The 72,089-nt window shown below is 41.3% G+C and overlaps 4 protein-coding genes across 4 annotated transcripts; 3 read left to right on the forward strand and 1 right to left on the reverse strand.

The window, feature by feature from the left end:
• The first annotated feature begins 13,671 nt into the window (after nt 1-13,671).
• Nucleotides 13,672-18,708, forward strand: LOC311589063 (olfactory receptor 4E1-like). Its single transcript, XM_084767363.1, has 2 exons — nt 13,672-13,793; nt 17,635-18,708. The coding sequence occupies exon 2, from the start codon at nt 17,647-17,649 to the stop codon at nt 18,577-18,579; it is 933 nt and encodes a 310-aa protein (XP_084623489.1). The 5' UTR covers nt 13,672-13,793; nt 17,635-17,646; the 3' UTR covers nt 18,580-18,708.
• Nucleotides 18,709-24,117: 5,409 nt separating this feature from the next.
• Nucleotides 24,118-27,801, forward strand: LOC311589069 (olfactory receptor 4E1; the record flags this gene model as incomplete). The annotated part of the gene is made up of 2 exons (XM_084767371.1): nt 24,118-24,241; nt 26,857-27,801. Exon 2 carries the CDS (start codon nt 26,869-26,871, stop codon nt 27,799-27,801), a length of 933 nt encoding a protein of 310 aa, XP_084623497.1. The 5' UTR covers nt 24,118-24,241; nt 26,857-26,868.
• A 7,047-nt stretch (nt 27,802-34,848) lies between these two features.
• On the reverse strand, nt 34,849-50,454 carry OR4E2 (olfactory receptor family 4 subfamily E member 2). Its single transcript, XM_084767366.1, has 3 exons — nt 50,168-50,454; nt 41,500-41,574; nt 34,849-35,850 (listed from the first exon to the last, which is right to left on the reverse strand). Exon 3 carries the CDS (start codon nt 35,827-35,829, stop codon nt 34,906-34,908), a length of 924 nt encoding a protein of 307 aa, XP_084623492.1. The 5' UTR covers nt 35,830-35,850; nt 41,500-41,574; nt 50,168-50,454; the 3' UTR covers nt 34,849-34,905.
• Nucleotides 50,455-65,165: 14,711 nt separating this feature from the next.
• LOC311589132 (olfactory receptor 10G2) lies at nt 65,166-66,122 on the forward strand (the record flags this gene model as incomplete). The annotated part of the gene is made up of 1 exon (XM_084767417.1): nt 65,166-66,122. The coding sequence occupies one exon, from the start codon at nt 65,166-65,168 to the stop codon at nt 66,120-66,122; it is 957 nt and encodes a 318-aa protein (XP_084623543.1).
• Between the last annotated feature and the right edge of the window lie 5,967 nt (nt 66,123-72,089).

Here is a 72,089-nt window from a genome sequence, read left to right on the forward strand (position 1 = left end):
TCTTTAGGTTGGGAAATTTTTCTATATGGTTTATTGAAAATATTTTCTGTGCCTTTGACATAGTCTTCTTCTTCTTCATTTCGTCTTTTCTTCCTTTATTTTTTATAGATTTTGTCTTTCCCTAATATTCTGTATTTTCTGTGTCTTTTTGCCTGAATTGTTTTAGACTTAACATTTTATTTGGTTGAGTTATCAAGTTCTTTTAGTTTGTAGAGTTTCTCTTCCACATTTTGTACTCTGTTGGTGTGAGGCTTAACTATGAGGTTTTTGTTTGACAATCTAACTTTTTCATTTCCATTTTTATTTCAGTTTGGGCTTTCTTTAGTAGTTATGCTGTTGTTGTTAACTTCTACTGAATGCTTTCTTTGGTGTCTACAGAAACCTGTTTCTTTCATGTGAAGCAATTGGAAAGCCTGAAATTCACCATGTGCATTCTCAAGATTTATGCCATCGAGATCTTTGACTTTCGTGGTAATCCCATAATTGAGGTTAATCTGTGCACCTCAAAAGGTCTCCTCCAAGCTGCTGTACATAGTATCCTGCCAGTCCCAGCTTTCAATGTGATTATCAGCAATTATGCTGGGAACAAGCTGGCCATACAAGAGTTCATGATCCTTTCTGTGGGGAACTCTAGTTTCCAGGAAGCCCTGTGCATTAAACCAAAGGTTTACCACAACCTGAAGAATGCCATCAAGGAAAAATAAAGGAAGGGTGCAACCAATGTGAATAAGGAGGATCAGTTTGTGCCTAACATCTTGGAGAGCAAAGAAGTGCCAGAGATGCTAAAGACTACAATTAAGAAGGCCAGCTATGGGGAGGATGTGGAGAAAGAGGAACACTCCTTCATTGCTGGTGGGAATGTAAACTTGTACAACCACTTTGGAAATCTATATGGCACTATTTCAGAAAACAGGGAATAGGGCTTCCTCAAGACCCAGCTATCCCACTCCTTGGAATATACCCAGAAGATGCTCCTCCACACAACAAGGACATATGCTCAGCCATGTTCATAGCAGCCTTATTCATAATAGTCAGAACCTGGAACCAGTCTAAATGTCCCTCAGTTGGAGAATAGATAAAGAAACTGTGGTATATTTACACCATGGAATACTACTCAGCTATTAAAAACAAGGAAATCTCAAAATTTGTGGACAAATGGATGGAATTAGAAACGATCATACTGAGTGAGTTAACCCAGAAGCAGAAAAACTCACATGGTATATACTCACTTATAATTGGGCACTAGCCCAAAAAGCATGTCCCATGAAAGCCTTCGTTTACCAGGAGATTGGGATATATGTGAGGACATCCTACTGGGACTCTAGGTAAGACAAATATAGGCGATAGGAAAATAGAAGGACCCAGAGGGTCCTAGAAACCTACAAGAAGAACATCATGATGGGTGTGGTTCGGGGTCCAGGCAGGTCTACTCAAGCTATTGCAGTATCCAAGGACAACACAAGTAGTAAACATCAAACCCTTACTCTGATCTAGCCAATGGACAAGAAATTCTCCATAGTTATGTGGAGAGCATGGACTGACTTAGACATGAACTCTGGTGCCACATATTTGATCGTCTCCCCTTGGTGGGGAGGCCTGATGGCAATCAAAGAAAAAATAAGCAGGCTACCAAGATGAGACTTGATAGCCTATGACCATATAGTGGGGGAGGAGGTCCCCCTCAATCATAGACCTAGAGGAGGGGAATAGGGTGAAAGCGGGAGGGAGGAAGGAATGGGAGGATATAAGTGATGGGATAACAATTGAGTTGTAATCTGAATTAATTAATAAAATAAAAAATAAAAAATTAATTAATTAATTAAAAGGACCAGCTACACTGACCAGGTCATCATCAGCATGGCTGTGGCTGCCTCTGAGATCTCAGGTCAGGCAAGTATGACCTGGACTCCATCAAGTTCATCACCCTCGACCAGCTGGCTGACCTACATAAGTTCCTCATCCAAGAGTATCGAGTGGTGTGTGTCGAAGACCCCTTTGACCAGGACAACTGGGAAGCTTGGCAAACATTCACAGTTGGGCAGGTATCCAGGTGGTTAGGGATGATCTCATGGAAACCAAGCCTAAACAGCTTGCCAAGGCTGTGGGGGAGAAGTCCTGAAAATACTGCAGTCCAGGGCATAGAATATTGTATATAGGAAAGAGAGTATTTATTTCTCTTTTCAAATTTTTTTTTACTGACAATGTGTTTTTAATCATACTCTTTCCCCTTTCTCAATTCCTCCAAAAACCAAACCAAAAACAAAGCATCAATCAGCTAATAAATACTACAACAAAAGAAAAAGCATGCACACAAGAAATAATGGAGTCCATTCTCTGTTGGCTAACTACTGATGGGCATGAGGTTTACACTGCATTGTGTTGTATGTTGCAGTGTTTGTTGCTGAGTGATAATGACAATTACTTTTCTCCTCTAGTAGAGTGCAAAGTACACTCCATAACCATGGATGCTAGTCAGTAAGCAGAAAAGAAACTTCTGCTTGGGCACCAGATCAATTTCTCCAAGTCTGATAACATAAGTCAGTGGTGTCAGGTACTGGAGAATAACCAATAGCCTTAGCAATAGCCATGCAGGAACTTGTAAAGTGTTTTCTAGAAGCTAAGCCTTTATTAGAAATATTATCTTCTAATATTTTCTTCCATTCTTTAGATTGTCTTTTTGCTTCTTAAACTATGTTTGCTTACTATAATTTATTCACATTACACCCAGTTGTTATTCTCTGACTCTTATCTTTCAGTTCCCATCCTCCCTCCCTCCCTCTTCTGCTGTATTCTCTCCCCTAGACCTCTGATGGGGGGGGGGAGCTCCTCCAGTACCATCTAATCCCAGCCCATCAGGTCTCATCAAGGTTGCCTGCATTCCCTTCCTCTGTATGCCTGCAAGGCTGCCCCACTAAGGGGCAGTGATCAAATCACCAGCACCAGAGTTCATGTCAGAGTCAATCTCTGCTCTCTCCCCCCTCCCCACACACATGGAGAATGATCTGTCCATCAGCCACATCTGAACAGTGGTCTAGGTTCTCTGCGTGTATTGTTCTTGGTTGGTGCATCAGTTTGTGCAGGACCCCTTAGGTCTAGATCCGCTGGCCTTGGCGGTCGCCCTGTGGAGCTCCTGATATTAAATTTTGCAGGCAAATGGATGGAACTAGAAAAGATCATCCTGAGTAAAGTAACGGAGACCCAGAAAGACACTCATGGTATATACCCATTTATAAGTGGATATTAGCCCAACATAGAGGTCCTCTGAGAACGTCATTCAGCAGGGGGTTCAGGACCCTGGGGAGAGAGCTGAGAGTTGTATGGAAGAGTAGGGTGGGGTGGAAGGACCCAGAGGGATCTTTTTGCTTTTTTGTATTGTCCTTCTGTGAATTCATATTGTTAATTTTGAAGGCAATGTATCTGCCTTGTCCTTTATTGTTTGTGCTTTTGCCGGCTTCTCTAAGAAGTCATTGCTAAATCAAAGTTGTGAAAATTACTCCTATCCTTTACTCTAAGAGTTTTATGTTTGATCTCTTTAGTTTAGCTGCTAGTTACATCTCTCAGGTGACGTCTTTGTTGCATATATTCAGTTGTCCCAACACTGTTTGTCAAAGATCACTCTTTCCCCCACTGAAAGATCTTGTTATCTTTGTTGAGAAACAAATGGCCATAGCTACATGGGCTTTTCCACTCTCTCAAGTCTGTCCTGTAATCAATGAAAAAAAGCAAACAGAATTATTTTAGACTAAGAGTTTCTAAAGTGTGTCCTCCAGCCAAGCACAGGTCAGAAATTTTTTGAAGTACTGATTCATGGATCTTATCCTAGATCAAATTAGTTGGAACCTTATAAAGGGTTTGTTGGCATTAGTTTTTAGTCTATTTTATTGGGTTCCTATGCCTCTACCTCCCTTCCAAACTTTATTCCTTCCACTCCCCCCCCCAACACTAGGTAGTAAAAGAAGAACATTAGAGGGGGAAAGGGACTTAGACCTTTTTAGACTATTTCCTGCCAATTAGGTATGTCATTGGGGCAGGGAAATCACTGACAGGATTTCTCCAACTTCATCTGCTTCATCCTTTTGCTCACAACCACTTGACAAACCTCATAACAACAGCAACCAAGAACATAGCTTTCTTCTTCTTCTTCTTCTTCTTCTTCTTCTTCTTCTTCTTCTTCTTCTTCTTCTTCCTCCTCCTCCTCCTCCTCCTCCTCCTCCTCCTCCTCTTCCTCCTCCTCCTTCTCCTTCTCCTCCTCCTTCTTTGGAGCATCACTGTTCTACCATTTATAATCTCTCCAGAGTCTCTAGAATTCTACATACAAACTATGTGCAGCTAGCAAATATCATACCCTACTAGGGCATGAGGCAAATCAAAATCACCTGCTGTGAAACAGCCTCTTATCCCACTGCTACAAAAAAATTAAAACAAAAATTCACATAACATAACTTTTTTCAAGAAACAAAAACTTTCACCACAGGGGTTTCGGGAAATTAACATAAATGTTCTATCTTAAACAAATGTTCTACCACAGAACCACATCTTCAACCATCTTCTTACCTTTTAATTTGACACAATGTCTCCTTCACTTACTTATTTTTGCCTTGAACTCATTAGCCCCTAACTTAGGTGATCTTGAAACAGAGGAATTGGTAGACATTTGTGTTTCAGTAAGTCTTTCGAGTGATTCCAATATATTATAAAGCTTGAGAGGCACTGTTCAGGACTTACATTGAAAACTCTCTGACTAACAAGGCCTAAGATTTAAACTCAGGTCCAGCCTGAATCCTGACACTCATCTTCCTTTCAACAATGTTTTCTTCTTTCCATTGCTTTCTTGCCTCAGCACTCACAAGTCTTCATCAAATATACTTATTCTAGGAACAAAGAAAAGTCAAATGTAAAGCTGATTACTTGAAAGTCTTAGTTTAAAACCTTTTATTTGAATTTTGAGATACTTTACCACATTTATTCTCCTCCCCTCCCACAATTTGTTTAGTTTTATTTCATGTGTACAAATGCTTTGCCTGAATGTATGTCTCTACACCACATGGACTCAATGCCCACAGAGGCCAGAAGAGGGTGTTAGATGTAGCTACCACGTAGGTTCTGGGTAACAAATCCAAGTCCTCTGAAAGAGCAGTCAGTGTTCTTCACTACAAAGTTGTCTCTCCAGCCTCCCTCTCCTCTCCCCTCCCTCTCCATCCCTCTCTCCCTCCCTTCCTCCCTCCACCTTCCTCCTCTCCTGCTCCCCCATCCCCGGAGTCTCTCATTTGTATTTAAAGGGGAAAATCTATTGCAGCAGCTTCCTGGAGGAGGGAAACATGAGGAGAAAGAAGCCATGCCATTGAGTATCAGCATGGAGGTCAGCCACATGGTAAGGAGGGGAACCTTTGAGAAAGGAAGGTCAAAGGACCATAAAAAGTATAGGTGGGTTTTGGTTATCATGCAAGAGATGAAGTCGGGGCAGGGGATTACAAATTCTAGTTAGGGAACCAATAGAGCTTAGAACAGGAATTTTTTTCAATGTCTAAATTAAGCTCCATTCAAATTTCTTGATTAACTGAAAAGAGTACCCATCATTTCAAACAGTAGTGGCCCTATCTCTCTGGGCTGTAGGTGGGCACTTCAGTACTGAACTGACACAAGGCCATGTTCTCTTATCTGGGTAGCACTTTCCTCATCAATGAAAAATAATTGTTTAAATAACACCTTGTACAGACTTAAACCTAATGTCTGGGGACTGAGATCCCCTGGAATGTTGAAGAAATAATCTAGTCACTTTAATCTTTGGTTATACTTTCCCGTTGGGTGTTTAAGGTCTTGCAGGTGTCCAAAAGTAATTACTTTTTGTTGCGACTGTTGCTATTGCTGATGTTGTTTGTTGTCTGATGATGGTGGTGGCCATGATGATGATGATGATGATGATGGTGACATTTTTAATGCCCCTTGGGGTTCCTGGTCTTCAGGACAAACTTCCTGCTTCTCTAGCCTTCCTTTTAAGTTGTTCAATCTGTGTGAGGACAAATCAAAGGCTTTTTAACCACTTCACTCAGAAGTATGGAGTGTTGAGCCTTCACTTTGCAGACTGCACGCTGGCTACAGTCCACCCAATGCACTGTCCATGGCCTCCCTGAAGAAGAGAACAAGTGATGTGCTGTAGCTACAGGGCATTTTGGAAGATGCCCATTTGGTCTCTGAGACCTAGTTGACCTTGGAGAGTAAGGTGCAAAACATTGTCCCTTTAAATCTCTCTTTCCTCATCAGTATAGGCTTCTAAGTACATGTAATTGAACACCTAAAAGTTGACTATACCAGTCTGGTACATTTAACTACTGTGTTATATTTTAATAAAGCTTGGGAAAAAACAAATACCTTTAAGTAATCCTAAATTAGACATATATTTTAGAAATCCATTTAAGTAGAAATTTTATATTGATGTATTGAAGTTTGGCATTAGAAATTTTAATATTATATGTGTGTCATCTGTAGTCTTACTTAATACTGCCTTAATTAATTTACTTAGACTTTTGAAGAATGCTCTTAAAAATCCAGCTTTCTATTTTCTTGTTGTATAAGTTCTTGAAACTTTCATGATATATTTTTTATTAAACTCATCTCCTCCTTCTATTCCTCCAAGATCCATTCCACCTTGCCTACCTACCTAACCTTGTGTCATATTTTGAAGCCACCAAGTATAGTTTATGCTGTCTGTTTACTCTTGGATATGTAGCCTTCACTAAAGCATGGTCAATCCCATACCCTTAAAGAAAATTGACTTCCCCACACCCAGAAGCTATCAATTGCCAATAGCTCTCTTGCTAGGGGTAAGGCCTTCCCTCTTTCTACTGGAACTGTTCTGACTGGAGCTTGAGTGGGTCATGTGCAATGCTATAAGTCCATATGTGTAACTTCCCTCCTGTATATAGAAAATACATTCCTTGTAGTTGTCTACCACCTCTTGCTTTTATAATCTTTCTTTCCCCTCTTCCTAAATCCTATAGTCATGGAAAGAAGGAATATAAAAGATGTCCCACTTAGGGATGAGAACTCCACAGTCTTTTATTCTCTGCACCTTAGCCCTTTGGATCTCTATGTCCATCGTGATCTACTGCGAAAGGAAGCTTCTTGGATGAGGGTGGACACCTGCACTAATCTCTGCCTGCAACAATAAATCATTAGGGGTCAGTTTAACACTATGTCCAGTTAGCAGTAGGTTCCCCTTTAGGCCCCAAGACCTTTCTAGCCACAGGTTGTTGGCTCTGGTAACCATGCCAGATGTGAGGTTTGACTTATGGGCCATAAGTGGGCCCTAAGCCCAATGACAGTGTAGTTGATTATTCCCATGACACCAGTGCTCCTATTTCACCACTGGCCATGTCTTTCCAGGATGGTCACAGTTGTTGGCCACCACTGGGTAAGACTGGTTGTCTTAGTTACTGTTCTACTGCTTTGAAGTGACATGATGTCCATGACAATTCTTACAAAAGAAAGCTCTTAGTTGAGGGCTTGCTTACAGCTTCAGAAGCTTAGTATAGTATCATCATGGTGGCATCCATGGTGCTGGAGCAGTAACCGAGAGCTACATCCTGATTTGCAAGCCAAAGAGAGACACTAGGCTTGGCATGGGCTTTTGAAACCTCAAATCCAACGACACACTTCTTCTAACTTCTAATACTTTTAGATAGCACCATTCCTGATGGCTAACATTCAAATACAGGTGCATATCCCATTCTTATTCAAACCACCACTCTTTACACTTCAAATACCTAAAATTTCACTAGGAAACTTCTAGAAATGATAAATAAATTCAGCAATATGACAGGATATAGAATCAACTCGCACAAATCAATAGCTTTTGTATATGCCAACAGCAAACATGCAGAGAAGGTTGTCAAGGACACATTTTCATTCACAATCGCTTCACAAAAATAAGACATCCAGGAGTAAACCTAACCAAGGAAGTGGAGACTCTCTACAGCAAAAACTTTAAGCCTCTAAAGAAAAAGAGAGAAAAACACTGGAATCTGAAAAAGACATTCTCATGGACATGGATTGGTAGACTTAACATGGTCAAAAATGGTCATTCTACCAAAAGTATTTACAGATTCAGTGCAACACAGTGAAAATTCTCACCTCATTTTTCATATAAACAGAAAAAAATTACTCTCAAATTCATATTTTAGATATCCAAAACAATCCTGAGCAAAAACAGCAATGCCAAATAATTACCACTCCAGAGCTTAAGATACATTTCATAGTATTAAAAACAATATGGTACTAGCACAAAAGCAGACATATAGATAAATACAACAAAATCAAAGACACAAACATGAATACACAAAATTTTAACCACTTAATATTTCACAAAGATGTCAAAATCACATGGTGGAGAAAAGAAAGTATCTTCAACCAATGGTGCTGGGGAAACTGGATGCCCACATGCAGAAGAATGAAATTAGACCCATACCTATCACCTTGCACAAAAACTTGCTCCAAATAGATGAAAGGCATAAACCTCACACCTGAAGCACTGAAACTGCAAGAAGAAAATACATGCAGCACCCTACATGGTAGCGTTGTAGGAAAGGACTTCCTGAGTCAGACTCTATTGCCCAAGAATCAAGGGCAACAACTGACAAGTTGAACTTTATGTGGCTAAAAAGCTTCTTCAAAGCTAAAGAAACAACTGGGTAAAGGAGAAGTCCACAGAGTGGGAGACAATCTATGCCAGCTATACATCTGACAGAGAAATAATACCCAGAGTATACAAAGAACTCAAAAAGCAAAGAGTCAAAAAATTTAAAAAAATTTTTTAAAAAAGACCCATTTGAAAAATGGATCAGGAACTTGAATATATTGCTCTCCAAAGAAGGGGGGAAATGGCTAAGAAATGTCTCAATATTTATCTTCCCTAGTAATTAAGGAAATGCAAATCAAAATAACTTTGAGATTTCATGTACCCAGTCAGAAAAGCAAAAGTCAACAATAACAAGCAGTAACAAATGCTGGGAGGGATGCAAGAAAAAAGGGAACTCTCGGTCACTGTTGGTGCCACTAAGAAAATCAGCGTGTCGAATTCTCAAAAAGCAGAACATTCACCTACCATATGATCCAGCTGTACCACTCCTTGGCACATGTTCAAGGACTGACCATTCTACCGCACAGACACTTAACTCAGCCATGTTCGTTGCTGCTCTATTCACCATAGCTAAGAAATGGGGGAAAACTAAGTGTTCTACAGCTCATAAATGTATGATGAAAATGTGGTGCATGTACACTATTCAGCTGTAAATAAAAATGTAGTCATGAATTTTGAAGGTAAGTGATCATACTGAGAGAGGTAACCAAGACCCAGAAAACAAATGTCACATGTTCTCTCTTACTGGAAGCTCTTAACGCCAAATCTTCAGGTGTGAACAAGCCTGAAATAACTTCAGAAACCAGTAAGGTAAAATTAGATTATTGCCAAGATAGGGGCTTAGCGGAGGAATAGTGAGTAAAATAGATTGTACTCCATGATTTGGATTTGGATTTGGATTTGCTTTACTTTAGTTGATTGGTTGGTTGGTTGGTTTGGTTTAGTTTGGTGTGGTTTTTCTTTGTTTGCTTGTTTGTTTGTTTAAGAAAGAAAAAACATGAAGTTTTGTGGAAGAGTGTAGAATCTATGAGGAGTGAGAGAAGGGTAAGTAATGTCAAAATACATTGTATGAAATTCTCAAAGAATACATTTTTTAAACTATCTTAATAATCAAGATAAGAATTAGGCAGTGGTGGCACACATCATTAATCCCAGCACTTGGCAGGCAGAGGCAGGCAGATCACTGAGTCTGAGCCCAGCCTGTTCTACAAAGTGAGTTCCAAGACAGCCGGGGATACACAGAAAAACCCTGTCTTGAATAACCAAAAGACAAAATATTAAATAAAATTAAAATAATTTAAAACAAAAACTTTGAAATCCTGTTTCAAAATAAAAGATTAATTCTAAATGCAAATAAAAGGTGTTGTTTGTATTGTTGTAGAAGGTCATAAATTTTCCCTCCAGTGCTGTTTACACACAGTTGGCAGATTGTTCTTATGGACTGCATACAATTTACCCTTGTTCATTCAAGTGTTTATTTCTCCACCCTGTGGGAAAGACTGTAAGCTTTGTCACAGGAGAAAGCAGTCTTGGCGGGCTTTACCCTTGGGCACCCCATGGATACCTTGAGATAGACTGAGTGGAGCCATCCTGGGCCTGGAATTCAGGAAGCAGACCTGGGGACTCCACCTGGACTATTGTTTTTCTAATCGACCCTCAATGGGAGAAGGAGACCACCCTTCCCACGTGACACAGACAGGCGGAGAGGAGAGAGCAGCAGCAGGTTCAGACCAGGCTTGAGTGCACGTGGATCAGCTAACTGGCTGGACCAGCATCCAGGCCAGAGACACCTAAGGACCTGTCCCGTGGAATGGATACCAGAAAGTTCGCTCTTTTTTCCCTTTAACCTTTTTTCCCTCTTGTGTAAACTAGTTGGATTGTATAATAAAGTTTAATTGTTAAGAAACAGAGCCTACACCACCCCACTCTCTGGATTAATCCAGGCATTTCATTGTGATGTTTACTCTAAATATCTCCTGTTTCAAGTTTGTGTAAATATGTCACCATTTGTTCTCTAAGATGCCTATAAAAACCAAGTAGATAATGCTGAGCAATAACAGAGAATAGAGTGGGACATTCTGATGGGGGGGGGGGCCAGAGAGGGGAGGAGAAAGACAAGGAAGGAGAAAATGGAGCCACAAGGAGAAGACCAGGAAGCACTAGGAGGTTATGACTAAAGAGCAAGTATAAAGTGGGAAATGAGAATGGGAGGACGCTATCCTAGCCTGGAGGTTTAAGATGGACTAATTATTGTGCAGCATGGTGCTATAGGCTAATTAGGTAGATCCTACTCTCTCTGTGTGGGTGTTTAGATGTAAAGCTGGTTAAGGAGTAGCCTCTGATGTTACTAAAATAACAATTCAATATTAAATATTAATACTCTTTCAATAACACACACACGCACACAAGTAAAGATTAACTGTGCTGGCAAGGATTTGGAGAAATGGAAATCATTACCTACTATTTTATTAAGCCAATATGTAAACAGTTCCTCAAAGTTAAAAGTACAACTATCATATGATTTTTCAACCACACTGTGGATATACCAAAAGAAATAAATCAGTACCTCAAAGAGACAGGTGCCCTTGCATGTTTGTTGAGCATTTTCATCAAAATCAAGAAATGGAAACAACCTAACTGTTCATCAACTGATGAATTTTTTTAATGTGGTATGTGTATAAAATGAAATATTGTGTGTGTCAGCCACTTTTGAAAAGAGAGATGTCGCTGGAGAACATCAGTGGAAATCAACATAATTAATAAAATAATTCATGCTCAGAAAAGTAGGTACCGTGTTAACTCACAATTGGAATATGTCTTAGACTGTTTATCTCACAAGAATTGAGAGTAGAATGGAGGTTTAAAGAGTCTGAGAAAGCAGAGGGTTGAAGGGGTGGGAAGACACTGATCAACAGTGACTTTAAGTATTGACACAGGAGCAAGATGTCTTGTCTGCACAATAGGGTTGCTATAGATAACTCCACATATTTCTTAATTGCTACAAGACAAAACTGAGAATGTTTTGAGTATAAAGAATTGTTAAATACTTGAGAAGAGAGTGGATATGTATAATCAGATATATACATTATATAAATAAACACACACCAAACATGGCATGGTACCTCACAACATGTATAGTGTGTGTGTGAGTGTGTGTGTGTGAGTGAGTGTGTGTGTGCGTGGGGGGTGAGTGTATGTGTGTGTGTGTATGTGTGTGTGTGTGTGTGTGTGTGTGTGTGTGTGTGTCACAGATAGCTAAGAGTAAATTAACCAGGTGTGGTAGCACATGCTTTTAATCTCAGCATTCTGAAGGCAGGAGAATTGCTATGAGTTCAATGTCAGCCTGGTTACAAAGTAAATTCCAGGACAGCCAGGGCTATACCACAGAGAAACACTGTCTCAAAAATCCAAAGATAAATCTAAATTTTAATTACTTGTAGAGGGCCTGGGTTTGGTTCCCAGCACCCAAGTGGTTGCTCAGAACCTACAGTAACTCCTGTTCCAGGGGATCTGACACTCTCTTCTGATCTCCTTGGGTACCAAGCATACATTTGGTGCACAGACATACATGCATGCAACACTCATCCATGAAAAATAATGAATTGTAAAAATACACACATTTAATTTTATAAAATAGTATGATCCTTATCTCTCCATATTGCATTCTTCTTCACAAATTTAAAAACCAACCTCATTAGAGCTAAAGAAAAGAGAAAGCAAAATGAGAGCCAAGGTAAGAGGTTCTGATTTACACAAGATAGTTACTATTGTCTGAAATAACAAATACTTGAATCCAAAAATACTGACATTAGGTTTCAATATTTGTTTCACTTTTTGCCTAAAGCTCATATTTTATAAGGAACAGTAAATGCCACCTGCTTTGCAAATATCTCAAAAGTTTAAAATGTCTGCATTTTATTCTTATTAATTTGGTTTGGTGGAATAAGTACATGCCATAGCATACATGTAGAGGTCAGAGTGCTCCAATTCTGTGACACTGGTTTTCTCTGTCAACATTTAAGTACACACCAGGAATCAAATTCAGCTTGGCAAGCTTATATGGCAAGGCTTTACTCCACTGAGCCATCTTGCTGGCCCTACCCATGCCTTATGAAGAAGAAACTAAGTCTCAGAGATGGGAGGCATTTCCTAAAACTCATACATCTAGGACTTTAAAAATGCACCCAGACAATCTAGCTCCCAGAAGAGGCACATACGCCATAAGAGGGCCGACCAGCCCTCACATCCATATGCATACACTTCTCATATCTGTGTTTTCACATAAATTAAGTAAGAAAACCCAGAGCCATCATCTAGAAATTACCTTTTCACATCAGATCACTAAATACTAGTAGGTAATTTAATTGTACACAATATGCCCCAAAGAGCTATGAGTTCGAGTCCTCGTTTTCCTCATTAGACTCTCTCAGCGACAGACACCAAGGCTATTACATCAGCTGCCACAAAGTTAACTTTGTCTAACTAGTAAATTGGCAAGCTGACATCACTGTTTGGATGATTCCCTGGAAATAAAGCCTGGGTATTTCAGGTAGAGTGACACCTGTGCAACAGCTGCCAGGCACAGCTCTTTGCTTCCCTCATGATTCCCTTTCAGGGCTTAAGCATTGAATATTCCATCCAGAATGGATGATACAGCTTGCACAGACGACACAAGACCCTTTGGACACACTGGTGTCCCGAGCACATTGTCCTGATAAGCTGGGACAACTGTGGAACTGGTTTCCCATAGCTCTCAGTCCCCACTCATCAGGAGGTCTGAAAAAATACACAACAGACACACTGCTTTTACACCACAGCCTCAGTCAACTGCTCACCATCCCAGGACTCTGACTGCAGAATTGCCTGCATAGTGAAGAAGGACAAAAGTACAGATACAAAAGTATGATTTTGGCAGAAATTCAAAGCTAGTGCCTTGGTGCCCTGACTTATGACCAAGTGTGAACAGGCTCTCTAGGGAACCTCAGGGCTTCTCACCCTCTTCAGAGACAGAAAATCAATGCACACCAGGTCTTCTGACTACCCAACCTCAAGGAAGTTCTTCCTTCTTCTGCTGGAAGATAACTGTCACTACACTCAAACTGCAGGACAGAAGATTCAGATAATTTTGAAGGGACTGAGAGAATCTGAAAACACTCAGGTGAGATTTAAAGATATTTTAACTTTATTCTTATTTCGCTCTTAACCATCATCTCCTGAAATGTGTGGTTTCATGCACCATACGTTTTTAGATTTATTTAGTTTATCTTACATATGTGTTTTTGTCTACATGTATATGTATGAACCATGTCAGTTCCTGGTGTCCATGGGGGTGAGAAGAAGGCTCCAGACACTGTGGAACTAATGATACTGGCCCTGGGAACGGAGGCCAGGTCCTCCACAAGGGTGACGAGCGCTTTTAGCTCTCTCCAGCCTGTATTCTTAGCATCAGTTATTTGATGTCCTGAGCCACCATGTTTTCCAAAGCATTCTTCCCATGTGTGTGCAGAAGCACAAGAAAATGCTGGTAGGAGGACAGGGTGAGTTAACAGGGCACATGCCCTTCCCACAAGGAGGAAGCAGAATTCTTTGACTCAGATTAGATACCACAAGATGAATTAAAATTCAACCCCTGCCCTTCAAGTTTCCATTTTAAAACAAGAAAAAAAAATGGCTGTAAGTCACTAATTTAAAATTTTGAAATAGTTTCCTATAGCAAAAACTGTTACATGCATGTTTTAAGAAAAGTGACAAAGTGTAATAATGTTAATCCATACTTGTGTAAAGAGGGTGCTGTAAATTCTAGGTGTTAATTGAAAGATCTCTGTGCAAAACTATCTTGCTTGTCACAGCTCTGTTTGGTTAGTGCTTCAGTTCAACACTACTGTTGGTCTTTATTTTGACATGAACAGCAAAAGTGGCCATTGTTTGCTCAAGGCGGGCATGATGAATAACAGGGAACATTATAAATGGCTGGAACAGAGGGGAATCTGCCCCTAGGCATGATGGGAAAACTCATTTGTCCAGAGGAGTCTAATCCTGAGGAATGCTATAAGATGGACAGCACAGGATTAGGGGGTCTGAGGACAAAGAGAGACAGGGTGAGCTATGGAAAGCTATCTGCAAAGATGGCAGGATTGAGTAGGCCTGAGAAATGGGGTTCCCTAAAGAGCATACCCTACGCTGACTCAGAACACCCAAGAGAAGAAAGAGGTCATGAAAACCCCCCTCTGTGCTCTCCTATTATGCTGGTCCCACAGAAGTTCAGAGTGGTGGTAGAGTGGATAAAGCCAGGGGCCAGGAGACCTGAACCCTAGACCCAGGCATCACTGCAGTGCTGTGTTGCCTTGAGCCTGGGTAAGTGCTTTACCTCTGTATGCCCCGTTTTTGCCATTTATAAAATGGAAAAAAAAAACTCTAGGCTCTCAACTACCCTCAAGAATGTGACTATTAAATATAACATTCAATTGTTATTAAAAAGAAAAGGCACTGGCTGTTCTTGCAGATGACCTTATTACTTCCCCTTATTCACGGGGAAGTTCACAACCATCTGTAGCTCCAGTTACAGAAGAAGCTCATGCTCTCCTCTGGCTTCAACAGGCACCAGGCATGCACACAGTACACATAAATATGTGCAGACAAAACACCATGGACACAGAATAAAAGATAGATGGAGAGGTGATAGATAGATAGATGATAGATAGATAGATGATAGATAGATAGATAGATAGATAGATAGATAGATAGATAGATAGATAGATAATGGATACATACATACATACATACATACATACATACATACATACATACATACAATATTATAAAGTACCAGTGATAATTGGATCATAGGAAAGCTAATATAAAAGAAAGCAAAAGGGTTCCTCTGGATTTACTCATAAGCCTGTAAATCAAGCAACAGACTGAGAATCTGAAGAGCTGAGGATGATGCAGTCAATGCACAGATATTGCTAAGCCTGGACCCTCACAGGCAAGCCTGTCTGGAGCTTAGGGCTTCTAGGGTTTTTGAGCAGCCTTACGTAAAGATCTGCTCAGCAAGCATCACAGCTACATGGCCAGCTGACCAGCAGCGATGTGAATGGCTCTGATGCTCAGAAACTGACATCATGGACATTAGGCTCTCCGCACAGGGCAAAGCAACGTGGGGAAAAGTGATTGGAGCTAGTGAAAAGTACAATCAATGAGAAAACAATGAAAACATTTTCAAAGGCCGAGTTTATGGACCTTAGACCAAGTACCTACTTAATGTGAGGAGATCCTTAATCCATTTTGTGAGCTGGGTCTGATGGCAAACTCAAAACTCGGGAAGTGGAAACAGAAGCATCAGGAGTTCAAGGGCATCCTCATCTACATAGCGCAAGACTGGGCTATCTATCTGTCTCAAAAAATCTGTAACCTAAATATAAACACTGACACATTGCTTCAGTAAGTGAGAAATAGCTTGTTTGAATTCACTATTGCATTGTTCCCAAGGTCTGGGTTTAGAATCGAGTGAAGAAGCTGAAAGAAAAACAATTTTAGAGTGCAGGACATTTGTTAGGAAACCTCTAGGAATTGTCATCCTTGAAAGAAGAAAGCTTAGCTGGGCAAAGGGAGGAGTTTTCCTCCTCCTCTTCTGCAGTCTCAGGGACTCCATCAGGTCCATGACAGGGCTGGAGCCAGGATGGTCCATTACAGTCATCCGGACCTGGGGCAAGAGGAGCATCCTTTATTCCACCAGTGGCTGAACTGGGGCTGCCCTTCTGTGGTGTATACATAAGACACTTCTCAAAGCTGGATGGTGGGTCAATGCTGTCTGCTAGCAGCTCCCCCAGCGGTTGCTGGGATTGAACTCTCAGTCCTAGGAGGGTCTCTCCAGAGCATAGCACCCACTCACTGCAGACAGGGATTTATTTACCTTGCAGTCTGTTCCTTTGACTCAGTAGTAGATGTCAAAGAGCCAAAGCTATATTTGCTACACTATGGAGGAATGTCTATGCTTTAGTATGCCAGGACTGGCCCTTAACAGGATAAATGGGAAATAAAAGAATTTTTTAATTGTTTCATTTCCAAGAGTGTCTGTCTTACAACTAATTATCGCATAGGAAGACACTATTTTGGATCTGAAGAGCTTGGTCATAGCCCTCTGTTCTCCTTTGCTGCTTTTCTGTGATAATCCTAATGTTACAAAGCATCTGGACATAATTTAGACTTAGGAGAAGGTACCATATACAGACACGTAGGGGAATATCACACACGCATTTTTGGAAATAGTTTTTATCTATCTACACAAATACTTTTTTCTTTCTAGTCTAAGGCCACTTGAAGCCTCCAGTGGGGTAGGGCCCCTTACTGTTTTTATTTATTCATTTATTGTACATCTTGACCACAGTGTCCTTTCCCTCCTCTCCTCCCACTCCCTTCCCTCCCCTCCCTCCCAACACCCAGCATTCACTCCTTCTCTTCAGAAAAGGGCAGGCCTCCCATGGATATCAACTAGCCATGGCATACCGACCTCTCTTAGATGAGGCAACCCAGTGCAAAGAAAGGGTTCAAAAGGAAAGCAACAGAGTCAGAGACTGGCTCTGCTCCCACTGCTAGGAGTCGCAGAAGAAGATAAAGCTGCACGACTCTAACACGTGTGCACAGAGCCTAGGCCAGTCTCGTGCAGGCTCCTTAGTCAGTGGTTCAGTCTCTGAGTCCCTGTGAGGGCAAATTGGCTGATTCTGTGGGTTTTCTTGTAGTGTCCTTAACCCTTCTGGTCCCTAATGAGGATTTTTTAAAGAAAACAGAAGACAGAAGTTGTAGCTCAGAGTTGCCATCAAATCCCCAGCACCAAGGGATGAAGGAGGGAATGACAGGAAATAAAGGAAACACAAGATATTTGACCCACAAACTCCTGCTATAAATGAAGTCATAAGTGACCAAGTAATTAGGTGACCAAATGGTTGATGCAAATCTTAAATGTTACATTTGTCTCAAGTTTTTACTCTAATTTTTGACAGAGAACTAAAAGAATGGAAAAGGCCGGCCTCCTCAACCAAACTTCAGTGACGTCATTCCGGCTCAGAGGTTTATCTGTGAATCCGAAGGTACAGATGGCTGTGTTTGTCATGTTCCTCATTTTCTACGTCCTGACACTGATTGGTAACATCCTCATTGTCATAACGATCATGTATGACCGCCGGCTCCATACCCCCATGTACTTATTCCTCAGCAATCTGTCCTTTATTGATGTCTGCCATTCCACTGTCACTGTTCCAAAGATGCTCAGAGACACCTTGTCAGAAGAAAAGCTCATCTCTTTTGATGCCTGCGTGGTCCAGATATTCTTCCTGCACCTCTTTGCCTGCACAGAGATCTTCCTGCTTACTGTCATGGCCTATGATCGCTATGTGGCCATTTGTAAACCCTTGCAGTACATGACAGTGATGAACTGGAAGGTGTGTATGATACTGGCTGTGGCCCTATGGACAGCGGGGACCATCCACTCCATATCTTTTACCTCACTCACCATCAAGCTGCCCTATTGTGGTCCTGATGAGATTGACAACTTCTTCTGTGATGTACCTCAGGTGATCAAACTGGCTTGCACTGACACCCGCATCATTGAGATTCTCATTGTCTCCAACAGTGGGCTGATCTCTGTGGTGTGTTTTGTGATTATTGTAGTGTCCTACGCAGTCATTCTTGTGAGTCTGAGGCAACAGATCTCTGAAGGCAAGAGGAAAGCCCTGTCCACATGTGCAGCCCACCTCACCGTGGTCACGCTGTTTCTGGGACACTGTATCTTCATCTACTCACGCCCATCCATCAGCCTTCCAGAGGACAAGATTGTATCTGCTTTCTTTGCTGTTGTCACCCCTCTGCTGAACCCTGTAATCTATACTCTTAGGAATGAGGACATGAAGAGCTCCTTAAACAAGTTAATCAGGAGGAAAGAAAAATAAAAATGTGAAGTCCTTAGGATTCTTGGTGATTCAAATAAAAGAACCATCTACATATTGTATTCACCAGATGATATGACCTGTCACATTTTCTTCTGGCCCTATATCTAACAAACAAAGTAATTGTTGTGACTGGTAGCATCTTCCTCATTCTAGAAACTGTCATAGGCAGTGGGCACTTACTTAACTCTCTCTATAGAAGTAACATGATCATCTAACTACAAGGAAAAAGAAGCTCACACTGATCAAATAGCATGCTGAAAGTCACCCTGCTACAAACCATAAAGACAGGACTCAGGACGCCCAGAGTGTAACTCAGTGCAGGATGTATACTTGGCATACAGGAGGCCCTGGGTTCAATTCCCTAATTCACACACACACACACACACACACACACACACACACACACACACACCATGACAAGAGTCATGAGATTGGATTTCAAACCAGATCCATCGACCCACTACTGCTCCAAGAACTGCGAGAAAACACCAACTTGAATTCATCCTTTCATCCTACTATTACTGCTTTTCAACCAAGGAGCGATTGCATCATTCACCTCTGTTCTGTGTCCTGATGCTTGCGTAAATGACTCATCAAATGCAGGTAAATGAAAGAAAGAACGTTGGAGTATGGCTGGCGACAAACACATTGAGCCATTGACGTAGTAATACCCTTGAGAGTTTATTCAAATCTGTCATCAGACTAATGAAATGGGGACGTTTTATTTCTTATTTCACAAATGCTTACTGAGCATCAAATTTGTGCTGGATACTAGATTTGTAGTTGCAAATATACAGACACTCCTACATGGAGTATACAGTCTAGTAAAAGAAAAAAGAAAAACGTGAACAACTAAATGTAGTTAATGGCTTCAGTGAGGAAAAAGGAAGAGAAAACTGGGTGCCATGGGCAGGCAGCGGGAGTGAGCCCTGACTGAGTAGTCCAGAGAAGCCTCGCTGAGGAAGCCACATTACACCTGAGGCGTGAAACATGAAAAGAAGCCAGCCATGAGCAACAGACCCAGCCAACACTCCAGGCAGAGGAAACGACAGGTCAAAGACCCCTGTAGGGAGACTGCTTGTTCCACGATGTGACCATCACTGTGGTTATAGCCTGGATAGGAGGGCAGGCAGGCAGGAGATGGGCATTGGAGAAGTGAAAAGAAGAATTTCTGTGTTCACTTAAGGAGTTTAGAGTCTTTTCTGTACAATGAGAAGATGCCAGAATGTGGTAAGCAGAGCAATAACAAGTGACATGTGGCTTTTCTTAGGTAAAATTGATTTTGTTGTTGTTGTTGTTTATTTGGTTGGTTGGTTGGTTTCATTTGGTTGTTTCTTCAGGTTGTTCGAGATAAGGTTTGTCTGTGTAGTTTTGGCATGCTGGAACTCCCTCTGTAGACCAGGCTGGCCTCAAACTCATATAGATCCACCTGCCTCTGCCACCCAAGTGCTTGAATGAAAGGCGTGTGCCACTACTGGCCGGCTTATTGTTATTTTTATAACAACCAAGCAAAGAAACAAAAAAAAAGTAGTTTTTCTGCTTACCCCATTTCAAATCTTCAGGTTGTATGGAAAAGACAGTAAATTCCTTCCATGTAGCTGAGCCTGACCTTAAACTCCTGATCCTTTTGCCTCCAAGACCCAGACACTCGAGTTACAGGCATGAGACACCAGGCCTGGTTGTTCTATTGATTATGCAGAGAATTAACCCAACTAAGCATTTATTGCTAAACTACTAACAGCCACTTAATGTTGCTTCAAGGGCTCAAAGAGAACACCAAGATGAGTACATGGTCTATATGCAGCCCCTTTAATGTGTTTGGAGTGGCATGCACCACAGCAAAGTGGCATGCGACAAGTGGAATTGGCAAAGAGAGAACTGTGTCTCATGTATATAATATATAATAATATTGACCTTCCAGGAAAGATGTGCCCACTGGCATAATAGCGGTAAGACTATTGTGAGATAAGTAATATATATACCAAATACCAATATATATTTACCAAGTACCAAATACCAAGTATCAAATAAATATACATTACCAAATATATATAAATTACAGTGTGAGGCATGGTATACTTCTCCATGAGTTTTCACTCTTGGAAGTCCCAAGGTCTCAAAATAAACACTAGCCCTTTGCTACCTACCATAACTACATAGTAAGAAGCTAATACTGAAAATATCACACATTTTGGCTACAGGGCATAGGGAAATTAATCTGAAAATGATTAAGAAATTTTACTCCTTGCTGGCTAGCCTTCATAGTGCTTGAAGATGCTATGCCTGATGGTGGCAGAGAAACAATGTCAGTGGATTAGCCCAGTGCTGAACCTTGCATGTTACAATATTGATCTTCCAGGCAAGACGTTCCCACTGGAGTCATAATGAAATGGCTATTGTGGGATAAGTAATAGCTTTCTGGCTGGGTTGGATGTCAGTTCCACAGGAGAAATTGTCATTTATGCTACGATAGCCTGAGAAGTAGCTCATGACCAAAGAGGTCAGAGGCCCTAAGGGAGAACTTGCTGTTGTTAGTTTGCTCAGTGGCCATACTGTCTAATTGTCTTCCAAATATTTTTTGTTTTACCCATAGAGCTGGCCTGCTCTGAACATGGGTCAGACAGGCTTCTTTCCACAGTGAGCAGAAGTCAACACAAAAGTGTAGAATTAGTCAAAGCCCTGAGAATAAGGGATCAATGGGCCAACCCTATGTAGGACAGCATTACCACATCCCATCAGGGAACACCTCAGAAGAAGAGACAGAAAAAAATGTAAGAGCTGGATGATGAGGAGAGGTGCTGTAAAATTCTGTTTTCTATGTTTGACATAGCTAATGCTCTTATCAGCGCACAGAGACTATGCTTACCTGCACAAGATCAAGCCAGCTAAAACTCTGTCATAGATAGAGCAAGGTAATCTCCAGGCTATGACCCTTAGTAAGGGGCTATTAACCATCCACAGCTTCTGAAAGAGGGAAAATCATTATTTTAGAGAGTGTGGCCAATAGTAGATTTCCCATTCTCCAGTGGGTGATCCCACACCCATGTGCATATATAGGTAGACCTAACTGAACTTAGTGGCTTTTCGAAAAAAAAAATAGAAATGAAGTTGGGAAGACACATTGGGGAATACTTGGGGAATGAGAGGAGAAAATGTGGAATGATATGATCATAAATCATTGTATACATCTATGAGATCTTCAATAATAAAAACAAATTGTATTAAATAAAATAAATTCTTCTAACAACAAAAAGACCACCAGTATGCATTTATTGCTGAATTATACAAAAACTTTAAAGAAGAACACCAATCCTTCTGAAACTGTTGCATAAAATTAGAACAGGAGGGACTTTACCAAACTCTTCCACAAAAACACTATTATTCTAACACCAAAGTAAAATAACACACACACACACACACACACACACACACACACACACACACACACACGTGCGCATGCGCCTTAGCTGCCCCTGCCCCTCAGCGGCTGCGGCATTCCAGTACTTTGGAGAGCACACCCTGCACCACGCCTGAGCAGCAGAGTAGAGCTGGTCCTGGAGAGGGATTGGGAGTATAGCACAGCAAAGTAGGGGAGCCATCCCAGAGGACATGCGTGTGTAAGTGCTGACCCCACTGTTCAGCTGCCTTGAGGTGGCATGGCACAAGAGAAATGCCCCCCAACCCCCACCCAACAGACACCAAGCTGCTATAGGTAATTCTACATATTCTTAGTTGCTAGGAGACAGAACTTTGAATGCTTTGACTATAAGGAGATGATAAATATTTGGTGAGGAGGTGGATATGTATAATTAGATATGTACATTACATAAAATATATGCAGATCAAATATGACATGCTAATTCATAACATATTTAATTTATGTGTGGCATGAATAAGTTAAAAACACATTTAAAGGGCTGGAGAGATACCTTAATCCTTAAAGCACTGGCTGCTATTGCTCAAGACCTGCGCCCTGTGTCTATCACCCACATGGTTGCTCAGAACTGTCAGTAACTCAATTCCAGGAGATCTGACATCGTCTTCTGAATTCTGTGGGTACCAAGCATACGTGTGGTGCACAGACATGCATGCGGGCAGAAATTCATATACATATATTTGATAACTCTTAAAATATATTTTTAATCACTGCAATCTTCATTTCTCCACTTTGTATTCTTCACCAATTTAAACACCAACCCCATATAGCTAATGCAAAGAGGAAGCAAAAGGAGAACCAAGGCAAGAAATACTAATCTACACAAGAAATTTGCTGTTCTCTAAAATGACAAATATTTGAGGCCAAAAATATTGACAGTAGGTTGTGCTTTGTTTCACTTTTTGCCTGAAATACATGTTTCGTGTAATCAGCAAATGCCACATGATTGGCTAATATCTCAAAAGTTCTAAAATTTTTGCATTTTGTTCTAGTTATACATATACATGTATGTGGGGGTGTGCGATAACATACATGTAGAGGTCAGAGTTCTCCCATTTTGTGACATCGGTTCTCTCCATTCATATTTAAGTATGTCCCAGGAATCAAAATCAGCTTGGCAAGCTTACATGGCAAGGCTTTACCCCACTGAGCCATCTTGCTGGCCCAATCTATGTTGTACAGAGAAGAAAGTAAGTCTCAGAAATGGGACGCACTTCCCAAAATTCATACATCTAGGACTTTAAAAATGCACCCAGACAATCTAGCTCCCAGAAGAGGCACATACGCCGTAAGAGGGCCGACCAGCCCTCACATCCGTATGCATACACTTCTCATATCTGTGTTTTCATATAAATTAGTAAGAAAATCCAGACACGTCATCTAAAAATTACCTCTTCACATCAGATTACTAAATACTAGTAGGTAATTTAATTGTACACAATATGCCCCAAAGAGCTATGAGTTCAAGTCCTGGTTTTCCTCATTAAACTTTCTCAGTGACAGACACCAAGGCTATTACATCAGCTGCCACAAAGTTAACTTTGCCTAACTAGTAAATTGGCAAGCTGACATCACTGTTTGGATGATTCCCTGGAAATAAAGCCTGGGTATTTCAGGTAGAGCAACACCTGTGCAACAGCTGCCAGGCACAGCTCTTTGCTTCCCTCATGATTCCCTTTCAGGGTTTAAGCGTTGAATATTCCATCTGGAATGAGTGATACAGCTTGCACAGATGACACAAGACCCTTTGGACGCACTGGTGTTCCAAGTACATTGTCCTGATAAGCTGGGACAACTGTGGAACTGGTTTCCCATAGCTCTCAGTTCCCACTCATCAGGAGGTCTGAAAAAATACACAACAGACACACTGCTTTTACACCACAGCCTCAGTCAACTGCTCACCATCCCAGGACTCTGACTGCAGAATTGCCTGCATAGTGAAAGAAGGACGAAAGTACAGATACAAAAGTATGATTTTGGCAGAAACTCAAAGCTAGTGCCTCTGTACCTTGACTTATGACCAAGTGTGAACAGGCTCTCCAGGGAACCTCAGGGCTTCTCACCCTCTTCAGAGACAGAAAATCAATACACACAAAGTCTTCTGACTGTCCAACCTCAAGGAAGTTCTTCCTTCTTCTGCTGGAAGATAACTGTCACTACATTCAAACTACAGGACAGAAGATTCAGATATTTTTTAAGAGACCGAGAGAATCTGAAAACATTCAGGTGAGATTTAAAGATAATTTTAATTTTATTCTTAATTTGCTCTTAACCATCATCTCCTACATTTTCCTGAAATGTGTAGTTTAAATGCACCATATATTTTTAGATTTATTTAGCTCACCTTATGTGTGTAAGTCTTCTGTCTGCATGTGTGTGTATGTAGCGTGTGAGTCCCTGGTGCCCACGGAGGTCAGATGGAGATGTCAGATACTGTGGAACTGGAAATGCGGGTGCTCAGAACCAAGCCCAAGTCCCCTACAAGAATGACAAGTATTTTAACTGTTGAGCCATCTCTCAAGCCCATGTTTTTGACATCATATATTTGATGTCATTAGACACCATGTTTTCCAAAGCATTCTTCCCATGAGTGTGCAGAAGCACAAGAAAATGCTGGCAGGAGGACAGGGTGAGTTAGCAGGGCACATGCCCTTCCCACAAGGAGGAAGCAGAATTCTTTGACTCAGAACAAATATCACATGATGAATTAAAAGTCAACCCCTGCCCTTCAAGTTTCCATTTTAAAACAAGAAAATTATGGCTGTAAGTCACTAAATAAGAAGTTGAAATAGTTTCCTATAGCAAAAACTGTTAAACGCATGTTTTAAGAAAAGTGACAAAGTGAAATGTTAATCCATAGTTGTGTAAAGAAGTTGCTGTAAATTCTAACATAACACCAGTCTGATTTTTTTTAAGGTGTTAATTGAAAGATCTCTGTGCAAAACTATCTTGCTTGTCACCGCTCTATTTGGTTAGTGCCTCTGTTTGACACTACTATTGGTCTTTATTTTGACATGAACAGCAAAAGTGGCCATTGTTTGCTCAAGGCGGGCATGATGAATAACAGGGAACATTATAAATGACTGGAACAGAGGGGAATCTGCCCCTAGGCATGATGGGAGAACTCATTTGTCCAGAGGAGTCTAATCCTGAGGAATGCTATAAGATGGACAGCACAGGATTAGGGGGTCTGAGGACAAAGAGAGACAGGGTGAGCTATGGAAAGCTATCTGCAAAGATGGCAGGATTGAGCAAGCCTGAGAAATGGGGTTCCCTAAAGAGCATACCCTAAGCTGACTCAGAACACCCAAGAGAAGAAAGAGGTCATGAAAACCCCCCTCTGTGCTCTCCTATTATGCTGACTCCACAGAACTTCAGAGTGATGGTAGAGTGGATAAAGCCTGGGGCCAGGAGACCTGAACCCTAGACCCAGGCATCACTGCAGTGCTGTGTAGCCTTGAGCCTGGGTAAGTGCTTTACCTCTCTATGCCCCAATTTTACCATTTGTAAAATGAGGGAAAAGTAAGCTCTCAACTCCCTTCAAGAACTACAATCCTGTTGCTCTTATATATAAGATACAGTTGTCATTTTTTTAAGTAATGGAGGTGGAGAGAGATCTCAGAAGTTAACTTCACTGGCTGCTCTTACAGAGGATCTAATTGCTAGCACCCACCACACAGTTTATAACCGTCTGTAACTCTGATTCCAAAAGAATCTGATGCCCACTTCTGGCTTCCCCAGGCACCAGTCAAGCTCATGATTCACATTATGTACATACAAAACACCCATGCACATAGAATAGATAATTAAGAGAGATAGATACAGAGAGAGAGAGAGAGAGAGAGAGAGAGAGAGAGAGAGAGAGAGAAGAGGCAGGAAGGCACACAGACAGACAGACAGAACTCCTCTGGATATACTCATAAGCCAGTAGTAAATCAAGAAACAGACTGAGAATCTGAAGAGCTGAGGATGATGCAGTCAATACACAGATGGTGCTAAGCCTGGACCTTCTCAGGCAAGCCTGTATGGAACTTAGGGCTTCTAGGGTTTGCGCAGCCTTACCCAAAGATCTGCTCAACCACAGCTACATGACCAGCTGACCAGCAGCAATGTGAATGGCTCTGACCCTCAGAAACTGACATCATGGACATTAGGTTCTCAGCACAGGGCAAAGCAACATGGAAAAAAGTGATTGGAGCTAGTGAAAAGTACAATCAACATGAAACCATTTTCAAAGGCAGAGTTTATGGATCTTAGACCAAGTACCTACTTAATGTGAGGAGAACCTTAATCCATTTTGTGAGCTGGGTCTGATGGCAAACTCAGAACTCAGGAAGTGGAAACAGAAGCATCAGGAGCTCAAGGGCATCCTCATCTACATAGCAAAAGACTAGACTATTTGAGAGTCTGTTTCAAAAACAAATAAAAATAAAATAAAAAGCCTATAACCTAAATCTAAAACCTGATTCATTGTTTCAGTAAGTGTTTGGGGTCTCCAACTCCCTCTTCAAGGTGGTTTTTAACTTCCTAATAAATCAAGGCTCATTGTTGCATTGTTGCCAAGGTATGTGTTTAGTTTCTAGTGAAGATGCCGAAAGAGAATAATTTTTCTTAAGAAATACAAAAGGAAATAAAGCACTTGATATGTTTGAGTTGCTAGCAAATCCCCAGCATCAAGGGAGGAATGAGGTGGGAAGAAAACAGGAAATAAACACAATATATTTGACCTACAAGTTATAGATATAGATGAAGTCATAAGTGACCAAGTAATTAGGTGACCAAACGGCTTGCAAATCTTAAATGTTACATTTGTCTCAAGTTTTTACTCTAATTTTTGACAGAGAACTAAAAAAATGGAAAAGGCCGTCCTCCTCAACCAAACTTCAGTGACGTCATTCCGGCTCAGAGGTTTATCTGTGAATCCGAAGGTACAGATGGCTGTGTTTGTCATGTTCCTCATTTTCTACGTCCTGACACTGATTGGCAACATCCTCATTGTCATAACGATCATGTATGACCGCCGGCTCCATACCCCCATGTATTTCTTCCTCAGCAATCTGTCCTTTATTGATGTCTGCCATTCCACTGTCACTGTTCCAAAGATGCTCAGAGACACCTTGTCAGAAGAAAAGCTCATCTCTTTTGATGCCTGCGTGGTCCAGATGTTCTTCCTGCACCTCTTTGCCTGCACGGAGATCTTCCTGCTTACTGTCATGGCCTACGATCGGTATGTGGCCATTTGTAAACCCTTGCAGTACATGACAATGATGAACTGGAAGGTGTGTGGGCTGCTTGCAGGGGCCCTGTGGACCGGGGGCACCATCCACTCCATATCCCTCACCTCACTCACCATCAAGCTGCCCTACTGTGGTCCTGATGAGATTGACAACTTCTTCTGTGATGTACCTCAGGTGATCAAACTGGCTTGCACTGACACCCGCATCATTGAGATTCTCATTGTCTCCAACAGTGGGCTGATCTCCGTGGTGTGTTTTGTGGTTCTTGTAGTGTCCTACGCAGTCATCCTCGTGAGTCTGAGGCAACAGATCTCTGAAGGCAAGAGGAAAGCCCTGTCCACATGTGCAGCCCACCTCACCGTGGTCACGCTGTTTCTGGGACACTGTATCTTCATCTACTCACGCCCATCCACCAGCCTTCCAGAGGACAAGGTTGTATCTGTGTTTTTCACTGCTGTCACCCCTCTGCTGAACCCTATAATCTACACCCTTAGGAATGAGGACATGAAGAGTGCCTTAAACAAGTTAATCAGGAGGAAAGAAAAGTGAAAATTTTGATGTCCTTAGAATTCTTGGTGATCCAAATCTACATATTGTATTCACCAGATGATATGACCTGTCACATTTTCTTCTGGCCCTATATCTAACAATCAAAGTAAATACTGTGACTGGTAGCATCTTTCTCATTCTAGAAACTGTCATAGGCAGCGGGCACTTACTTAACTCTCTCTATAGGAGTAACATGATCATCTAACTACAAGGAAAAGGAAGCTCACACTGAGCAAATAGCATGCTGAACATCACCCTGCTACAAAACCATAAAGACAGGACTCAGGGGGCTCAGAGTGTAGCTCAGTGCAAGATGTGTACTTGTCATACAGGAGGCCCTGGGTTCAATTCCCTAATTCACACACACACACACACACACACACACACACACACACACACACACTATGACAAGAGTTATGAGACTGTATTTCAAACTAGATCCATCAACCCACTATTGCTCCAAGGGAGAAAATACCAACTTGAATTCTATTGTTGCTTTTCAATTAACCATCAACCTAAACAACACCAGATTTCCGGACGCCCTTCCCCTGCTCACCTATTTATCCTGATGCCTAAATGACTTATCAAACGCATGTAAATGAACCAAACAACATTAAAGTATGCCTGGCAACAAAGAAAGAATTTGAACCTTTGAAGTAACTAATTTTCTTGAGAGTTTATTGAAATCTTTAATCAGACTAATGTAATTGGGGACACTTTATTTCTTATTTTACAAATGCTTACTGAGCACCAAATTTGTGCTGGATACTAGATTTGTAGTTGTAAATATATAAACACTCCTACATGGAGTATACAATCTAGTACCAAAAAGAAAAAAAAACAAAAAGCAAACATGTGAACTACTAAATGTAGTTATAGATGTAGTGAGAAAGAACAGGATGAGTGCTGTGGACAGGCAGAGGTGGTGGCCTACACTGAGCAGTCCAGAGAAGCCTCTTTTTTTTAATATATTTTATTAATTTACTCATATTATATCTCAATGGTTGTTCCATCCCTGTACCCTCCCATTCCTCCCTCCCTCCCATTTTCCCCTTACTTGCCTCCCCTATGACTGTGACTGAGGGGGACCTCCTCCCCCTGTATAAACTTATAGGGTATCAAGTCTCTTCTTGGTAGCCTGCTATCCTTCCTTTGAGTGCCACCAGGCCTCCCCATCCAGGGGACGTGGTCAAATATGGGGCACCAGAGTTCGTGTGAAAGTCAGACCCAACTCTCCACTCAACTGTGGAGAATGTCCTGTCCATTGGGTAGATCTGGGTATGGGTTCAAAGTTTACTGCACATATTGTCCTTGGCTGGTGTCATAGTTTGAGCAGGACCCCTGGGCCCAGATCTGCCCATCATAATGTTCTTCTTGTAGGTTTCTAGGACCCTCTGGATCCTTCTATTTCCCCATTCTCCCAAGACAGTTAGAAAAGTGGGGAAGAGCCTGGAACACAGAGAAGCCTCTTAAAGGAAGAGGTTTCACACATAATGTGTGAAACATGAAAAGAAGCCAGCCACGAAAAATAAAAGCATCAAACACCCAGGCAGAAGAAATAACAGAAATAAAATGCTCTGTAAGGAGACTGATTGTTTCAAGAAGTGACAACCACTGTGGTTATGGCCTACATAGGAGGGCAGGCTCACAGAAAAGAGGCATTGGAGAAATGGAAAAAAACTTAAAGGGTTTAGAGTCTTTTCCGTACAATCAGAAGATGCCATAATGAGGTAAGCAGAGAAATGTGAAGTGACATGTGGATTTTGTTAGGTAAAATTGATTTTTGTTGTTGTTTTTTGTTCATTTGGTTGGTTGGTTTCTGTTTGTTTGTCTCTGTTGTTCAAGATAGGGTTTCTCTGTTTAGTTTTGGATGTGCTAGAAATCACTCTGTAGACCAGGCTGGCCTCGAACTCATAGAGACCCACCTGCCTCTGCCTCTTGAGTGCTGAGATTAAAAGCGTGCACCACCCATGTTTATTGTTGGATTTGTTTTGTCATTGTTCTTGTTGTTGTTGTTTGGGGGTCAGTTTTTTAGAGACAGAGTTTCTCTGACCAGGCTGGTCTCGAACTCATAGAGATCATCCTACCCCTGCCTTCCCGAGTGATGGAATTACAGGCATAAACCATCGCACCAGTTTGTTGCTGTTTTTGAGATAGACTTTAACGTAACTCAGCCTGGCCTTAAACTCCTGATCCTCTGGCCTCCAAGTCCCAGGCACTGGAGTTACAGGCATGAGTCAGGGTTGGTCTACTGATTATGCAGAGAATTAACCCAACCAAACATTTATTGCTAAAACTACTAATGGTCACTTAATGTTGCTTCAAGGGCTCAAAGAGAACACCAAGTTGAGTTCATGGTCTGTATGCAGCCCCTTTAATGTGTTTGGAGCGGCATGCACCGCAGCAAAGTGGCATGCGACAAGTGGAATTGGCAAACAAAGAATTGTGTCTCATATACTTATTTATAAACAGTAAGTGGCTGGGCACGGTGGCACCAGCTGTCATCCCAGCACTTGGGAGGTAGAGGCAGGGGGATCAGGACTTCACACTCAGTCTGAGATACTCGCTGACTTTATGGTTAGCCTGGACTACATAAAAACCTATATGAAGGAACATAAGATGTTGGGAATAAAACATTCACTGTGACTCCGCCAGTCAGGGTCACACTGCAGTTCAGCAGGGATCTCCTGAGCCATCCGCCATCAGTGAGGATGCCATTAATAAACCCCTGGGCCAAAACAACTATCTCTACTTGTAATGGTCTTTTTGCCAGCATATGTGTTAGGTGATTGAAGTGTCAAAAGCTCTAGCTATGCAGGCATTGGGTAGAGGTGGGGAGCTTTTGAGGGAGCACATGTTAATTTCCCACAGACACATCAGTTCATTAGTACCATGCTTGCTTTCCCCAAACACCACTCCCTGGATAGCGTTACACCATATCTGTCCTTCTGCCTGGTGTGATACTTGAGGCAAGTTTTAACATCATAGGGTTTGTATAAAACAAATGTCCTTTTCTTCTAGGCAATGATAGATATGAAATAGCTTTCCAACGAGCACAAACAGAGCCCCTGTATGCAATCAGCAGAGGAACGCATGCTGTTTGATAGAAAGGCAACATCAGCCAGTGTTTCCTAGCAGCCACTGAAGCTGTGAATGCTCACCTGTTGTCAATTATGTTAATTTTCCCAATTCTCTGAAGGAGTAAAATAAAACATTATTCTCCATTTCACAGAAACTACTTCAGACTCAGACAAAAGATAAAAAATGTGTTTAGTTACTTGGTAAACAATAAAATGAAAATATATTGACTTTTTGCTTTTTTGAGACAGGATCTCCTGTAGCCCAGGCTCTCTTAAAATGCACTACATAGCTGAGGCTAGCCTTTTATTCACTATGCCCTCACCCTCACATCTCAGGAGCTATGCTTACAAGCATGGGACACCTTGAATACCTCAAAAGATCTTGACTTTTGTTCAGTTGCTTTTTCTCCAACCACTGAATTTCTCAGGCAGTGACAGTATCCTTTGCAATGAAACAACTGATATTTTAATAGTGCCACAAAATAAATAAGCAAATAAGGTATTAGAGTATTACTCCTATATAATAAATACCAATGCATTTAATATAATTAGATTGTTTTTTCCTAAATTCTTAAATATAAGTTTAGAATTTATATACAGAATTTCTTACATCACCCTATATCACATAAGACTATTTTGACTTGGGTTTTGTAAGAGAATTAAGAGGCGGAAAATATTTTGTACATTTTTCTCAACTAGAGAGTAATGGTTTCCATATTTAATACTATTATAAACAGCTCCAGGTTCTCTTAAAGAGACTTCATCTTTGCCCTCTTATTTCAGTCATGTTTTGCCTTTTTGTTGCAGTTGGTGGGCCATTCACTCTGCACCGTGTATGTCTGTGATGTACCTATGCCTACACTACACTATCTGGGTCCAATTCTCCAGAATACGGTTGGATATCATTTCTACAAGTTACTAGAGTGTCAGTTAATATCATTGAATTTTCAATTCCTTTCAAAATAAGCAAAATCCTTTACATGCACCTCATACTTCTGACCCTGCATCTCAAAATGTGCCATTAAAACTATTCTATAATAAATCAACAAGTTCAAGAAGTCAGGCTCTGAATTTGAACAAAACTATGTTCCTATCTTAACTATTTTGATTTGTTGACTTTTCCCAAAAAACTATAAAATGATACTGCGAACGTTACCTGAAATGTCGTGTGTGCTCTTATGGTAAGTACTGAAATTAATGTCTGAATTGATGCTACCAGAAGTTAGTGCTTTAAACATCATAAACATTGCATTGCAGTGCTTCTGCGATACAGACATCCAACATACATCACCTGGCCTAGAACCAGGTGTCAGGAGCACTGTGTTTTCTGAAAATTGTTTCCTTTTCCAATTTCTAGAGGCCATTTCCAGAGCTGTTGGTCCCTTCATCTTCAAGGCCAGTGATGGTGACCCTCCTGGTATCTTTCTTGGCTGCATCTTCCCTTAAGATCTTCTGCTTTCTTCCCCCAGTTAAAAGCACTTGTTACTCTTGTGAAAGACCTGGATTCAGTTCCCAGCACCTACATAGTGGTTCACAGCTATCTGTAACACCAGTTCAAAGGGATCCAACAATCTCTTCTGCCCTCCATACGCAACAGGCACTAGTACAAATACACCCATGTGGGAAATAACCCATTCACATAAAAATGAATAAATTATTTTAAAATAACTAGAAATAGAATCTACATATGACTCTTCAGTACAAATCTTGGGCATATGCCCAAAGGACTTCATGTCCTAAAAAGAGACACTTGCATATATATGTTCATCAAGGCTCAACTAACAATAGCTAGAAATGGAATCAAAAGAAATGTTCATTAACAACTGGATGAATAAGAAAAATAAGATGAATATGTAGATATATGTATGCATATGTATAGATAGATGATGTAATATTATTCAACTATAAAGAAAGATAAAATAATGAACTTGTTGGTAAATGAGTGGTAAACATTTATACAAAGTGAGTAACTCAGGCCTCATAAGACTAGTGTCTCATATTCTGTCTTATGAGCGTCTTCGGATCAAATCTTGTTTTGTGCGTTTGGGGCACAAATGGAAGTCAGAATTTCACCTCTGAGGGAGAAGAATATTAGTAAGTGGCCTAGAGACCATGCTTATGAAATTTTGACATTAAAGAAGGGAGAATAGTAGATTATAGGTTAAAAGAGGGGAGGATAGAACACTGGGGGGGTGGAAACGCTTTAAACATTGTGGTGGTTTCAGTAAGAATGATCCCTGTAGACTCACACATTTGAATGCTTAGTCATCACAAGTGCCACTGTTTGGGAGGGATTAGGAGCATGGCCTTGTTGGAAGAGGAAGTGTGTCACTCAGGGTGGGCTTTGCGGTTTCAAAATCCCAAGCCAGGCCCAGTCATCCTCTGCCCCTCTTCTCTTCCTGCTACCTGTGGATCCAGATGTAGAAGTCTTTTTTTTTTTTAAATAATCCTTTTATTTATTTATTTTTTAAAGATTTTTATTAATTTATTATTATGTATACAATGCTCTGCCTGCATGTACACCTGCAGGCCAGAAGAGGGCATCAGATCACATTATAGATGGTTGTGAGCCACCATGTGGTTGCTGGGAATTGAACTCATGACCTCTGGAAGAGCAGTCAGTGCTCTTAACTGCTGAGCCATCTCTCTCCAGGGCTCCCGATGTAGAATTCTTAGCTACTTCTCCAGGACAAGGTCTGCCTGCATGCTGCCATGCTTCCCGCCATAACAATAATGGACTAAACCTCTGAAACTTGAAGCAAACCTCAATTAAATGCTTTTCCTTTGTAAGAATTAATATCATGGTGTCTCTTCACAGCAATAGAACTTTGACTTAGACGGAAGTTGCCACCAGAAGTTTTGGGTATTGCTATAATGAGCCTGATCATGCTTCTCACTGGTGGAATATAGACTTTGGGATTTGGGATTAGGAAATCAGTTGAACAATTTAAGTAGGGTTTAATGAGCCATCCTAGTAGGAAAGTGGAAGGCAGTGGCACTGAGAGCAAAGTAGATTATGACAGCAAAGCTCAAGAGGTTTCAGAGTAGAAGCGTGTTAGTAAGTGGCCTAGAGATCATGCTTATGAAATTTTGACAAAGAATGTGGCTGCTTTCTAACCTTGTCCAAAAAAACTCTGCCTGTAGGTAAATTGAAGAGTTTTGGATTGAGAGTGTTGGCAGGGGAGATTTCAAGACAGCCTAACAGTGACTGTGTTACTTGGTTATTAGTGGCCACTCTTATGCAGATCTATAATAAAAAAGGAGCGAGCTGAAGAAGGAACAATACAAACGGTATATTTTTTAAGAGAAAATGAATACTAGGAAGTATAATGGAACTAAGTCCAGTGCTGAGGGAGACAAGAAGTTTAAGCCGGAAGCTAAGTGGAATAAATGGAGTGGTGGCCTCGGGGGAAGACCCCACCCAGATAAGCTTCCAACTTGTGAAAAGTAATTAAAGGAAAGCTTGAGCATAAGGAACAATGAGGGACAGCTCACATCAAACTGCAAGCCCACTATAAAACTAAAATAGCCATGACAGTATGCTCGTGTGTAATGATAGACATGTGAGTCAATGTGGAAAAGAGTTACACACTTGAAAAATCAAGTCATTTTAATAGAAGCAATCTAATAATAAAATAATCATCTCAAATTGTGCCAAAGCAAGTCAATGGAGGAATAAAATGAACGTCAAACTTGTTTCATACCACATACAAAGTTAAACCCCGAACAGATCATACACCTAGAATTTAAAGATAAAAGTATAAAATTTGTAAAGTGAAACATCCAAAAAAACCTTTGAGACTTTGAGGTAGACAGGTTCCGGTGTGAAAGGATCAACCACAAGAATAAAAAAAAATTGATAATCAAAATGTTTAACTTTTGATCTTCTGAGTATTTTATGAGGAAAATGGCTTTTCAGGGCTGGAGAGATGGTTCAATGTTTAAGAGCACTGGTTGCTTCCACATTAAGGATGCAACCACAACTGTGGCTGTCACCACAATACCACACACATACACGATTTCATCAGCAAATTCGTCTCTGCCTAAGATGCTTCATGGCGTTTTTCACCTCCTCGTTCCTCAAGGTGTAAATGAGAGGGTTCAACAGCGGGGTGACCACTGTGTAGAAGACAGACACCACCTTGTCAATGGAGAAGCTGGTATCCGGTCGAGTATAGATGAAGATGCATGGCCCAAAGAACAGGGCAACCACCATGAAGTGGGACGAGCAGGTGGACAGGGCTTTCCGACGACCTTCTGCTGACTGCTTCCGAAGAGAAAAGAGGATGACTGTGTAAGAAGCAACCAGGGCCAGAAAACAGACAAGGGAGATGGTTCCACTGTTAGACACGATCAGAATCCCTGTGAGGTACGTGTCTGTGCAGGCCAATTTGATGACAGGGGGTACGTCACAGAAGTAGCTATCAATGACATTTGGGCCACAGTAGGGTAGACGAATAGTCAAGAAGGTCTGCACAAGGGAATGAACGGTGCCCCCCAGCCAGAGTGCGAAGACCAGCTGTACACAGACCTTCATGTTCATCACATTGGGGTAGTGCAATGGGATGCAGATAGCCACGTAACGGTCATACGCCATAATTGTCAGCAGGAAGATCTCGGCACAGGCAAAAAGATGTAGGAAGAAGAGCTGTGCGATGCAGTTGTCAAAGGAGATGGTCTTCCTCTCTGAAAGCAAACCCTCCAGCATCTTGGGCACAGTGACGGATGAGTGGCAGATGTCAATAAAGGACAAGTTGCTCAGAAAGAAGTACATGGGAGTGTGGAGACGTGGAATGAAGGCTACGGTAGCGACAATGAGAATGTTGCCCAGAAGTGTTAACACGTAAGTGACTGTAAATGGTATGAAGAACAGAATCCCCAGCACCCAGTTGTCCGTGAGGCCCAGGAAGACAAATTCTGTCACTCTTGTTTGGTTTAGAGCTCCCATCTCATGAGTGTTCCAGAGGATCTGGGAAGGGAGGGTTTTAAATTATCCTGAGTGATGCAGGGATGGAGTAACTGAAATGGCTGTTTTCCTATGAGGCTTGGCCTAAATATATAAGTTATCCAAAATCCTTACCCTTTGTTTTACCTGTCTTCTTTCATTTCAGAAGAATCCACCAATAATAGTATCAGATTAGTATTCCAAAATTTGTAAGTCCCCAACTGAGACCTTTCATATTTGACTTCTGTTATTAAGATAACTGACTTTCAAAACCATAACAGTCTTTTGTTTTGTCCAATGTGGGGTCTTTTTATAGCTTTTAAAATACTATTCGTTCATCTTTTAGTTCATTTTTTGTTTATCTCGGGCCTTGACTTTAGGAAAACTATCCTGATTCAACTAAAATCTTCTTCTCTTTCATAATTATTTATGGTACTTAACTATAAAAGAAAGTAGGAGATTTAGTTTTTATTCTCGTTAACTAAACTGCTCTTTAAAAATACCGAAGTAACAGAAAGATTGTAAGCACCAGAGGAAAACCTGTTGTGAGATAGTGTCTCCTAGAAATGACAGAGAATATGGCCACCTAAAGAAAACATGAATATGTACAAATACCAGTAGATACACTAACATGAAAAGGGGGAAATCTCATGGGGCCCTAGCCCTAAACAAAGAACTACAGGCATCTATGGAATACTGACAGTGGAAGAAATGGTCTTCCTCAAGATGGAACCCCCTTTGTTGGTTGCACAATACCAAGTGGCCAGCCCTGAAATGATATATATAAACAGATAATTCTAAACACTCATGGACTGAGCAAGTTGCACTTACATATTTATACATCTATGTACTCATTTATAAATATTATATATAATATGTACCATAATAATTAAAGAAAAATATGTCATTAATTTGAGAGGGAGCATGGGAAGGTACATAGGATGGATTGGATAAAGAAAAAGGAGGAGGAAAAATCACACAATTTTATTATAATTGTAAAAAATATTTTAAAAAAGTAATAACCACATGTGACTTACTGCTTGCAGCACTTTGCATGTGCCTTGTACATTGTAGGTTTACCAAAAAAAATTATTTGCACAAAACTTCTCAGACATGGTAAGTCCCATCATCAATGGAACCAGTAAGCCACAAACTGTGCTTCTTTCAATTCTGTAGTATGACTTTTCTGCCAGGCAAGATTATGTACAAATACTATCACACTGCTCCTAATTGTTCATGACCGTAAACTGTAACATAACCATCACAATCACCAAAAAAAGTGTAGCTTTGATCCAATTGTCTCACCTAATAAGGTAATCTCTTACAGTGTCCAAGCTGCAGAAAAAGCTAAAGGCAGAGGAATATTTAATCTAGTACTACCTGAAGCAACCTCATGGAGTTGGGGTTGGGGGAGGCTGAACGAATGACTGAACTCGACTAGACTTGTATCCAGCCGTCAGGAATGATAGTGCCAGGAGGTGACTGCCACAACAGCTATTGAAACAGTACATAATGGTGATATCTGACAGTAACTGTTAGAAGGTGGTGCTACATAAGTTGTCAAAGGACAAAGAGAAGACTGGAAATGTCAGAACACATACGATGGAAAAGGGGAATCGTCCCTTATTCAAAGACCCTTCAAGTTTGATCATAATACAAATGACCAGATTGAAAACGAGCAAAGAATACAAGCACAAAGGTCACGGGAATGGAACCAAAAAGGAGAAGTGCATCTGCGTGAAAGCTGCTCAACTTCGCCGGAGGTTAGAGACTAAAACCAAATGCACTGCTCTTCATCACATCGACAAAAGCAAGAAAAACTGGTTCATTCTTCGCTTACTGTTACTGAAAGTTAGTTCTTAAGACCTTTTGTGGTAAGTAAATTGGCAGGACCAAAGAGAATTTTGATTGTGAGCCTAGCCCTTAATGGCTGAGCCATCCCTCCAGTCCCCAAAGAGAATTTTAATGTCTGTATTTCTAGACCAAGATTGTGTTTCATAGACCTGGTAACTAATAGGATAGGATAAGGAGCATCCTTATCCAAATACTTTTTAGTAAAGGAGGATGTTGGAAACAAACAATGCTTATCAATAAGTTTCTTTAGTTTTATCTTGTTATTTTAGGGGTATGCTGTTTTGAATGTATGTGTGTGCAACGTGCGCATGCCTGATGTAGACTAGAAAAGAGCGTCAGAGCCTCTAGAATTTAAGTTCCAGGCAGTTGTGAGCTGCCATATGGGTGCTAGGAATTGAACCCATGTCCTATAAAGGGTAGCCAGCACTATTAAATGCTGAGGAGCCCCAGGAATAAATAATTTTTGGTATGGGAACAATATGGAATACACTGGAATCATTCATGAATTAGGTTTGTGGGTGGTAACCTAAGGCCAAGTGGCTGTCAACATGGCTACAGATCAGACCTACTTAAATTATTTTCATACATTTTGTTTTATTTATAAATCATTTTATAAATTTTGATGTCTAGGCTCACCTCAAACAATTAATTCATCTCTCCTTGGTTATTTCAATATATAGTCAAGATCACAAACAACTAAATTCAAAGAAAGTTCAATAAAAGAATCTATTATGAATATATTGTAAGTCTTGGAAAAGGAGGGAGAGAAAAAGAAATGAATGAAGAAAGGGACAAAGAAAGGAATCAAGAGACATCTGTGCATGCATATATATACATATATTTTTAAACATGCAAATATATGAACATATTCATTATTTTTATTTGTATGTATTTCTAAAATAGTAGATGTTGAAGAATATCCATTTTAATATTGCTTAACTCTACAAGCATGGAATTGAAAGGAATATGAAGATTTTATTAATTTTTATATGACACTATAATTTTTATATACTAAGCATATTTTAAAAAGATAATGTTTAAAAACGCATGGAGAAAAATATATATATAACATGATGACTTCATAGAGTTGCAAGTAATTTTCTTCCTTGTCTGTGTCTAAGGGATTATTATATGGTTTTTGTCTTGGTCTGTGAAATGGTCTCACCATGCTGCTTAGCCTGGCCCAGAACTCCCGTTGTAGCCTAGGCTGGCCTCGAACATACAACCTTTCCCCCCTCAGCCCCATAAGCACTAGAGTTACAGGCATGCACAAACACACCTAGCTACTGTTGTTTCTTTTATAAAGAAATACACTTGCACTGAGCTTCTTCTCTACCATCACCGAAACATGAAGTCACACATCCATTTTAGTTTGGTATTTTTTTAATGGTACTGGCAACTGAACCTATTTAATGTATGCTTCAAGACAAGGACTTTACTACTAAGTTATATCCTCAACCTATGAAAACTTTGAAATACATAAAAAGTTAGACTTAGTGCCTTGCAAAATAAGGGTGTTAAATAAAAAACATTAAATTCAAATAAGTGAGGTGTTTTTTTTTTAAAGTCATCTAAGAAATGCCTCTTTGGGGCTGCAGTGCAGCCCTGTGGTCAAGCATTCACTTAACATATACAAGGCCCTAGGTTTGATACTCTGAAGAAATGGAAGGAGAGAGATGAGGAAGGTGAAAGGAAAGAATTTCTTTTCTTTCATTGACTTAGTGATAGGCCTTTTAAAATAACAAAAATGATCATCTGGGTGTTGTAGCTCACGTGCACCTATGATCTTAGCACTTTGGAAGTTGAGGAGTGGGGTCAGACTTCCCAAGCCTGCACACTAAAACACAGTGCCACGCTGCTAAAGCACAGAAGGTGAGGAGCAAGCAAGCAAACATACAGTGGCCTCTGAGGGACAATGGGCTCTAAGCGTGCACCCCTTGAAGGGTGCGTGGGAAATATTTTCTTGTTCTCTCCATACAGGAAAGTGCTTGCCACCAAAGAGGTGAGGCTCACTAAATACTTCATAATTGGGGAAAATAAGTAATATTACAAATTTTTTTAAATGTAAAAAGACCAAACTTTGGGGGTGGGGGGGTGGACAAAGATGACCTACACCATAGTAGACATGTCATCTATAACGGGACAGGAGAAGCAAAAGGCCAGAATCCACAATGGCGCAGGAGGAGTGTGCCAAGGTGTGCACAGTAAGGCAGTGAGAACCGGTGTCTTCGGGTCCTTTGCTTGCCTGTTTAGCTGCTCCCAAACACAGACAGTGGTGACTTTCTCTTCCTTCCATGACTCCTCTGAAGAATCTACTGAGCTGCCAGAGATCAAAGGCCTTCCCTTCCACACTCCCCGGTTTTTTGTATCTGTCATTGTATCAGAAACCCCCCAAGTGTATTTGTCTGTCCTCTGCCTTATCTGTTTCCACCTGCCCACGATTTGAACACTGCAGGACCAAACCCTTGGCAAAGACACACTTAGAAGGGGCTCCCATTGCAAAGAGAAGCTTCAGGGTCCATTACAGTGGCCTACCACGTTAGCTCCAGGTAGATCTGTAAAGTGCTGGGCTGTCAAGACATTGCTTGAATGAATCCAGTATGAGAAAATGCTCTGCACTGGTTAAATAACCCAAGGGTACTCACAGAGAGACACTTTAAATTTCTGACAGTTTCACATTCTAATTAAATGGGGGTGCAGTGGGTTTCAGGAATGCTTTGAGCCTGGTTTCATCATGTCAAGATTAGAACTCCATCCCATCACCTCCGCCCCAGGTCTTCTCTGTTTGGCGGTTGCTGTAGACAACTGAGTTAAATTAATTCTTAGATCTTTTACCAGATTGTACTTAGTTTCTTTTTTTTTTTTAATTCTTTACAATAGGCTGTATCGAGTTGGATGTTTGTTTGTTTGTTTGTTTGTTTTTTAAGACTTGACTCTACCATATAAATGAGATCATGTGCCTGGTAGCAACCAACACAGGGAAAAAAGCTTCTGAGAAAGAAAAGTTCTCTCAAAGAGGCACAGTGCCTTCCACTCTGCACACAGAGAAATGCCTCAACTTCACATCCCACGTGTAGGGGTGCAGTCATGACAAGCCCCTGAGAATGACCCTCATAGGGAAGCCCAGGCAGCCAAAGTAAGCCACCATGCTTCAACTAGTCCTCCGTATCTTCACTGGAGCATCCTAAAGCTGATCTCTGAGCTGGCTTTCAGAGCACAGCGCAGAGCTTTCCTCGGGTGGTGATGCAAACAAGCAAAGAGTAAGTGACCACACGCCAGTAAGGAGGCTTCTTCTTTGGAAGATGTTGTCAAGCTCAGCATTCATTCTATGAACTCTTCTCTATGAATTGTGCCAGAAATTCAAACACGAAGAAGCAAAAAGAAGGGAGAGTATTGTTCCCTCCCTACCCCAGACCCCACCGTCCAGTGATTCTTTCAATAATCAGAAAAAAAGAAGCAAGTGCTATAGTGAAATAGAAAAAGGCAACAAGTCGTATAGCCTCAAACATCTCAAGGAATCTTGAACAGTGTGCATGTCTGCGCATGCATTGGAGGAGGGTATACATGTGCGTGAGCACATCTGTAGGTGAGCATCTTTATAAAAAGCAGTACATTTTTAATGGCCTATTCTGAATACAGAAGAGACATCAAAATCAGTCTAAGTTGGAAGTACTCCTGTTAAGATTCTAAGCCATGTGGATATAACTTACCAGATAAATACCTAGAGAAGAGCCTTGTTTGGTGCCGGTCCACAGTGTAGTCAGGTGCAGCCCCACAAGAGCATGAGACGCAGTGTAGATGAAGGATGCTGACACTTACCAGTGCGCTCCAGCTGCCCAGGGATGCTCTGCCTGGTTCTTGAGTAGAACTATACTCTTTTGTTCACTTCTAGAACTAAAACACAGTGAAATATTTTTAAATAAATAACACTCTGATTAGGTTAACTCATCTTCTGTGGGAATAATTACATTATTGTAATATTGATTATTTGAGGTTTTTTTTAAAAGATTTTCCTTATCTGAAAATTCTAACTTATCCTTTCCATCTGGTTTTTTTTTTTTCCTTCTTTCTGGCCAGGAAAAGTAGAATGAAGCCTCCTTTTCAGTATCATTTTAAGCAGTCAGCAAGCATGGCCACACCACATACCTCCTCAGATTTGTCACTCATTGTTAAGACACTTATTATGCAAATTTTGCATACAAGAAAAGTATTTATTCTAGGTAATGTAAATACATGGCATACTTGAGTAGATATGACATGATACCAACATTAGGTTTAATTTTTTTTCTAGGAAAATATAAGTTGCTAAGGAATCTATGTCAAATCTAATCTAGTTAATCTTAGGCTCTTTTATTGTCCAGTTGAATTCATAAACATCAAGTGAAGATTTTTTATGAGTTTGTATATTTAAAAATACACTTGGGCAAGCCAGGCGTGGTGACGCACGCCTTTAATCCCAGCACTCGGGAGGCAGAGGCGGGCGGATCGCTGTGAGTTCGAGGCCAGCCTGGTCTACAGAGTGAGTCCAAGACAGCCAGGGCTACACAGAGAGAAACCCTGTCTCGGAAAAAAAAATACACTTGGACAAGTCACCTTACTCTGAGTAAGAAAGTAGGAAAAAATAAAACTTAAATTACTATGATAACTGGTATTATGCATCAACTCAGCTCTGCCATGGAACCCAGATGTCTGGTTAGTGACCCAGCTACCTCTGTGATGAAATCTTTATACGCAATTAAGTCAGTAGACTTCAAAAAATTCAGGTGATCCTTACAAGGAAAACCTTACAAGGCCAAATTTCCCAGAAGAAGAAAATATTCTTCCTTCAACTTATTCATCCATCTACCATTTATCTATCTATCTATCATCTATGTACCTACCTACCTACCTATTTTTATCTGAAGAACTCTGGCTAATAGAGTCAACATTCTTGCGATGCTTGCAATGGCCTGAAAAATGACAGTGCACTAAAGGAGAGCACTGTCCTGTTCACCCTCGGAAGAGAACCATCCCCAGAAGATGACTTCTCTCCTTTCAGCTCTGATCAACGTCCATTTTAAATAAATAACAGCAAACTCTTTATAAAGATAGGGTATATAGAAAGACTTGTGGTCAGTCAACCCAAGAGCTCTGTTAAACTCTCTGTAAGGCCCAAAGCAATAAAATAATAAATACATCTTTCTATGTAAGATCTACCTCTCTTACCTGTTTAAAACCAGCTGACAACAGAAAAGCATCTAGTCCGTACTTCCGCTGGTGTTTCAGCTCTCCTACACGCTGTGATAGACACCTGGCATACAGCAGCACAGGGCACAGAGTCCTGCACTGCGCGTATTTCAGGCTTGCAAGCTCTGGGCTTTTATCCACCTAACACAAGACCTTGAGGTGATCGTAGAATGGCTCTAATTGAACTTGAAGTGGTGGTTGAATGGCTCTAGTTGAACTCGCCATCAGTGGATGCCCAGGGGCATTATTAAAAGTTTCATGATTTAATGCATTTCCTGTTATTAGTCTCACTCATCTAGCAATTTAATAAATGGACAATAAACCCAGTAGCCTCTAAACAAGGAAGAGTTCCAAAGCTTTTGCGGTTTCCATGACAACAGTTTGTGTGGACATGGTACCAAACATTGCACTGCACACCAGGGATGTTAAGACCATTCACAGGTAGAACAGCAACCTTGAGTTGGAAGATATTTTGTAGAATTCTATGTATATGAAATATCCAGAATAGACAAATCTGTAAATGTGGAAAGTACGTTAATGGCTTCTGTGGGCTGAAAAGATAGAGAAATGAAGCAGACAGACAGCATGGTTTCCTCTTTGAGATATTGAAGGTGTTCAAAAACTAAGCTTGATTTTAAGACTCCATGAGTATACTTAAAAAATATTACATTGTGAATTACAGCAATAATGTTATTAAACTGTCAGTGATAATAAATCATCCAATTATAAGCTTGGTTTTTTTCTCTAATATACTTTTTATTGCTTTCATTAATGCGTTGAGAACTTCGTACATTTGGCCATATTCACCAAGCTTCCACGTCTCTTTTCCACCCTCCACTTAATACACACCCAACTTTGTGGGGTTTTTTTTCACTTATTGAGTCAAATAATTGCTGTCTATATACTTCTGAGTATGTGCCCACCCAATGATGTGTGTTAGATTTACCAGTGGCCACACCTATGAAGTAAACTAACACTCCCTCCTCAGCACCTGGCAGCTACGAATCGCTCCTTATCCAGGAGTGTGTGGTTTCCTGCCTGCCTCCCCTCTCCATGTTGGGATTTGGATGGGCTTGAGCTTGCACAGGTGTGTGTGCCTGCTGTCATAACCACTGTAAGTTCATATGTGAAGCTGCCCTACTATGTCTAGAAAACTATGACTCCTGGTAAGTCCTATACCACTTTTGACTCTAAAAATCTTTCTGCCTCTCTTCTGCAATGATCCCTGAACCTTAAGAGGAAGATATGTGTGCCTTTAGGACTGAACATCCCACAGTTACTTATTCTCTGCAGTTTGACCAGTGTGTGTCTCTGCATTAATAGTCATCAAAAAAAATCTCTTCTATGATGAAGGCCAAAAGGCACATAAATCTATGGGCACAACGATAAGTTGTTAGGGGTAGATTTAATATTTTGTACCATCAGCAGAGTAACATGACTGAAGTACGTTCCTCCCTAGGGCCTATGATCTGCCTAGCCACAGGTTCTTGGCCCCAATAACTGTTCCAGGAATAAGTTCCATCTTTTGGAGTGATGGTTGAGGGTTATTCCCGTGACATTTGTGCCACTAGTGAACCAATAAGTGTGACTTGTCTGACTGGTTATTATTGTAGCTCACGAGGTTCATAGATGCATAAAACTGGCAATTCTTTTCCCCTCCAGTAGCGTGCATAGCATTTTCTGACACTATGAAAGCTAGCCAGTGTGAGCCTTCCAAGTCAGGCCCAACCTGATTCCTCCATGTCCTATTAGTCAAGTATGTGGTATTTTTAGCATCAGGGTTTTACCATCAAGTTATGGAAAATAACCAAGAGCAATGACACTAGCCTATAATATTTGTGGTCCCATGTGATGTCACCAGACAGCAACTCCTTAAAGGTAACCAACTCCTGGCACTGGGTTTTTTATTTGTTAGCCTGCGTTATCAAGTATGACCATTGTTGTCCCAGTATAGGGTAACTCCATATAGACATGTGTTTATATTGTAGGAAGCTTATGTGAAGTCAGTTTTTCATAAGACTTTTTCAAGCGGTCTCTTAGTGTTACTTTCCCCACTCCGTAGTCTCTCCTCCCCCCGCCCTCCCATTACCCACCCCATTTAATCCTTTTTATCCCATTATTCCCTTCCTCTTTTATATCATTGTGTTCTTTCTTCCCTCCTTGAAAGCCCCCCTCCATGGCCATTTATTAATTTCCTGGCATCTGTAGGCTTTCCTAATGAAACACACAAATCTGAAGCTTCAAAGAAGCAAATGAGAAAAACACGTGATGTTCGACTTTGTGGGCCTGGGCCACCATACACAGAGTGGGCCTGGGCCACCATACACAGAGTGGCCATTGTCAGCTCCATCCTCCACCTGCAAATTAACTTCATGATCCCAGTTTTCTTAACAGATGAATAATATTCCATTGTATAGATGTACTGGTTTTTTTGTTCCCATTCCCTGACTGTTGTGAGTAAAACAGCAATGAGCATAGATAAGCAGGTATCTCTGTTGTAGCATGCAGAGTCTTTGTGGTTATATACCAGAGAATGGGTAAATAACTCTTTGAGGAGGCTCCATGCTGATTTTCATAATAGCTGTATGATTTTGATCTCCTATTGACAGTAAACGAATGTTCCCATTACACACACACACACACACACACACACACACACACACACACACACATATACACACACACAAGCATTTATAGTCTCTGTGTTATATATTAAGTATTCTAACTCATGTAAGATGAACTCCCAAAGTGGCTTTAATATGCGCTTCCTTAACGGCTAATAAGGTTTCAGAAGCTCAAGCCAGGCCCAGTGTCACTCTCTCTTCCTGCTGCCTGTAAATCTTCATGTAGAACTCTTACCTCTCCGGCCCCACGTCTGTCTGCATGCCGCCATGCTTCCCACCATGATGACAATGGCCTAAACCTCTGAACTGTAAGCCATCCCCAATTAAGCATCTTATTTTATAAGACTTGATTTAGTCATGCTGTCTCTTCACAGCAATAGAAACCCTTTACTAAGATAGAAGTTGGTACTAGGGACTAGGGTATTGCTTTGATAGCCCTCTTCATGTTTCTGTTTGGGAGACTGTGGACTTTGAGTTGGGAAAGCAGTGGCTTAATGGACCATCCTAGTAGGAGCATCTAAGACAGTGTGCTGAGGGTGATCTGAACTCTGCGGTTCTGGCTAAAGAGGTTTCAGAGGAGAAGAGTGTTTCTATGTGGCCTAGGGACCATTCTTGTAATATTTGGGTAAAGGATGTGGCTGCTTTCTGCCTTTGTCCAAAAAAAAAATCTGCCTGAGGCTGAGTTGAGGAGTTATGGATTAACAACCTTGGCAGAGGACATTTCACAGTGACCTAGCGTTGACTGTGTTGCTTGGTTATTAGTGGACAGTATTATGCAGATCTATAATTTTAAAAAAAAAAGAAAGCTGAGGAAGAAAAAATAACCAAAATATACAGTTTGAGGAGAAAAGGAGGTATGACCTTGTTTGAGGAAGTGCTTCATTAGGGGCAGGCTTTGAGGTTTCAGACACTCAAACCAGACTCAGTGTCTCTCTTCCTGCTACCTGCCAATCTGGATGTAGAGCTCTGGGCTATCTCTCCAGCCCCATGTCTGCTTCTGTGGTGTCTCTTCACAGATAGAAACCCTAACTAAGACAGTACTATGCTAGATGTGGTTATTAGTTATAGGAGTTTTCTTGTGGAGACTGTAGGGTCTTTCATGTGTTCAATTATATCATCTGACAAGGATACTTCAACTTCTTCCTCTCCTACTTATAGCCATTTTATCTCTAAATTGTCTTACTGCTTTAGCGAAGACCACTGCTGAACAGCGGCAGGGAGAGTGAATACACTTTTCTTGTTCCTGATTTTCAGTAGAAATGCTTTGAGATTTTTCTCCATTTAGGACGATATTGGCTAGTCTCCTGTATATTGTCTTTATTATATTGATATATGTCTCTTGTATCCTTAGACTTCTCAGGACTTTTCTCATGAAGGGAAACTGGATTTTTTTTTTCAAAAGCCTTTTTGCATCTAGTGAAATAATCATGTGGTCCTTGAGTCTGTTTCTGCGGTGGATAATGCTTGTTGATTTACATATTTTGAACCATCCCTGCATCTCTGGAATGATGTTTACTTCATTATGAAGGATAATCTTCCTGATGTCCTTGAATTCATTTTGCAAATATTTTGTTGATAAATGTGTATGCCCACATTCATCAGAGATACTGGCCTATAATTTTCATTTTTGTTAAGTCTTTGTCTGGTTTTAGCATTAGGTAATACCAGATTTGTGAAAGATTTGGAAATGTTCCTTCCTTAGCTATTTTGCAGAATAGTTTGAGTACTGGTGTTAGTTCTTCTTTGAAGGTTTACTAGAATTTTGCACTGAACCTACCTGTCATTGAGATTATATTTTGGTAAAGATTTTTAATTTTTCCTTTTATCCCATCAGATGTTATGAATCTATTTAAATTATTTACTTTGTCTTAACTTAACTTGGGTAGATCATACATATCTATCAGTCTGTTCTTCTTAGATTTTCCAGTTTGGTAGAATATAGATTTCTTTAAGTCCATCTTTACAATTGTCTAAATGTCTTTGGCCTCTGTTGCAATGTCTCTCTTTTCCTCTTTAACTTTACTGATTTGTATCTTCTCTTTTTTCTTTTTTGTTTGTTTGTTGGTTGGTTAGTAGGTTGGTTAGTTGGTTGGGCTTGTTTTGTTTTGTTCTATTTTGTTTGTTGGTTATTTTATCCAAATACTTGTCTGCCTTGTTAATCTTTTCAAAGAAACAATTCTTTAGCTAATTGATTCTTTGTATGTTTTTTTTATTCATATTTCATTAATTTCAACCCTGACTTTCGTTATCTCTTCCTGTGTACTTTTTAAATGACTTACAAAAATTATTAAAAGAAATTAAGTTGGTGTTTAGAATAAGTTATAACTACTAAAAGTTTTGCTTTACCTTAAAATATTTATAAATAGTAGTTTTAACACAGATTTTTATGATTCATTTATGCAAGGTTAACAAAATATCATTCAACTCGTCTTGGTCTATAGTTAAATGACATTTGCCCCCACTAATGATTAAGAGCATTATCAGGACAAGAGCTGATTATTTGGGGCTTAAGTACTTTCATCTGTCTTTGAATATAAATTACCTGATGTCTTTTCCATTGTAATATTCAATAACTATATTGAATTTTGACTTCCTATTTACCTCCAAATTTAAATTGCTTTTATTTTTATATATCATCTTTTAAAATGAGCATTTACTGTCCTAGGGAGATAGTTCAGTGGTTAAGTGCACTTGTTATCTAGTTCAATTCCCAGCTCAAAATCATCTGTAACTCCAGTTCCGGGAGATCTGATGGCCTCTTCTGACCTCTACAACACATGCCATGCATATGGTTCACATACATGCATGTAGGCAGAACATTCATACACATAAAATAAATAAATTGTTAACAGACTTTAAATAAAATTAAATTGACATTTACACAGAGAAATTTATGAAACACGTGATTACATACATATTGAATTATTTCAATATTTGTTTGAAATCAGCTGTTTACTATTTTCTGCTGAAATTGTCTTCAATGACTTGTTCAGAACAACAAAGCATGCCCTATTATAAGGAAAGAAGTCTTCTTCCTTTTTAAATACTACTTCTTTCTGTAACCTGCCTCTTTAAGTTTTTTCCAAGGTTTTAGAAAAAAGTATATATAAGACTAACTTTTTCTCTTATAGGAAGAAGTTAATTCTCTGCCATTAGCAAATATTTGACATTCAGAGGATAGCACAACCCCTTTAATTTTCCATTGAGGGGGGTAGTACTTATAGAAAACCCAGAGCATCACTTAGCTATGTCTCCAACATGGACTATAAACTTTAAGTACTATTAGAACTTTCAAGACCTTTGAGAAGCTTACCAGTAGTTACCAAGGCAAAATAAATACTCCAAAGTGCCTTCTGTGTATTCACATAAATACTTTGCCCTTTTGAGGAATAAATACTTTGTTTAAATACCCTTTTCTTACTTCGAATAGTTAAAGAAAATGCATATTATTCCCTCATTTTCTGGTTGTTTCATCGCATGGGGCATAGCTTCTGAAACTTTTGTATAAAGTAAAAATACAATCATATAGCAATCGGAAGGCCTTTGTGATAATTCTTTATTAAACAAGCATGATCCCCAACAAAAATCTAACATTTGTCCTTATCTCTGTAGATGTGTGGTTTTCACCGTTCATCAAGGAAACGTCTCTTTGCAACAGACTGAGGCCACTGCAGAAAGCTACGAGCAGTCAAAATTCAGAGTTGCGAAGTCCAGGCCAATGCATACTTCTACAAAACACTCCCGCACACCTAAAACTTAGGGAACATTGCAGAAGAAGGGGGGAAAAGATTGTATGAGCCAGATCAGAGAATTTTCTCTAAGATTGTGTCTCCTAATAATACCAGAAGCTACACCCATGAAGTCTCATTGATTTGAATACCTAAAAATGATCGGAACAAGGAAAATACCAATAGACATGCCAAACGGGATGGAGAGAAGATCAGAGGCCTCAACCCCATGCAAAGGACCGCAGTTAACTTTAGAATGCTGACAGTGAGAGAAGTAGTTCTATCCAAAGAACAGTATACAAGTTGGTCAGCCATGAAAACATACACATCAGGAGTAACAGTATACGGACTACTAAGCAACTGAGTGGTATGTATTTATGTTTTTAGTGATTGTGTGTGTGTGTGTGTGTGTATGTGTGTGTGTGTGTGTGTGTACAGTTATTGAAAAAAAGAGGCCATGAATTTTAAAGAGAGCAAGGAGAGATATGTGGGAGGAGTTGGGAGAAGGAAAAGAAGAGAGAACTATTATATTATAATCTCAATTTTTTGTTTTTTAAATGAAACCATTACTAAATGTTCTATCATTGCAGAAATTCCCTTTGAATAATAATTTTAAGAATTAAAAATAAACTTCTTTTTTAAAAAACAAGGCCCCATGTATCCCAGGCTGACTTTGACTCTTATATGTAACAAAGAACAACCATGAATTTCTAATCCTCCTGTTTCTATCTCTCAAAGCGTATGCTACCATACCTGATTTTATGTGGAACTAGGGGTTTTGAAACCAGAACTTTGCGAAGGTCACAAAGTCACAAACTGAGTTATATTCCAAGCAAGAGATTCACTTTAAATGCAAAGACAGAGATGCTAATTGTAAGGACATTTGGAAAACAACATCCCACACTTAACACAAATCTAAAAGAATCCTGGGCAGGCCACCAACAGGCATAGACTTAACATCCAAGGACAGTCTGGTGCTCCTCAAAGGTCAGGGAAAAGCACAGTAGCCTAAGGACAGAAAAAGGAAATTTTCAGGCCGTGCCCTTCCTGCTCCAGACAAACACTCACGTAAAAATCTTACCCCAGATTCCACCTAGTGAGTACAAAGCAGATCTTCCACTGCCCGTGGCAGAAGCAAGCAATGCTCCAGTTCCTCAGCAAGCAGGGGGTGGGGCCTGGCACTAAACAAGGCAGCCCTCTCATCAATGAAGGGAGATGAACTGGAGCCAGCCCTCACGCTACACCTCTGCACACAAACTGCTAGCTAATATAATGCCTATTTTCTTTGTGTGTGTGTGTGTGTGTGTGTGTGTGTGTGTGTGTGTGTGTGTGTGTGATGCCTATTTTCATTCTAAGAAAAATCACAACGAGAATGAGAAATGATGGCTGATGTCAACACCAAGATAAATGAGATTCTGAACTCAGGAGGAACCACGTGTAAACAGCTACTGTGAAAATGCTTCAACAAACAACTGCAATTCCTCTTAAATAGGAAACTAAAACATCTTGGTCTGGAAAAAATTATGGAGGAAAACATCAAGTAAATTAAAGAAATAAAGAATTAAAACTGTAATGCCAGCACTGGGGAGGCAGAGGCAGGTGAATCACTGTGAGTTCGAGGCCAGCCTGGTCTACAAAGCGAGTCCAGGACAACCAAGGCTACACAGAGAGACCCTGTCTCGAAAAAAATTAAAACTTAAATTTTAAAAAATGTCTGGTTGTAATCTGAATAAATTAATAAAATAAATTTTTAAAAAAAGAATCGACAGACGACTGAGAGTGATCAAATCTGAGAGCCTGGGAACAGACCAGTAGAATTTACCCAACCCAAACAACAGCAAGAAAACAGCCTGGGAATGGGAGGAGGGGCACGAGGGGAGGGGGCGGGGTCTCAAAGACCTACAAGACACAGTAACAAAAGACTTAGTATTCAGTCGGTAGGATTGCTCAGTAGGTGGAGACGCTTGCTAACAAGCTGATGACCTGAGTTCAGTCTGTAAGACCAACATGATAGAAGGAGAGAGCTGACTCTGGTCCAGCAAGTTACCCTCTGACTTCCACATGTGGTCTCACACACACACACACACACACACACACACACACACACACACACACACACACAGTAGCCAATCAACAAGATGACCCCAATGATTTCAAGCAACTCTGCGATCTTCTGCCACATTGTATCAAGCTGTGTGGCCTATACAACCGCAGTGATGGTATGACACTTCTGAGGCTCATTTATAAAGTCTATTTTCTCTCCTCCCCTCCTCCCTACGTCCCTTGCTTTCCCAGAGTCTGCTTTAGCACTATATGAGTATTCTGTCTTAGATATGCATCTCGAAGTCATGCCTTCAACTTTATTTTTTGTTTAAACTGAAACTTTATCAAGCGTTCTGCATTAGGGCTAATGCACTGCTAACAGCCCCATGAGGAGGAAACCAAACAAAAATAAATAAATACATACATGTAAAATGTATGTGAAGTTAAAGTGGCTTGCTTAAAACCACCCAGATAAAAAGTGACAAACTCAGCTGGGCACAGTGGCACATACCTGTAATCCCAGCCCTTGGCAAGGCAGAGGCAGGCAGATCTCTGTGAGTTCGAGGCCAGCCTGGTCGACAATGCAAGTCCAGGACAGCTTGGCTACACAGAGAAACCCTGTCTTGGTTTCTCTGTGTAGAAACTAGAAAGAGACAAAGAAAGAGGTAAACTCAAATCCAGGCTGTTTCCAAGGGCCCCAGTCTTAACTCACAGAAAGCACACACTAAGGAAACGTAGCCCCGCCCCTGCTGTGGCCCTCTTTGAATTTTTGTGCAGCTGCAGAGACCTTGCAGTCACCGTGTCCCTCACAGCACAGAGGTAAGAGGCAGTATCTTTGATCTGGAGCTCTTTCAGGAGGAGGTAACTGTACCCATCCGAGCGGCTCAGGAATGTGGAAAAACTCCCGCTGTCCTTCAAACCATCCAAAACATCATAAGAAAGAAACACAGGTCCTTGGCCTCCGCGTTGCTGGTACCAGGACAATCCATTGAACCCTGAAGTGCTGTATGTGCAATTGACCTGAACAAAGGAGCCTTCCACAGACATCAACCCAGCAGGCTGCTCCACACCCTGTCCTGCAGCACCTGAGACATGGGGAAGTTAGGAAAGGAAAAAGGAGGGCGAAAATGCTGTAAGTTGATTATTCATGCATGGAATTCTTAATAACAACAACAATAATAATAATGTAACATTTCCGTGTGGTCTAGGAAAACTTCCAATAACAGGAAGTTGTTAAGAAACAACTTGTCAGAAACAGCGGCAGCAATAAGAACAGCAGCAACACTCATTATTAGAAGGCCAACCACAGTGGCTACCTCATAAGAAAACATCGACCACCATAAATAAATATATATTTCTTTAAAAATAAAAACAAAGCAAAAACCAAAGCCAAGTGGGCTGTGCATGTCTTTAGTCCCAGCACTCAGGAGGCAGAGGCAGGCAATCCCTGAGTTGGAGGCTAGCCTGGTCTACAGAGTGAATCCAGCACAGCCAGGGCTACACAGAGAAACACTGTCTCAAAAGCAAACAAACAAAAAATTATCTATCAACAAAGACTTTTTCATTATAAAAGTTGCAACCATTTAGCTGAAGGAAAATTATTCTGAACCCTCCCAGGCGTGTTCTCTCTCTGGCTGGTGCTCACCTCCCACCAGGAAGAGACAGAAAACAAGTCCCCACATCTGCAGCAGGACACGGCCACCAGCAGCTTAGGAAAGAAAACCCTATGTGGGTAGGGTGAAGGTTTGTCCTGGATACAAGTCCACAGAAACAAGGAGAGGGTGTCCTTTCTTGAGGGGTGTCTTCAAGCAGCCTTGGGGCGGCTGGGGAAGTCCCTTTGAACTCAGGAGTCCCTTCTGAAGACTGTCACCTGACGGCTCAGTGGGGTTTAACCCACGGGACTTTGATGACGCTCGCAGAGCAGTACTGCCTGTGAAGAAAAGAGGTCACCTGGGAGGGCGGGTGCGGGCCTCTAATCGCAGCGCTTGAAAGGCATAGGAGGATCCTGTCTGTGCGCAAGGACAGTCTGGGGTGCCTAGCAAGACTCTGTCTCTAAAGGGGAGAAGCAGAACAAACGGGAACATAATACAGGAGCTGAAGTGGTCAGTTGCCCAATTCTAAGTTTCTTTTCCCAAGAGAAAAGAAAACAGAAAAACAAGGTGCTAAAGGACGCACGTAACACGCACGGTTGGGTACACTGCGGTCACCATCAGTGTTGCCTGTGGCAGTGAATAAATGGACAGTATATTTGTCTATGTGTGAGTACAGCGAAAGTGGAAAATTAAACTATTGCTAGTCATTTCAAATGCCTAGAAATAAAAAAATAAAAAAAAAAGAATGGACTAAATGTTAGCAGTTTCCTAAATATGTGTCTTGTTATATTTTTCACAGTAACGTGAAACCTTGAAAAACAGAAAAGAAAGAAGACAAGAAGTGGAAGACTGGGGGAAACATGTTGCATGGAGGCATTCAGGAAGAAACCTGTGTCTCAGCCTACTTCCTAAGTGTTAAAAGCTGCAGTGACTGCTGCACTCTGTGGTGTGTCTGATCCCAGCACTTAGGAGTGGGGGGAGGAGGGTCAGGAACTCAGGATTGCCCTTGGGTGAAGAGCAAGTTCAAGGCCAGTTTGGGAAAGATGAGACACTGTATTTAAAAATTCACTGTTTTTGCAAATTAATGACTTGCGTGTGATGTCTTCTGTTATTGGGTTGCTTGTTGGTTTGGTTTGGTTTGGTTTGGTTTGGTTTGGTTTGGTTTGGTATTGAAACAAACCTAGCTGTGTAGCCCAGCCCGACCTCAGAATCATGTCCTCCCAAGCACTCGTGCTACAAACATTTTCCTCCACATCTGGTGGTATTCTTACTAGAGTAACTATTTCCATCATGAATCATTTGAATCCATTTTTGTATACTCACTCCACAAAGCGGCTTTACTAAAGATGGTGATGGTGTGCAAACCTTGTATGCTACTATCCTGACCTACCAGGAAATACTCACCCACTGGATCAGTAGTGTCATGACTATCCAACCACTTTTAAAAGGATTTGAGGCCCACCCCAGGAGAATAAGCACATACCCGGTACTATACACCTGGTCAAAACCCGCATCACTAAAGAGGTCACAGGCCCTTGGGGAGAATGTACTACTGATATCTTGCTAACTGGACAAATAGACAAACTGTGGTGGTTTGAATGAAAATGGCGCCCATAGGCCCATAGGGAGGGGCACTGTTAGGAGGTGTGGCCTTGCTGGAGGAAGTGCATCACTGGCGGTGGGCTTTGAGGGCTCAGACGCTCAAGCCAGACCCAGCGCCTCCCCCTCTGTTCCTGCTGCCGGCTGATTGCACGGATAAAGAGCTCTCCCCTTCTTCTCCAGCACCACAGCTGCCTATGTGCTACCGCGCTTCCCTCCATGATGATAATGGACTAAAGCTCTGAAACTGTAAGCCAGCCCCAGCTAAATGTTTTCCTTTGTAAGAACCGCTGTGGTCAGGCTGTCTCCTGACAGCAATAGAAACCGTAAGACACAAACCATCTCCTAAACATGTATGCCCACAGACTGGAGCTGCTCACGATCTAGGTCAAGGAAGTTTCTTTCTGCAGAGTTCATAGTGGAAAACAGAAATTCACAGCTGGTCAATGTGTTGAGAATAAGTAATACAGAGTACTCAGCCCTAAACCTACATCAGCCATTCCATGTCCAGAAAGCATCACCGAAGAGAAGGAAGAGAGACTGTCGGAGGTAGAGGGCAGAAAGGAGCTGGGAACACTGCCTTCTGGGCATGGCAGGGCTACTGCAACCGTGCACACACAGCAGATGTGGCTGCCTGGGTGAGGCATGCACAGAAAGGGGAGGGGAAAAGGGGGGACTCACCGGAAAGACAGGAGTCAGTGAGAGTGAGAGAGGTTACAAGAAGGTGAGCTTAGAGATCCACCTGCCTCTGCCTCCTAGTGCTGCGATTACAGACGCGTGCCACCGCCACCCAGCTGTTATTTGTCTTCTTAATGGTAGTCTCTCTGACTAGGGTGAGATTCAATCTCAAAGGAGTTTTCATTGCTGTTTGGGCCTTATGGTTAAGTATGTTGAACATGCTTCAAACTACTTAGTGGCTGCCATTTGTATTTGTTCCTTTGAGAGCTGTTTGTTCAGCTCATTAACCAATGTTACGATTCCATTGATTGCTTTCACATTTCATTCTTTCCTTTGTATATCTTTATATTAATCCTCTGTCAGATGCACATAGCTGGCAAAAAAAATTTTTCTCTCATTCTATAGGCTGTCTCTTCACTCATTTGCTCCTTTTTTGTACAAAGCCATTTTAATTTCATAAGCTATCATTTTAATTGTTAAAATTAAAAGCAAAAGAGGTGGTTTGGTAATTAAGAGCATTTTTAAGGTTATGTTTAGAAATATTATGTGATACAAATGCATATATGTATACAACTGCAATTAATAAAAGAAATCACGAATTTAATGACAGTGGGAAGGAGTATATGGGAAGACGTGGATAGAGGAAAGGGAAGGGAGAAATGTTGTAATTAAACTACATTTTTTTTAAGTACTTGTTGCTCTTTCAGAGGATCTGGGTTCAGTTCCCAGCATACACAGAGTAGCTCACAACTATCCATAACTCGAGTTCCAAGGGATAGGACATCATCTTCAGATTTCTATGGGTACCAGACACGCATACAGTGCACATACCTACGTGTAGACAAACCATTATACACGTATTTTAAAACATAAAAGGCAGTCTGTTCATTAATTAAAGCATTGGGACTATTGCCTGACCAACTGGAGTCCTGTTGAGAAAGTCTTTTCCTATGCCTGTGCCTGTAGTGAGAATTTTGGTTTCTTTAAAAACCAAGCTATGGCATAAACAGGGGGAGGAGGTTCCCTTCAGTCACAGTCATAGGAGAGGGGAGTAAAGGGGAAAGCGGGAGGGAGGGAGGAATGGGAGGATACAAGGGATGGAATAATAATTGAGATGTAATATAAATAAATTAATAAAATATAAAAATATTAGCTATAAGCCAGATATTCCAGCATTCGGGAGGCAGAGGCAGGTGGATCTCTGTGAATTCAAGGCCAGCCTGGTCTACAAAGTGAGTTCCAGGACAGCCAAGGCTACACAGAGAATCCCTGTCTCAGGGGCAAAAAAAGGTACGTTACGTGGATATGTTGTTTCAATGCAGGTATGGGCGGCTTCAGCTTGTCCACAACTGTTAATTATGATTGTCCTATACTCTAGGAGGGGCATTTTTTTTTTTTTTTTTTTTTTTTGCCAGCTACAGATGGTTTAATCCTGGGGACTCTGGAGAGGGTATAAACACTTCTAATCAGCAGAAAGTAGTCTAAAGAGGTTTATACCCCCTTTTCCCTCTAACCTTCTTTCTTTCCTACCTGGTTTTGGGGGACTGGAAGGGTAGTAGGTTAAGAACACAATAAGGCAGCCCCCCAAAAAATGTGTGCCTACATATGCCTTAAAGTGTTTTCCTTACTTTTTCTTCTAGTAGTTGAAGAGGTTCAGGTCCTCCATTAAGGTCATAAAGATGAGTTTTGAACTTAGTTTTACATAGGGTGAGAGATGGGGTCTAATTTTGTTTTCCTACATGTGTATAGTCAGAGTTCCCTGGTCAGGTCAAAGTTGATTTCTTTATGTCTTGTATCCAAAGTGAGTGGCATCTTCAGCAATAAGTTCTTACCATCTACTTATGTTAGACAACCAGTAGCAATGACAGTCCTCTGTGTTGTTGGAAGGCCTCCCTGACCATAAATCACAGGGAGGTATCCTACACGTGACAGCCTGGCAATGAGATTTTCATTTACTAACCCATGTCTCCTGGGAGCAGCATTGCCCACTTACATAGGATAATTCTGTTCAAACCCATATACATTTGTGTTGTATATGCATATATATTGTGTGTATATATATATGTACATATATATATATATATAATATTCTCAACTATCTCACAAATGAGTGGGGTTCTATAAAGCTTATTAATATATCCTTATGAATATGCAACCTACTCTTTCCTATCCCCAACCCCACCATCCTCACCTACATATTTAACCCTGAGTATTCCCCCATTTCTTCTTTTTTGTCACCCATGTTCTACTGTCCCCCCTCACTAAATTGTAACCTAATAACATAGAAAATACCCCAATCTTCACAGGCCGAGACACACCCAGGGAGCCCACAGACAAGGCCAGCCTGCATTCCTTAGGAAAGGAAAATGTAAAAGAAGAGAGACTGGAGTGTGAGGAAAGAGGCAGAGCACTAAATCTACTAAATTGATGTGTACAAAACAGAGGGATAAATAGGAGGGAGAAGTGGCTGGGTGCACACCAGCCGAATGCTATCTTTACTGGTTCCTGGACCAGCCTCAAGTTTCTCAATGCTTTCTTGCAGCTCCTGGAAACTTGTATTATCCCTGAGAATTCCTTTGTAGTGAGGCATCCTGTCCTTACCTTATTTTCTTTGGAAGGCTGGGTACAATCTTTGGTCAAGTTTATATGATACCTCACTGGTGGGGTCTCAGAAGCTGGTCTCACCTCTGGGGTGGTCCTGTGGGAGTCTAGTTGTGAATGTTGACCGTGACCTTGTATAGTCCTTCTCTGTGTCCTGTGTGCCCTTCTAACAGCTGTTATTTATTTCCAGAGGCCCTGGCAGACTGTGCCTGACTATCACCCATTATCTTCCAAACTCCTTTCAGATTATTAACACTGTGATTCCTTGGATATTGGAAAGAAGTTTAGTGGCTGTGGATGGGGTCCCCACCTAGCCCTGTAGTATAGAGACTTGATCCATTGATTCACTAATTTCATCAGATGCAGATAAGCTATGGGGTTTTCCTTTTTTCTTTTTTATTAGAGGTCTTCATTTATTGGCAGGGACATGCACACGCCATGCTGCACATGTAGAATTCAGAGGACAACCTGTGAAACTTGGTTCTCTCCTTCTACTGTGTGAGTGTCAGGATTCAACTTATATGGACAAGTGTGCTAGCTAATTCTGTGTCACCTTGACACAAGCTAGAGACATTTTGTAAGTGAGAGTCTCAGTTGAGAAAAGGCTAAGTTGTACTGTGGTGATAGCTGTGTGTGAGTGGGCTGGTGGTCCTGGATGCTGTAAGAAAGAAGGCTGACGGGGCCATAGAGACTGAAGAGGTCACCCTCCAACTAGACAAGTCTCCTAGCAGAGAGAAGAGAACACCAAATCAACCACAAAAACTTCCACCCAAAATTCACCCTGCCTACAAGATGTGCAGGTGTAAGATAGAGCAGATAGAGCAGCAACTGAGGGAAGGTCCAACCAACACCTGGCTCAACCCAAGACCCACCCCATGAGAGAAAACCAACCCCTGACACCATTAACAAAACTCTATTGTGCTTGCAGACAGGAATCAAGCAGATCTGTCCTCTGAGAGGCTCTACCAATCAGTGCCTCAGAACAGATGCTGAGACTCACACCCAAACATTGGGTGATGCATAAGGAGTTTTGCAGAAAATTGGGCCTGGAGGGGACAGAAGCTTCACAAGAAGACCAACAGATCCAACTAGCCAGGGCTTGCAGAGACCGAAGAACCAACCAAGGACCTTCCACGGACAGGACCCAGGCCCCCTACACAAATGTAGCCAATGAGCAGCTCAGGCTTCATGTGGATTCCCTAGTACAGGGAGAGGGGCTGTCTCTGACATGGGCTTTCTTGCCAGATTTTCAATTACGTCCCCCTTGCCAGGCCACAGGGGGAAAAGGCACACTCAGTCCTGACACAACTTGATGAGCTGGGGTGGATGAGAAAGGGGGCTCCCTTCTTCTGAGAAATAGGGGAGGGGGAGAGGGAGGGAGGGGAGGACTGGGAGACAAGGAGGGATGCGGCTACAACAGGGATGTAAAGTGAATATTTTTTTTAAATAGGCTGAGGGGCTGGAGAGATGGCTCAGTAGTTAAAAGCACTGGCTACTCTTCCAAAGGTCCTGAGTTCAATTCCCAGCAACCACATGTGACTCACAACCATCTTTGATGAAATCTGGTGCCCTCTTCTGGCATACAGAAGTACAAGCAGGCAGAACACTATGCTTAATAAGAAAGAAGAAAGAAAGAAAGAAAGAAAGAAAGAAAGAAAGAAAGAAAGAAAGAAAGCTGAGAAAAACATGAAAAGCAGCCAGCAAGCATACCTCTGCTCACTGCACAGCTCTAGATCCCTGACTTATTTGAGTTCCTGCCCTGACTTCCCTCTTGCTCTTGGCTGTGGTGTTTTGACATGGCAATAGAAGCCATAACTAAGACAGCAAGATTTGTGGCCAACACCCTTATCCACTGAGCCATCTTGCTGGCCCCAAGGCTATATGGTTTTCTACATAATCATTCTTAGCTCCTTGGTTTCCTCTCCTCATTCTCCAACCACACAACAAGGTTCACATGTAACAGGCTGTTCACATAAACCCTACACTAACTTTTAGAAAAACAAGTAAAAGAATTTCTAATGTGACTTCCCTTGGAACTGAGACATGACGGTGCATACAGAAATCTAACTGATATCAAGAATACTCCAGTAACTTTGTGTTCTCTCTCTCTCTCTCGCTCTCTCCCATCTGTATGTGTGATGTATTCACATATGTTTAGTGTAATATGTGTCTACTCATATGGTGTATATTGTATATTTGCATGTATATGTTGGTGTGTGAGTACATGTGTGGTATATGTGTGTGTGCACGTGGGGATGGTACATCCATGTGTTTATTTGTGTATGTGTGTGCCTGTGTGTAATATATGTGTATGGGTATATGTATATGTGTAATGTATGTTATGTTCATGGGTTGGCATATATGTATACATGTGATATAATGTGTTGATGCATGTGAGGTGGTGCATGGGGTATTCATGTGTATATGTTCATGTGTGTGTACAAATATGTGTATGTACTATGTACATGCACATTGGGGTGTGTCCTTATGCATTTGGAGCAAGCACTTATACACACTAAGCCATCTCACAAATATAAATGTGAGGCTTATATTTGAACCCCAGTTTTTTTCCGTCCATGGCATTAATTGAAAATTTAATTAATTGAAAGATCACCAAGCCTGGTGATGCATGCCTGTGGTCCTAGCACTCGGGGATTTTGAGGCCAGCCTGGTGTACAAAGTGAGCCCAGGACAGCAAAGGATGCACAGAGAAACCTTGTCTCAAAAAACCAAGAAAAGGAGGAGGAGGAGAAAGAAGAGGAGGAGAAGAAAAGAAGAAGAAGAAAGAAGGAGGAGGAGGAAGAAGAAGAAGAACCACCTACTACAGGCTACGCACTATGATAAACAGGTGCCAGGGATCCCACAGTGAGCCAAAGTATAATCAGGAAGTCCACAGTCTAGAGAAGGAAGACAAACAATAGATGAGCAAATACCCTATGTCCAATAGCATTAAAGGAAACCACAAAGACTAAAACAGAGGAAGAGGAAGAGCAAGCGAGTTCACAGCCACTCGGCTTCATGGCAACTTAAAAGGAAGCAGGTGGTAGCCAGAGCAGGATGAGTATCTGAGAGACAAAGGGCTAAATGGGGATCCTGAAATACCACTAAGAAGTCAGCAGCCACACAGAACATAATGAGATTATTCTCCACAGCCCCCTTTTCAGAGATCTACTGTTCACGTTGCCTGATCCCTCTCTCAACACAAAATAATGAGGATCCAGGGGGGGAGGCCTCCTTAGGGGAATACTTTGCAGTAGAATGTCCCTTGAGGTCAGGATTCTGCTTCAAGTCTCTAGGCAGTGCTTTTTTTTTCCTCCTCTTAATCAGAGCTAGAAAGGCAACATGATGAAAACTGATGCAAACTATAACCTGAGATATAGAAGTTGCATTCATCAATGAGCCCAGGAAGGCATTTGCCTACAGGGCAAACCCCTGAAAGAATGCTAAATCCTTCTTAAAAACAGTGCAGGGAGCTCTGGACCCCAGGCTGGGCAGAGCCTCTGGACAGCATCTCTCTACCGGCAGGAAGAGTCCACTCAGGGGCAGCCAACCAATTCTGCAGCTCTATACACGTGAGTCTAAGAGGAAACAGTGTGGAGAAGTGCGCCACTCAAGAGAGCACAACTAGCTTGTAGCCTGGAGACTAGACTGTATTGTCTAAACATTAGTCTTTTCTTTCTGGAACTTTCCTAAACTACTAGGATAATTTCAGCCTTTATAAACTTGAAAAGAAGACTCAAAATCTTTTTTTTTTTTTTTAGACAGGGTTTCTCTGTGTGGCCCTGGCTGTCCTGAATTCACTTTGTAGACCAGGCTGGCCCCAAACTCACAGAGATCTGCCTGCCTCTGCCTCCAGAGTGCTGGGATTAAAGGCATGAGCCACCACGCCCTGCTCAAAATCTTAATATTCTCTTTATTTTATCTTTTTATTATGATGACAATGAGGATCAAAGATGGAGGTTGGGCAGGCCAGAGACACCTTTCCCCTCCAGTGAAGAAGGGCTAACTTTTCCTAAGTAAGCTCTTTTTCACTTAATCCTAGATATAGGACAAAAAATACATACTCTATGAAGTACATTAAATGTATCTAGGATAGTCTACATGCCATACATTACCTTTGGTCTGCCCTGTCCTCACCAGGACAGCTAAGGGGGAAGAAGGTAAATCTCCTTGTCAGAAACAGGTTTGGACTAGATATTCCACTCCACTCCCCCAAGATAAATAGGAGTCCTTTGAGCATGTCCAGCACAGCACTCAGCCAGTTTCCCTCATCATCCTCAGAATTTCACAGCTGTTTCCTAGTACCCCAGATCCCAAGGGTCCCTGTAGAAATCCTAAGTTTCACATTGCAAGGTAACTGCTTATACCCTTTGAGCCTCTCCAGGAAATGTGTTCATATCAGAGAAGTCTGACCTAGTTCCAGAATACACACAGAGCAGCTCATCCTGGGGTCCCACCACTGTAGATGCCTCTGGAAAGTCTTCCTGTCCCTCACATTCTTACCTTCTCAATGGCACTCGCTCATCCATGTTCATAACCTTTCCCTGCAACTCTTACTACAATTGCTTTTCAGAGATATAGCCTTTAGCCTCTGGTGTGAGTCTTATTTGAGATGCTTCTATACTGAATTTTAAACTTTTGGTGTTTTGTGTGCTTTGACTAGATTCTGACTCTATTACAAGATAATTTTATCATTATCAGATACAGAATATTTGGATATTTTTAAAATATCTTCATTATTTAGTCAGCCAGGCTTGTTATACTCAAATTATTTGCAATGTTTTTTGAAAGTCTCAACCGCTAAAAACAAGAATGAGACCCCAAATAACATGACATAGAAAGTTAAATAATGGGAAAAAGGATTGTGGGTAGTCTGTCTTTGCTTCTTTTAAGCTAGTTTGGCCTGTTCTACTCTCATTATCAGGCCAAATATTTGGCAAAAACATGCTCTACTGCTGTAAAACTCCATGTCTGGAAAATCTAGAGCACGTTCTTCTGTAGCACTATATCCCATGTTTTGAATAACCCTTCTTAAAAAACTACAGTATTTACATGCCTGTCTAGAGACAAAGACTGTCTTTAGATGCATCGACTGTGCCCTGTGCCAATTTCCTAGGTCCTAATAGGCAGGACACCCAGAGTAATAAAAAGAGCTTTCTCCCAACAGGGCACCTGGAAAAAAAATGAACCCATGCTTACGTACAACAATGTAAAAAGCAGACTGGTAATACAGACCGTACTTATACTATATATAGGTATCCCTTAAGAGACAGCTTCAAATTATTACTCCACTGTAGTAGTTCTAATTTGATATAGAAATTTGTGCTTTCATAAAACATATCCTGAAAATGTTATAAGCTTATGGAAGCACACTGGTATATGTCTGTAGTGCAAAGAAAATTAATTTGCTCATAATTAATATTTTTACATAACTCTAGCTCCAACTATTTCTATATTTTTTTATATTATAACCTAAAATTTAACTAGTCTTCTTATCCATCTTCAAATACTCTTGAAGCTCAGGCAGTACAAATTTGGTCCTTTCTTTGCTAGCAAAGAGTATACTTAGAACCCTGAAAAGTTATGCATGTTCATTATCATCATCACCATCATTAGGGATAAAACTTTAATATAGGAATTGTAATTTTAGAGAATATGATAAAAATCTATTTTGAAAGTGTGTGTGTGCATGTGGTGTATGTGCATGTGTGCATGTGTGTATGCATGTGTACATGTGTGTATGTGCATGTGTGCATGTGTGTGTGTGTGCGCGCGTGCATGTGCACTTGCACAAGCATGGCTGTGGCAATCAGAGGACAGCTTTCTAGATCTGCTTCTTCCCCTTCTGTGTGGGATTGAACTCCAGTTGTCAGGCCTGTCAGCAAGAGCCCTTAACCTCCAATCCATCTTGCCATCCCCTTGGAAAGTTTTGATAGCAGCTAAATGGTTAAATGTAGCTATAGTTTAATTGTTTTCTAAAATAGTCACATAATTACAGATACCTTAAGGTTAAATGGCAGGTGAATACATTCAAACCCCAGGATAGGAAGAAAATCTTTATTCAGTAAAAAGAATGAAGTAGACAAGACATTCCTCCTTTCCTCTTTGTTTTGGGTTTTTTGGTTAGTTGGTTGGTGGGTTGGTGGGTTGGTTTGGTTTTGGAGTTGTTTGTTTGTCTATTTTGTCTCATGGTTCAGTCCATGTCTGCCTGGCCCCATGTACCTGGGAGAATCATGGTTGGAACATGGTGGAGGCTTCCTGATGAACAAGAAGCAGATGTGAACGCATTCCCCTGGTTTCCTTGTCATCTCTAATTCATCTCTAACGTTCTATAGTGAGAGTTGCCAGATGGCAAACTGAACCCTGTGTGTATGTACAAGCACAATCTCGCCAACACTCGTGTAAATGCTTTTATAACAAGCAATAAAAATTCCTTTGTAATTCTATATTTTACAAAATTCCATTGAAACCAATGGATTATATAAATTAATCAATAAAACTAAATGATATTCTGAAATAATGTAGAACATGAATGATCTCTGAAGTTTGTTATAAGGAAACTAGACCCATATTGTATAATAGCAAAGACTAACTTTGGCCTGAGAGATGTAGTAGAGGTAGAAGCACGATCAGACTATTTATCTATCTTTTAATGCACTAGAAAATGACTGATGGAAAAGATTACTAAGAAATTAGACAATGTAAATAGAATAAGATAGTGATTGAAAAAGCATATGTTGTCCTCAAGAACCAGAAAAGAATGGCTGAAGTAATGGCCCCCTGAGCAAGGCGAAAGGGGAGAGGGAGCCCTACCCAGGGAAAAGGTAAGTGACAATGCATGTGCAGGTGTGCCAGGGCGCACTTCAGGAGACCTTTCAGAGTCCCGTGCTCTGACCAAACACAGGGTGGGTGCTGATAAGGTGGTGAATTTTTGCCTGCTATGGTGTGTATGTGTGATTCTTAGCTGAAGACAAAAAGGCATCGTTGCACTGAGGTCAAGTAAGAGAGAAAGCGCATGTGGCCCAAGGATCTTGGCTCTACTCCGAGCTGCATTTGCTTTAGCCTCCCTTCGTTAACATCCCTTCTGATGGATGGTACCGGTCCATCCAATGGCTCACGGTTTCTCCAGTTCCTTGATCTGTGCAGTGCCGTGCCTTTCACTGAGCAGGAAGTTTCAAACATCTACCATAACGGCCAGCCTCTAGGTTGTGAGTTTTTTCCACATAAACCTAAATAAATAATAGGTACCTGCAACTCTTCTCTCAAAACAATTCTATACATACGTATCTCTCTTTTTCTTAGCCACTAATCATCAAACAAAGGCATTGTCTTACCTCCTCCCCCTACTGCCGTCCCCTTGTCTAACTCCATGATTCCTCGTAGCCAACTAAGACATGAGAAGAAACAGAAACACATCGCTGGACACTGCGGTGACAGACTTCATCCTCCTGGGCTTGCCTCACCCCCCAAACCTAAGAGCCTTCCTCTTCCTGGTCTTCTTCCTCATTTACGTGCTGACACAGCTGGGGAACCTGCTCATCCTGCTCACTGTGTGGGCTGACCCCAAGCTGCATGCCCGCCCCATGTACATTCTGCTGGCTGTGCTCTCTTTCCTGGATATGTGGCTCTCCTCGGTCATCGTTCCCCGACTTACTTTAAACTTCACCCCCGCCAGCAAGGCTATCCCATTTGGGGGCTGTGTGGCACAACTGTATTTTTTCCACTTCCTAGGCAGCACTCAGTGTTTCCTCTACACCCTGATGGCCTATGACAGGTACCTGGCGATATGCCAGCCTCTTCGCTACCCTGTGCTCATGAACGGGAGGTTATGCACAATCCTAGTGGCTGGCGCTTGGGTGGCTGGCTCCATCCACGGGTCTATTCAAGCCACTCTGACCTTCCGACTGCCCTACTGTGGACCCAACCAAATAGACTATTTTATCTGTGACATCCCTGCAGTGCTGAGACTGGCCTGTGCTGACACGGCCATCAATGAACTTGTGACCTTTGTGGACATTGGGGTGGTAGCTGCCAGTTGCTTCATGTTGATTCTGCTCTCCTACGCCAACATAGTTCATGCCATCCTGAAGATCCGCACCGCTGATGGGAGGAGGCGTGCCTTCTCCACCTGCGGCTCCCATCTCACTGTGGTCACAGTCTACTACGTCCCCTGTATTTTCATCTACCTTCGGGCAGGATCCAAGAGTTCCTTTGATGGAGCGGTTGCTGTATTTTACACGGTTGTCACTCCGTTGCTGAACCCCCTCATCTACACCCTGAGAAACCAGGAAGTGAAGTCTGCCCTCAAGAGGCTTACAGCAGGTAGAAAGAACGTGGAAGGAGACAAGTAGCCATTGGTTCAGGGACCACACACACCGCCATCACTATGTTTTTGACTACTGCTCCTCATGGGACAAATGTTCGGCGATGATAATGGTTTAAACTAAACTGAGTTTAATCAAAATTGGAAGAAACTTCCTAACATACTCTTCAGGGTAGATTGTTTTGATGGACACATGACTTTTGCCATCTCTAACAACCTCTTGAGAGGAGAAAATGCTTTGTGAAAGACGGAGGCAGACACTAACGAAGCCACATCTGAGCAAGTACATCGTTATACCAGAATCTTTGGAAGGAAAATAAAATAAAACAATGCTAACCAAAACTCCTGTTTTCACTGTCTTTGCCCTTAATCGGGCCTCTCCAAATTCTGTGGGTTTTACTTGTTCATGGCATAAATATTGCCCGAGTAGTTGAACTTGAAAATTCTGACTCATTTGGGTAGTTAATTTTTGTTGTCCACTTGACACACCTGAGAGAAGGAAGCCTCCATTGAAGAATTGTTTCTATCAGATCAGCCTGTGGACATGTCTGTGAGGTGTTTTCTTGATTGATAATTAGTAGATGAAAGAAGAACATTATGATGGGCAGATCTGGGCCCAGAGGTCCTGCTCAAACTATGGCACCAGCCAAGGACAATACATGGAGCAAACTTTGAACCCCTACCCAGATCTACCCAATGGACAGGACATTCTCCACAGTTGAGTGGAGAGTGGGGGTCTGACTTTCACACAAACTCTGGTGCCCCATATTTGACCCTGTCCCCTGGATGGGGAGGCCTGGTGGCACTCAGAGGAAGGATAGCAGGCTACCAAGAAGAGACTTGATACCCTATGAGCATATGCAGGGGGAGGAGGTCCCCCTCAGTCACTGTCATAGAGGAGAGGAGTAAGGGGAAAATGGGAGGGAGGGAGGAATGGGAGGATACAAGGGATGGGATAACAATTGAGATGTAATACGAATAAATTAATAAAATATATTTTTTAAAAAAGATAATTAGTAGACGAGGGCCTAGCCCATTGTAGGTAGTGCCACCCCTGAGCAAGTGTTCCTGCTTGCTAAGGAAGGCATCTGAGCAAGCCAGGAAGCAGCACTCCTCCCTGGTCTCTGCTTCAGGTCTTTGCCTCCAGGCTCCTACCTTGAGTTCCCACCTCAACTTCCCTTGATGATGGACTACAAGCTATAAGCCAAATAAATTCTTTCCTCCTTCAAGTTGTGTTTGGTTAGGTCTTATCACAGCAACAGAAATCCAACTACGATGAGCACTAATGGTTCCTGCCTGTGGCTCACCACCCCCTGCTTATATACCAAAGCCACTGCTAACTCGTCATGTCTCCTTCTACTCCTCGTTTATACCACAGTCAAACTTCATTTTCTTCCAAGCATGCTAACGAATGCCTATGATCCTAGCACTCAAGAGACTAAGCAGGAGGGTCAGGAGTTCAAGCCCCGCCTGAGAAGCATAGTAAGTTTGAAGGCACAAACAGAAATCCACAAGCCTGAGCCCCTCCAGGGCTGGGACCACAAGCATAAGTCACCATTCCAGGTTACTACAGTTCTTTATTACAGACCATCTGACAATCTGTCATATGCAACACTCAAGGTGTCATCTCTTTACTCCAAATATATTGAAAGTCCCATTGTAGATACGACATTCATTCTATTTGCACGTGTTCCTCGTCCCTATTAACTCGTAATCAAATTCAACTTTCCTCCAAATAAAAACACTGCTGGCTAAGTGTCCTGAAATGTTTTTTTAAAAATTTAGACATCAGGCTGGAGAGATGATGCAGTAGTTAAGATCTGAGTTTGGCTCTCAGCACCCATCTTGGGTGGCTCACAATCACCTTTAAAATACTCAACAGACACACACGCACTTAAAATTAAAAATCAAATAAATATTTTAAATGAATAAAATTAAAGCCACCATGCTCCCTGATGAAACAGTGACATGGCTGCTATGAGGTTAATTTCTGACTAGATTTGAGGCCTGTTCCACAGGAAGGAACTCATAGCTGGTACTGTAAACCTGGCCTAAAGCCAGAAAGGTCATAGGTGCTGAAGGAGAAGCTACTACCTTTGTTTCGCTAAATGGGCATATTATCAAATTGATATGTATGTATGTGTGTGTGTGTGTATATATATATATATATATATATATATATATATATATATATATAGAGAGAGAGAGAGAGAGAGAGAGAGAGAGAGAGAGAGAGAGAGAGAGTTGCCTGGTCAGAAAAGCTTCAATTTTCATTGGGCACCAATTAATACAAAGATTCAAACCACTAAGAATAATTAGCAGTTGCCTATTGGGTTCTAAACAGGATGTGTACATAACCACCGCCACCCCAGGCGAGGCTCAGGATACATGGAAGGGGATATGGAAACGTGTAAGGGCTAGAGAACGAAAATAAGTACTGTGAAATGCTGCCTTCTGGACGTGACGGAACCGTTGTACCCACAGACTCAGCCAGGAGAAAAGGTCATGAGGCTCCAGCCCTGTCCGGATGGCGACTGACACAGGCAGCGGTGCAAGAGAAGATTAAGAAGATTCAGCTGAAGCAAAGATAAAACTAAAAAGCGAGTAATTTAGGGATTTTGGCAAAGATGAAATCAGACGTATAAAGGGTTAAGAACAGACTTAAATAAATTAATAAAATAAAATAAAGAACAGACTTAAACTGTTCAACATTGTGTTGTAAAGCCTTATAAATAAAAGAGTCTCAATTGTTTGTGTGACAGCTGAGTTAAGAGAGAAACTAAAAGAAACAAACACGGTTTCATAAACATAACCATAATAGCTTCTCTGTAATGCCCTGGCTGCCATAGAAATCACTCTATAGACCAAACTGTACTCAGACTCAGACACCCTCATGCCTCCGCCTCCTGGGTGCTGGGATTAAAGACATACGCCACCTTTTATCAGTGCCTTTCTTGAACACTAATATAAGAAAGGTGAAATAATTCAACCAGTAAACTAACTCCAGATAATAAATAATTTTTTAAGTTTTCAACATAGTTAGCCATCAGGAAAAGACAAACTCAGCCAACTTTATAATTTGTCAAAAAAAAGAGCATATGTTTTAACTATGTTTTTGCAAAATTAGTGGAAAACAGAAAACTTAAACTTTTCTATCAGTGATGGGAACATTGAAAAAATTATGCATTTTGAATAAAGATGAAAATAACATGCTCAAAGAAAATTTTGTCAGTTTTTATCCCCTGTGACCCCGCTGATATCATGATTTCCTACTTATTGCACATAGTAAATACTAATACTCAGCTGAAATACCCAACTGTAATGACCACTAGGCTGCCATCCCAGAGCACCGTGCATCTCACGTGCATCGCTCACGTGCATCTCCAAATAATCAATATTATCTTTCTGTATTAAAATAAGAAAAGTTGTAGAAAGGGAAGTGGGGGTGAAGCTGGAAAAAGTTGGGGTGGGAAGGATAATAAGATCAAGGCACACATGAGCTGGGTAGTGGTAGCCCATGCCTTTACTCTCAACATTTGGAAGGCAAAGGCAGAAGGATCTCTGAGTTTGATCCCAGGCTGGCCTACAGAGTGAGTTCCCTTACCCATAAATCCTGACTAGAATTAACTAGAGAGAAAAAGAGAAACAGCCGGGGAAGAGAGCTGTTGAAGATGAAGACAAATGAGAATAAAGTGTAATGACCTATTTAGATGAAAATGTCATAATGAACTTCGTTACTGTATGTGTTAGCTTAAAATTTCAATTTAAAATTCCTTAGAAAAGTAAAATGGAAAAACTTTATTCACAAAGTAGAAACAACCTACAGTAATAAACACTCTCTCTCTCTCTCTCTCTCTCTCTCTCTGGTTTTGTTTGTTTGTTTGTTTGTTTGTTTGTTTTGTTTTTGTTTTTTTTGTTTGTTTGTTTGTTTTTTTTTTTTGGTTTTTTGAGACAGGGTCTCTCTGTGTATCCTTGGCTGTCCTGGACTCGCTTTGTAGACCAGGCTGGCCTCGAACTCACAGCGATCCGCCTGTCTCTGCCTCCCAAGTGCTGGGATTAAAGGCGTGCGCCACCACGCCCGGCTTTGTTTTTGTTTTTTAAGACAGGGTTTCTCTCTGTGTGTAACCTTGGCTGTCCTCTGTACACCAGGCTGATCTCAAAGATCAGCCTGCCTCTGCCTCCCAAGTGTTGGAATTAAAGGTGTGCACCACCACACCCTTCGAACAAATGATCTTAATAGTTATTTCTCAAAATAATACATGCCAAAAAAAAGGTATTTAAAAAAAGTGTTCAGCGTGATTAATGATTAGGAAAATGCAAAAACCCAAATTAGATATCATCTAACCCCAGCTAGGACAGCTATAAGTAGTAGTAGTAGTAGTAGTTGTTGTTGTTGTTGTTGTTGTTGTTGTTGTTGTTGAGACAGGTTTTCTCTATGTAGCCTTGGCTCTCCTGGAACTCAATCTTTAGACCAGGTTGTCCTTGAACTCAGAGATCTGCCTGCCTCTGCCTCCTGAGTTCTGAGATTAAAGGTGTGCACCACCACACTCTGTCTGACAATTACAATGTTTTAAAAAGACAAGAAATAACAGGTACAGGGCATATATGATGGCCCATATCTGTAATCTCAACACCGTGACAGGGAAAGCCGAGGAACCAGAATCCTGTTCAAGGCCCACCTCAGCTACATAGTGAGTTCAAGACCAAACCCTTTATCAAGAAAGCAAACTAACAACCCAAATTACCAGCCAACAGAGGGTAAAAAAAGAGCCCTGTGCACTGTGGGAAGCAGAATTGAGGTTCTTCAGAAGTGAAGGAATGTATAGATGTGTGTCCAAAACAAACTAAATCAGCATCCCAAGGACGTATGTGCAGCACTCTTTACACCACCCAAGATGTTGAGTTAGCCAAAATGTTCAAAGCAGAAAGGATAGAGAAGTTAGGTGTGGGCGGTGGGGATGTGGCCCAGTTGGGAGAGTGCTTGGGTACCATGAGGGCTGCTCTGGGTTTGGCCCCTGCATGGTATAAACTGGTTTTGTGGTAGACACCGCTAATACATCACTCCCAACACGAAATCAGGAAGATCAGTTCAAGCCATCCCTCAAAATGGGGGACAAAAATGATAAAGGGAGGGAGGAGGCCTTGGCAGGTGGCTCAGTGGTTAAGAGCACGTTGTGCTCTTGTAGAGGACCCATGTTTTACTCCCAGCACCCACAAAGCAGCCCACAACCATTCATATCGTAACTCTAATTCCAGTGCCATCCTCTGACCCTCATGGGCACCGAGCAGTCACAAAGCACACACAGAAATATGCAGGCCGAACAGTCATACAGTCAAAAAAAATAAGAAGAATAATAAATGAGAGAGGGATCATGGGAAGAGAAAAGGGAAGGGAATGGGAAGAGAAAAGAAGGGCAAGGCAGGTAAGGGCAGGAAAGGAAAAGGTTTGTACATATTGGCACGTTTTCAGTTCATTACAGAGAAATGAAAGCCTATTATTTGCAGCAATGTGGATGGAAGATGAAGACACTTTGTTAAGTAAAATAAGCCATGCATGTACAAACATGTTTCCTGTACTCCCTCATGGATGAAAGCTGAAAACATTGGCTTTACAAAAGGTCATAGTTCAATAGTAATTGCTAGAGCCTAGGAAGAAAGAAAAGAGACACTTAGCAGGAAGGATAAGGCTAGTGTTCCCAGGTGTGGTAGGCTGGCGACCCAACACAACTGCTTTTTTTTTTTTTAAAAACAAAGAACTAGAAGAAAGGGTTCTGAAGTTCTCAACACAAAACAATATGGCATGTCAGAAAGGAAAAGCCTGCTGTGATCATTACACACTGTATGCATGTATGATAGTCACACTATGCCTCATAGATATGTAAAATTATGCATCAGTTTAAAAATACAAAGACTTAATCCCAGCACTCGGGAAGCAGAGGCAGGCGGATCGCTGTGAGTTCGAGGCCAGCCTGGTCTACAAAGTGAGTCCAGGACA

Source organism: Acomys minous (genome assembly GCF_964271855.1).
Source record: "Acomys minous genome assembly, chromosome: 18".
NCBI classification, from domain to species: Eukaryota; Metazoa; Chordata; class Mammalia; order Rodentia; family Muridae; genus Acomys; species Acomys minous.

Bases quoted from the DNA above. Each gene is read 5' to 3' on its own strand.
- LOC311589063 (XM_084767363.1), top strand. From the start codon at position 17,647: ATGGAAAAGGCCGGCCTCCTCAACCAAACTTCAGTGACGTCATTCCGG.
- OR4E2 (XM_084767366.1), bottom strand. From the start codon at position 35,829: ATGGGAGCTCTAAACCAAACAAGAGTGACAGAATTTGTCTTCCTGGGC.